This window comes from Equus asinus, chromosome 10 (genome assembly GCF_041296235.1).
Source record: "Equus asinus isolate D_3611 breed Donkey chromosome 10, EquAss-T2T_v2, whole genome shotgun sequence".
NCBI lineage: Eukaryota > Metazoa > Chordata > Mammalia > Perissodactyla > Equidae > Equus > Equus asinus.
The window spans coordinates 16,802,021-16,862,968 of record NC_091799.1 but is presented as its reverse complement, the minus strand read 5'-3'; the positions used below and the strand labels follow the sequence as shown (position 1 = coordinate 16,862,968).

The following is a 60,948-nucleotide window of genomic DNA, read 5'->3' as shown; positions in this document are numbered from 1 at the left end:
GCCAGAGTGATGGAACTTTCGAGGGCGCACCTGCTCAGGTCTTTCTGTTGCTGCACAGTCTTCAGTGGCTCCCTTTTGCCCTCGCGTAAAATCCAGACCCTTCCCCTTTGCCTACAGGCTCTTCATTCTCTGGCCCTGCCCACCTCTCAGCCCCTTTCCTAGAGCCCAGCCTCACACCAAACCATGGCCACCCTTCCATGTCCCACGAGTCAGCCCAGTTATCTCCATTCAGCTGGGTTTGGGGCCTTTTCTGGGCCTCTATTTCCCATCACTGCACTTTCCTTGCTGCGCTGCCATCGAGTGTGTGTCTGGCTCTCCAACCAGACTGGGAACCCCTTGAGGGCAGAATTGGGACACGGCCACCTTGGTGTCCCTGTGGCCTGCTCAGGCCTTGGCACACGGGGGCTCACGGTGAGTGGACAGAATGCACTGTCCCAGCTTGCTTGGGTTCTGAAGAGAAGCCATCGCCACTTCAAGAACCACCCTCATTTCCTGGGCACTGATGAGAGAAACAAAGAGGAGACACCCCACCTCAGCCCCAAGTTTGCCCGTGGGTTCATCTGCTGAGGTGGAGGTGGCCCCTGAGTCCTGATGGACTGGCCGGGGCTGACAGCTGAGGCTGCCTCCATTTCAGGGTTCAGAGGAGGGCTGCAGGGAGGGAGGGAGGGGACGAAAGGGTCACTTCCTGGATGGGCGCAGGACAATGACTTTGATGGGGATGCGTGGAATGGCCGTGCTCTTGCCCTTTGCTTGGCTGGTGAATCTCTTACACCGTGGTGAGCACTGTCCCCTTTCAGCCCGCCCCCCTGCCAGAGCTCTTGGAAGCATAGGCCTGACCCCAAATGCCCTGTACCCTGCCCCCAAGGCCCTGCGGACAGGCAGCTCCACTAGGCCAAGAGTGCGTCCGCCCACTCGCTGTGGTCTCCGAAGTCCCTAGCACGCGCCTGACGTTTGCAGGTGCTCCATATTTTATTTGGATCATTACAGGAACGTCAGGCCGTGCATTCCCACTTCCGACTTGGAAAGAATGGCCACCGCAATTATCCTCTTGGAGAAACCTTAAATAATAGATATTTGTACACCCATGTTCACAGAAGCATTGTTCACAATACTGGTGCTTCAAAATGTGGAAGCGACCCACGTGTCCACGGATGCATGAATGGATAGCAAAAGGCGGTCCATGCACACAATAGTATCCTGCCCTCCAAAGGAAGGAATTCTGACACGTGCTGCAACACGGACAAACCTCGGGGACATAATGCGAAGTGAAATAAGCCAGTCACAAAAGGACAAACACTGTTCGGTTCCACGTGTGTGAGGTCCTGAGAGGAGTCACACTCTTAGAGGCAGAAAGCAGAATGGTGGTCGCCAGGGGTTAAAGGGGACAGAGCTTCAGTTTTACAAGATGCAAAGGATTCTGGAAATGGATGGTGACGATGATCGTACAACAGCGTGTGTGTGCGTACTGCCACAGAGCTGTACCCTCAGGCATGGCTAAGGTGGTGACTTCGATGTTATGCGTATCTTACCACAACAGAAAAAATTGGGGAAAAATCTCTAAATTATTTATTATTGGAGTTACTTAGCTTTATCTTCTCATGATGGAAATTTTCAGACATTTACAAAAAGAGAGAATAGTCTGTCAGCCCGTGTGCCCCTCACCCCGCTGTCCCGACGCTCGCTCACGCTCAGTCCATTTCACCTCCGTCCCCGCTCCTTCCTCTCCCTGTTTACTTTGAAGCAAATCCCAGACATCATATTGTTTCATCTGGAAATACTTCAGTATGCAGCTCTGAAAAGTGAGGGCCTTGCAAAACTTAATACATAGCTGCAATACCTTTTAAGAAACCCAAATCAATGCCATCGCGTTTCTCATAAGTGTAAATCCGTTCCATACATAATTATACATGTAAAACACCAATTTCCAATGGTCTCAATTTATATTTAATATTTAAACACATCTCTATTTAATATAATATTTAGTGTATTCAAATACTAGATATTTAATCTATAATTCTATTTACGTAGTCAACATATAACTGCATCGCATGTAAAATATATACAACGTGCACTCATGGGTAATTATTTTCATTTGAGCCAGCGGCGTCTACACAGTATTGGAAATCTCCTCTCTAAAGGCCCCCCAGCCTCGTGGTGTCCTCGCGATGTGTTGTCCTGGAGGGTCTCCTTTGGCCTGGCTTTGGCTGACTGCGCCCCCGTGGTGGTTTTGAACCTGTTTCTCTGCTCCGTGTACTTCCTGTAGGTCGGCACCGGGCCTAGAGGCCAGTCCAGATTCTGGTGCGTGGTGTCTGGCAAGACGACTGCACAGATGTGGCGTTTCCGCACCAGGCACGAGGCCCTCTGTTCCTGCTTTTTGGAGGTCAGCAGGTGGGTGCCCGTGACTGCCTGGGCCGTTGATTCAGGGCGGGGGTGCGGCCAAGTGGAGACGCCCGGCGCTATCACTTCATCTGTCAGCTGCACGTCCTTCCTCTGAGCTCGGGCACCGGGGGGGTCCAGCGTCTGCGACAGGCGGGGCGGATGCTCCATCCTTTCCTCTCACTGAACATCTTCCCTTTGTTTTTGCTGAAACGCCAAGGCATCGTGTGACTCACATGCTGGGTCACAAAGCAGAGGATTGAAGGTCCCACTGAGCAGGGGCACATCCTCCCCGTTTCACCCCTGACCACTTCCGCACCCCAAGAGATGGAGGGCGGGCGGCATGTTGGAACTGACCGCATCCTTGACCCTCTTCCCTGAGTCCCACAGCCGCCCTCGCTCCACTCCTGGTCTGCGCGGTGCCTCACCCTCACTGCCTCCATGCGAGGGGCGGACCCACCTCTCTCCTTCCCTACGGCTGCTGTGTTTCCAGGCCGGCAGGCTCTCTCTCAGCCTTTGGTTCTTGAGAAGAACCAGGCCTCCTTTGGCGTCTTCCCCCGGGGCAGCCTCCCCTTTCCAGGGCCAGCCCCTCGTTCGGTCACCGGAGCCTCCTGGTTCTTGCTGAGCACGCTGGGCCCCAGCCCTCTCCTGATGATCTTCAGAATCCAGTCCTGCACCGGGTGCTAACATTGCGTTTATTGTCTGATCATTTTTTCCCTTTTCTTTAAAGTTTCTTTTTAAGAATGCAATGGTTTCATCGACTGCAATGTCTTTGAGGAGTACACTTTAATAATGCACTAGTAATTTACTGAGCACCTGTTCTGTAGCAGGTCCTTGTGACCATCTGTGGGGACAGAGCGGCTTTGGCGTCAGACAGCCTGGGTCAGAATCCCAATTGCAATCACTGTAACCAGCTGTGTAACCTTGGGTCACGTGTGTCCCCACGTGAGGCTGGAGTTCTCATCGCTGAAACCTCTTGGGGCAAGTTAGATATTATTCTCAAGTTCTCGTTCCCTCCTGTAACGGGGTCACACGCCTGTGCTCATTGCCAGGGGACTCTGCAGTGCCATCCCCTGGAGGGTGCAGAGGATTTCCCCAGCCCACTGAAGCAAGGGCTTGGCCATCCACTTGCTTTGGTCAATTTGTTGGTCAATTAGTGGAGGTGACAAAGCACTGGCTTGCAACGTGGTTGTTTTTTGGCCTGGCTGCTTAAGCTTCTGCCATGTGCTGCAAGGCCAGCATGTCCCAGGCAGCTGATGGTGCTAGAAGACAGTCATGGAGCCGAGCTGAATCCACCCTGTGGCCTGGAGCTCGATCAAGCCGACCCACAGAATGAAACAGAATCACCCCGGCTGATCTGCAGACCTATAAGAGAGGAAGAGAAATGTGGCAGGCCGCTGCATCACTGGGGCTGTTTGTTACACAGCAGTATTGCAGCAGAAACCTGACTAATCCACCTATGTTATAAAAGTACCCACTATGCAGGATTGTTGTGTGGATTAAATGAGATATATTTAAAAAAATATATTTAATATGTTAAAATATTTATATTAGAGTCTGGCATGTAGTAATTCTATAAAATATTAGACATTATTAACCAATGCTTTTCTCATGTAAAAATAAATGTATTTCTCAATGTGTAACATGACATGCTGATACATTTATTTAACTTGTTAGAGTTACTTTTTCTTTTCTAAGCCTTGAAACACAGAGTAACTGTGTTACACTGATACGGCTCCTGGCCCGGAATATGGGTTACAGATTTGAAACGTCTCAGCATTGAGACCCTAAAGTCCCTTTAGTTCACTCACACACTCCCGCCCAGTGCAGGAACCTTGCCATCCTGTCCATGTCTGGGGGTTGTTCAGCCTCTGCTTGAATGCTTCTAGTGATGGGGAGCTCCCTGCTTCACATACCAGCCGGTTTAATTTTTCAGTCTTCCTCATAGTGAAGAAAATTCTCTCTCCTTGCCCTGAATCAGGATGACTCTCTTGAGTGGGGCTGGAGATTATTAGTAGATTATTAATAGCAAGCGTACAGGCTCTGGGGTCAGATCTGGGTTGGAATGCTGGGTCCCACACAGTGCTGTGTGACCTTGGGCAAGAGTATTCACCTCTCTGAGCCTCAGTATCCTTCTCTATAAAGTAGGCTAGGAAAGACAGTAAAAACTCCACCTTGCAGGCTGTTGTGAGGGTCAAACGAGAGACACCGGTGGGTTCTCAGCAGAGGAGGCATTCGGAGGCGTGTGTGTGAACTGAGGTTTCCAGGCTGCACTGATTCCCTCTTGCTCTGCAGAGGTTGTTCTCTCGTCTTCCTCTGCCGCTTCATGTTTTCCTTCTCTAATTTTTAACACCACTCACATTTTCCAGGTGGCTCTGGGATGTGGCACAGAGAAGCCGAGGTGCCCCCTGGGGCGGTTGTTTATCGAGCCCTCATGATGTGCCAGGCACTGCCTGGACGCCACAGCAAACTCTCTGCCCTCAAGGGGCCCACATTCCCAGATGAGACAGGAGCCGGGCATTAACCCAACCGAGACGGCATGGAAGGTAAGCATCATGAAGAAAGTCGAGCAGCAGAGAGCACGGGATCGGGGGTCCAGAAGGCCGGGGGATTCATTCTTGGGTTACGCGAGGAGAGATGCCCTCTCTGGAGCCAGGAAGGGGAGAGCCTCTCCCTCTCCCCGCTCCGGCCTGTCTGGCCCATCTGGCGTGTGCTGCTCTGTTCTCAGTTTCTGTTGCCCCTTAGGGATGACGGAAGCAAAGGCTCATAGGTCCAGAGAGGGGAGACCTGGCTGGCGAAGGGACAGGGGACCCTGTCAGCTCGGTCATCCTAAGAACGGCTGCCACTCACTAAGGCGTTTCTGGGCTCCAGGCTCTACACGTGTTTTCTCGTTGATTTGCACCATAAGGTCCATCCTGACACTTTCCCCACTTTACAGAGGAGCTGACAGGGCTCAGCGTGGTGCAGTGACCCACCCATGTCGACACAGGGAGGAGCGGGAGAGGCAAGGTGGGACCCAGGTCTCGGCCTCGGGGGTCGATGCTTGTGGTCTGCTGTAAACGGTGGAACTGGGTGTGGGGCCTGGGCATAGGCGGGGTGCTGGTCGATGTCTCACCCCCAGCTCTCCCAGGAGGAGAAAAGCCCCGCTTTGCAGCCTTTGCTCATTCCCCACGCTGGTCAGCTTCAAGCTATGAATGTTGTGGGGACAAAGTGACGGGACCTGGTGTTGGACTGGACCGAGGGGAGTCTCCAGACCTGCAGCTACAAACATGAGGGTCCCGGGGACGCCGCGGACCCTTGGAATCCTAGCCTGTCATTCCTTTGCAGATGTCCACTGAATTCCTGCAAAGACGTGGCTTGCTCCAGGACGTGGGGGCCTCTGTCCTCACGGTGCCCCCGTCTGGGAGGGCTGGCCTCCAAAGCGGTCACCTGTGATGCCCATAGCAGTGGGCTATCTCCAAGGTCAGGAAAGGGCAGGTGGCGCTGTGGGGGGGGCCGGGCCTCTCAGGGAAGAGCCTGGTGCCAGACATGGGCACACTTGGGTTTGAGTCCCAGCCCCCCACTCACAAGCGCGTGACCTTGGGTGTGACACCCGCCCTCTCTGGGCCTCAGTTTCTCCCTCCGGCAGATGCAGAGGTGTGGCTGACGAGCTCTGAGGTCCTCGAGGCTTGGACCTTCCTCCCTCAAGGCCACCCGCCTGGGAGCCCAACCGGCCTGGCTCCTGGCGGCACGCGCTTCCCTGCCTTCCTCCCGCTGCATTGCTATTTAAAGTGGCGGTGGTTTGGCTCACTCTTTTTTTAAAAACCATTCCCGTACTCGAGCCGAGTTCCACAAGGCCAGCTGTCACCACTAAAAATGTCTGTCGTGTGACAGCCACCAGTGAGGAGGTGGGAGGAGGCAGGAGGCCCCGGAGGGGACCACAGAGTGGCTGGATTTAAAAAAAAACAACAAAAACTGACACTGCAAGGAGGAAACAAAAGATGGGAGGGGGTTGCTTTTTTCTCTTTCTCCACCCCTCCTTGGCCAGCTCCTTGCTGCTCTGTCGGAAGACCGATGGCAGCAGCAGGCGCACGTGGCTGTGGGGACACGGGTGGTGCAGGTCCTGGCAGAGGGGCCAGTCTTCGCTGTTCTCCAGCCCTCAGCCCCTCTCTGTACCGGCCTGGTGAGCACTGTGCCCTCGCAGGGGCCCCTCGCAGCCCCGCATCTTTGCCTCCCCACCATCCTCATCCCACTCCCACGAGGAAACGAGGAAGCGAGCCGGCCGCGGCTGCCATCACACGCGGGCTGACACAGGGCTTCCCCGGGGAGGGAAGGAAGCGTCTGGTGGGCCCCTCCCAGGTCAGATTCTTCTGTAAGTCACTTCTGTGAGTGAGTGAACGTTCGCGATAAACCCCAGTTGCCCCCATTTTACAGATAGGGGAACTGAGGGTCCCGCGGTAGAGCCCCAGCCCAGGGCAGCACGAGTCGAGTCGGGGTGGGAGCACAGACTCCCGGCCTGGAATGGACGCTCTTGCAATGTCATTGTGAGCAAGTGATCTCTGACCTCAATCTCCCCTTCTGTGAAATGGGGCAGTAACCCAGCAGCTTCCCAAAGATCTCGTGAGGATGAAATAAGACCAGGCACAGCAAGTAGTGGGTCAGGTGGGGTATGGAATGTGCTGGAAGGTCGGGGCTGAGTGAGGATCTGGGGCTGTCAGACTCCAGAGGCCAAGTTCTTTCTCCCTCACGTCTGTAGCCTCTCAGGGCTGCTGAGAGCAGGGCCTGGAGGAGCCCAGGGTGGGTGGGGGTGAGAAGAAGAATTTTGTGTTTCCTCCCTCTCTTCTCAGGGCTTTCCTGGCCTCACTTCTTCCTCCTGCTCACAGAAAGAGGCCCAGGCAAGTCATTCACACTCTAGTAATAATTATAGTAGCTACCATGTATTGAATATCTCCTCTGTGCCAGTAGCTATTCCAGGTGTTTTCCTCTTAAAAAGCTTCGCTCGTCCTTCTGGAAGGTCTGTGTCCGTCTGTTAGAAGGTCTTTTAGACATCCACGACTTCATTCATTCCACAAACATTTGTTGAGCACCCGTGGCGTGCTGTCTGCAGTCCTGGTGCGGCGTCAATGAGTGTGGACGGTGCGTGGAGGTGCGCACCACTGGGCGGTGGGAGCAGCTCTGGGACGGGCTTCCGGTGTGCAGCGGGGATCTGTGAAGCCCCTGTGACACAGTGCCGGGACAGGACCTGGCCCTGGGCTCCCAGGGTGACATTCCAATGGGAGGGACACACAATAATCCATCAAATACACACTAAAAATGATGGCAGTTAGTGATAGGAGGATGAATAAAAATAAAGCGGGGAGGGGATGAAGAGCGAGGGAGAGGGGGCGGTTTGAGAACAGCCCGTCAGGGCGGGCCTCTCCAAGAAGGTGAGTATATAGAGCCTTCGCGGGGTTCAAAACCCAGAATTGGTAAAAAGCTATCGAGGGCAGCTCCTCTGCCATCTCTGTCCCTCTTGTGCTTGTCCCCGGGCCCAGTCATCACTGTTTGTGGTTTTGAAAGAATCAGAGCTTCTTTATGCAGATATCAGCAAATACAAATATTCTATTAAACCGAAAAGGGCAGCACGTAATAAGTACCAACATTTGGACTGAGACCTGAAGGAGAAGAGCCCAAACCAGGGAGAGCTCCTGGCAGAGGGAAGGCAAAGAGCCCGGCGCCGGGGGTTGGGCAGGACCGAGGGCACAGACGTGGGCAGGGGTCCAGGCACCCGGGGCAGGGGGCCACGGTGAGGAAGACAGCTGCCGGCCAGGAGGCCACTGCGGGCTGTCAGTCGGGGTGTGGCCCAACGGGACACAGGGTTTCAGGGGATCCCACCGGCTGCTGTGGGGGTGAGGGCAGGCACAGGGAGAGGGCTGGGAGGTCAAGAGTCCTGCACAAGAGCTACAGTCTTTGGGGGGTTTAGAGGGCGCCGGCACACGTGTATTTTCCATTAACAACCTGGGAGGCTGGTGCTATTATTGCCTCCCCTGAGCAGACGAAGGAGCTGTGGCACAGAGAGGTTAATTAGCCTGAGAAAGGTCACACAGGCAGTGAGCAGCAGAGGTGGGACGGAAGCTCAGGTAGTCTGACTGGGGGAGCCTGAGGTTTTTAACACTGCGCTCACTGGCCTCTCCCAGTGGCTGCATGCGGCACCCGCAGAAAGAAAGTCAAAGGCCACCTAGCAGGGAGGGGTTGGGGTGGGACTCACCCTGGAGTCTGGCAGGCTCCAGAGCTGGAGCTCTCCACCAGTACAGGACTGGGCAATGCTGGGCCTGCTGCACTAGGGTCACCTGGCTTGCTGGTCAAATGCAGATTCCTGGGCCTGAGCCCAGACTGGCTGAACCACAGCCTCTGGGATGGGGCCTGGGAACCTGCATTTTTTTGGGAGGAAGATTAGCCCTGAGCTAACATCCCATGCCCATCTTCCTCTACTTTATATGTGGGACACCTACCACAGCATGGCGTGCCAAGTGGTGCCATGTCCGCACCCGGGATCCGAACCGGTGAACACCGGGCCGCCGAAGCAGAATGTGCAAACGTAGCTTCTGCACCACTGGGCCGGCCCCGGAACCTGAATTTTAAACCAGGAGTTACCCCCCTCCCAATCCCCTATTTGCATCCTGAAATCTGAGACACAAGGGGCTTGGGGATGGGGACCCCCCACTCCCCCGACTCAAACCTTCCCCTCTGGGGTCTCGGCACAGCCCAGCGGGCAGAGTTCTGGGACTGACCTTGCCCTCTGTCCGGAAGCTGACCCCTGGTGGTGGGGCCCCCAGCCCTGAGACGCCCGCCCATGTGACTTGGAGCACGGGCCCCCTTGTCCACCGAGAACGACACTTCTTCTGGCCTCAGCTCTCCCACCACGAATCCTCGGGGCAGGGCCCCCCTGCTCAGCTCTGAGACCCCTCAGCACGGGGCCTGGCACATTGTTGGCCCGGGCAGCATCCTCTGCCAAGAACCAAAGGCTCCAGGGCCCCACGGGAGCACATTCTGGCTCTCGGGCGTGTGCGGGAAGCCTGTCACCAGCTGCCCTGATGACGTTAACATCCGTGACACTCCCTCTACCCCCCACCCACATGCTACTTCTCCTTCGCAGGAGAAAACGCAATGGAGAGCACCCAGCACGGGGCACCCAGGTTCTCAAACAATGCGTCACCTCGTCCCAGATTCTAGTGCGCGGCCCTCTGACACCCCCACTCCCCACTGGCACTCTGGGCCTCAGCCTCTCCTACTGTCTCTGGGGCTCGGAACTCACTGGTGTCTCCTGGCTGAGCTTGCCCGACCCTGCTCCCTTCTCCAACCTCTTGTGGATGATGCTCGATCCAGAGCGGGGGACAGTGGACTCACCGTTGGGGCAGGAGCCAGATGGCCCCACGAGGCTGTGGGTCTCCCCGCAGGGCAGGGCTGGCCTGGACCCAGGCTCTCGGACTCGTGTTCCGGTGCTCCTTCCGTTTCCTCCCGAGTTAACGTTTTGGGCATATGTTCTCTCTAAACCGGGACCAGCCACTCTAGCTCTTTGCAGCTCAGTTTTCTCATCTGTGAAATGGGGTCACAATGTGGCGTCAGCTGCAGGTCACAGTGGGTGGAAAACACCCTGGCGTGGGCCGGGCACTGGGCGAGTGTCAACAAATGGCAGGTTCTCCGGGTGTCAGGGCCTCGGTTCCTAGGGCCCCCCCGGGGGAGAAGGTAACCCGGATCCTCCAGAAGCCCCATACCCCAGGCGGGGTGGCTCGATGTGGTCTGGAGGCCCGGAAGTGGTGAAACCAGCACTGAAACCCAGATCTGCTCACTGGGGGCCTGTATTCCTTACTGTGATCCTAGAATCAGACAGGGCCTCCGCATCCGTTCATTCATTCATTCATTCATTCGGGTGTTTATTGAGTGCATGCTCTGTGCCACTGGAGTGGCCTTGTCTCGGTGGGGACAGGTGGTCCTGAGCCAGCCGCACTCTCCCTTCTGCTGAGGCTCCTGTGTCGTCTGTGTCCCAGGGCCGAGGCCAGGCCTTTGGTTCCATGTCTGGGTGGGTGGCCTCCTGGGAGGTGCCAAGAACTGCCCTCTCATCAGGGCCCTGGTGGCTGCCCCTGAGCCCAGACAGGGTGCCGGGGCCTCTGTCTGTCGGGGGCCCGAGTTAATCTGTCGGTTCCTTTGTGTGCTCATCCGTACCCTTGTCACGTCTTCCGTTGTGCATTTATGATCAATATTCTTGCCCCCAAAGTTTCTCAGCACACTGTGCGCGGGGCTGAGAGCGTGTGGGAGCCTGAGCCAGCCCGGGCCCTCTCTGGGGGAAGCAGGGAGGCCTCCAGATGGGGTCTGCACAGGGGACAAGGGCTCTGCGGGGCAGAGAAGGCACCCCAGAGGAGGGGACATCGGGCTCAAGCCTTTTAGGAGGAAGAGGGGACCACACCACTCAGAAGGTGCCCGGGCCTGGGGGCTTTGGGGAGTGGAGGAGGAGGGGGAGGAGGCAGGGCTGGGAGGTGAACAGGGTGCCAGACGAGCCCGGCTCAGGGATTGGCCTAGGAGTCCAGGGGCCCAGAGCTGGTGGCCGTGACAGAGTGGATCAGAGGCCTGCGGGCCCAGAGGAGGCTGCAGGGGCCAGGAGCTGAGGCAGGCCTGGGGCCACCTGGCTCTGAGACGGTCCCTGATGGGGGTCCCTCTGCTGCCTGGGCCTCGGGGCTCACATGCGGTCCAGCCAGGTCCCTCCGCTGGTCCAGGAGCACCAGCTCATTCTCTGCCTAGATTCACACCTTTGGAGCTTGGTGGGGCAGGCCCGGGAGGCGGCTCGACTGGGAGAGAGGGCAGCCGGGAGCTGCTCGAAACAGACTCAACCCCTCGCCTCTGGGTGCTCCCGAAATCTCGAGATAAATTAGGCAGAATCAAAATCAGACTCTCTTCATCAGGAGAAATTACTCATTTCAAATATTTGCAGCCGCGTGAACTGAAATTTAGTGAGATGAGGACTTAGATGAATAATCTGGGGCCTTTTCAAAGACAGTTTTTACTCAGCAGTTTTCTTGATTCCCGAGCCCCCTCCCCATCAGGAGGCCCCTCCTGTCTTCTCCCCCCGGCTCTTTCTTTTCACCCCCAATCCTGGCCTATTTCTCCTCCCTTCGGCTCCCTTCTCCTTGATTTCGTTTGCAGATAAATCTGCAAATATTTGCTGAGTGCCTCCTCTTGCCTGGCCCTGAGCTTGGCCTGGGGACACAGCGGTGACAAGACGGTCCGGCCACGGCCCATGTGGAGCAGCCGGGGTTCCTGGGCTCAGGACCTGCCCTGTCCGCAGGCAGGGTGCTCACCCCGTTATCGGCCCTGCGCGGCCCTTCTTCATATTTGCAAACTTCTTTTCCACACTTTTTAAAAAGAAACCCTATATACCCACCTCTCTGGAGGCCCTTTGGAGGCTGGGAGAAAATCTGGAGAATTCTACCCCCTCCCCGACCCCCTTCTTCCTCCGCATTGGCTGTGGCCTTTGGGATGGGCAGCATTTGATGAAAGCCAGGCCTAAGCTCGACCACCCCGGGCAGCTGGAGCCCCGCAGGATGGACGGGCGCGCTGGGATGCACGCCCTGGAGGGGCGGTGATGGAGAGCAGGAGGGAGACAGAAGGAGGCCCGTCATGCCTTGCTGTTCTTCGAAAGAAGCTTCCGGGCTGGAGGTGGAGGCTCACCGCCTCCTGCCTCCCGGGGTCCTGGGCTGTCGTGTCTGCTCTGCCAGCTGGTGGGGTGGGCAGCGGGGTGCTAGTCCTTTCTTCCTCCTTCAGACCAGGAGGCTGTGTGATATAGGAGGAGGAGGGGAAGGAGGAAGAGGGGGAGAGGGGGAACAAGGGTGAGGATGAGGAGAGAGAAGAGGAAGGATGGAAGGAGAGGGAGCTCGGGCAAGCGAGAGTGAAAAGTGGGGTGCAGGCATGAACCTCACCTGTGAGAAGGCATGGGGCCTGAGTTAGCTGGCACCTGATGGGGAATGGTGGGGTTTAGGGTCTGACTCCCCTGTGGAAACATGGGCATTTGTGCCCCCATGGCTCCGCAGATCTTGCCCTGCAAAGTTTCCCTCACTTCAGGTCCCCTTTTCTTCCCCAGGGCCTTTGCACATGCTGTTTCGTCTCCTAGAATGTGCTTCCTTGACTGGATCAGCTTGGTTGTCCTGGGGGCATCCCAGAGCTTATGTTGCCTGACAGGCAACTGGACAAGCTGGGCTGGGAACAGAAGATGGGAGTGGTCAGTGTGTGGATGGGGCTGCAGCCAGGCACAGAGGGGACCACCAGGAAGGGGTCAGAGGAGTGAGGAGAGCCCCCCCCCGGGCCAGAGCCCCAAGGAGCAGATGGTTTGGGGCCCTTCAGAGGAGGAGCAGGTGGTAAAGAAGCAGCTGGACAGGCAGAAGGCAGAGCTTTCATAGTTCGTGGGATCTCGCTCCCTCTCACACACGGAGAGGTGGGCACAGAGTGTTGCCCCAGCACCCAGAAGCCCCCAGGTGTCCTTACTGTTCACACCCTTATTCTCCCCTAGACGTAACCCCCATCCTGACTTTTGAAGAAGTCACTTCCCCGCCTTTCTTTAGAGTTTGACGTATCTCTAAATACCTGGGGTCAGGTTTGCCCATTCCTGACGAGGCTGGAGGGTGCTGTCTCCTTCCGCGTCTGCGCGGGGTGGGGTGCGGCCCAGCGAGGGCCGCCATCTCTCAAGGGGAAGGAGGAAAAACAAGAAATGCACTCGAGTTTGCATTTCTTCACTATGATTCACTGGTCAAATTCTAGGAACCGATTTTCCAGTGCTAACCGAGGGGGCCCTCGCTGCTTCAGCGCGCCTTCCAGTGGCTGCGTGGTGCCCTCGGGGTGGAGCAGAGAGCCAGCCAGCCGGGCCAGGCGCCCACGCTCCCGGGGCTCCTGGTCCTCCTCCTCCTCCCTCCATCCCACAAATATTTGCTGAGCATCTGCTCTACGTCCGGTGCTGTGCTGGATGCCGGGGGCCAGCAGTGAGGTTGACGGACTGGCCGTCGGCCTCTGCCCCCAGCAATGGGGGAGGCAGACCTTGAACACGTCAGTCCCAAGATAAGTAAATGGAACTGCCATGTGCCCCAGGCGAGGAAGCACAGGGTGCTCAGGCTGCGTGTCACTTGGGGCCCTGGCTTGTCTGGGTGGCAAGGGAAGGTTTACTCGGAGCAAGTCTTAAATGATTAGATGTGCGTGCTAAGCATGTAGCACCCCATGAATGCTAGCTGTTGCTGCCCTGATCCCTTCTTCTGGGGTCTCATTCCTGCAGTGCCCCCAAGGCACCCCAAGCTGGGCTGGTGCTCAGTCTGAAGGCAGAGGGGCCTGCCGCCTTTGTTGCTGGTCCAGGATTCTGGGCAGCGGTGTCTCCTGGGCTCCCTCCCTCTGATCGGAGGGTGAAGCCCGGGCGGCTCTGCCCAGTGATGCTTTTGGAAACTCTCTGAAGTCAATGGTTCAGCTGCAGATTCAACTTGAAATGCCATGTGAATTTTTGGGTCCTTTTGATCTGAAACCAGGGGTTTCCCACTCATGAAGAGGAGGAAGTGGGAGGAGGCAGGGGCTTAAGACAAAGAGAAATGCCTTTTTCAAGGGGAAGCCTGCGATGGGGACGAGGCTTATGGAGGGAACCTAGGGAGCCGGAGTGGGAGGGTCCCCAGCCCCCAGCAGGGGCCTGGCACGGAGCTGGGCTCAGTTACTGTTTGTGAAATGAATGGAGGGAGCGCTCCATTGCCCTTCCCGTCAGGGGGCAACCACAACACAAAAGGACTTTTTCTGACCCTTTTGACTCTTCAATGAAGGCAGGGTGCCAGGATAGGGGAGGACGGCACTGGATTTTCTTTCCACATTGCCTTTAGAAAAAACTCTAGCCCCTGGCGTGATCTTCAGGGCCATTCCTGAGCTGGGCTCCGTTGTCTTCTCTGCTGAGCTGGCACGGAGGCAGGGGCCACACCGCCCAGGTCTCTGCCGCCCAGTGTGCAACAGGCTGGGCTTTGGCCTAAGGCACTGGGGAGCCATAGATGGATCTTAAGGGAGGACATGTCGTAAGGACATAATGGTATCAGGGTTGCCACATAAAATACAGGACACACAGTTACATTTAAATTTTGGATAAATGATGAATCATTTTTTAGCATCAGTATGTCTCAAATATTGCATGGGGCCTAATTGCACTACAAAATTTATTTGTTGTTTATCTGAAATTCAAATGTAACTAGGCGTCCTACATATCTAGTTGCTAAATCTGGCAACCCTAAATGGAACGACCTTTTTCCAAGCCTTCCCTTGACCTTCTGTGGTCCAGGGTGTGGGGTGCAGACAGGGAAGAGGAGGAGACGGGGGGCCGGCCAGGGGTTCCAGAACTTCCCGGGGGTTGCTCACCACCGTCTTTGACGTCAGGACTTTTCCCAGAAACTGAGGGCAGACGAGAAGGGCGGTGGGGGAGTGGGCATCCTGGGGTGAGGGGTTGGGGGCCTGGAGGACAGGGGTGGGACGTGGTTCTCACAGGGGTGCCAGCGCGGCCAGGACTGACGGAGCGTGAACAGGTGTGAGACGCTCGCCGCAGGCGGCCTTGTCACCTGTCCCCGAGCCCCATGGGACAGGTGCGGGGGCAGCCTGCACTTCAACCACGCTGCCGGGACCCCGACTTGCTGGTCATACGGCTCTAAGTGGCTGAGTGGGGACGGGAGCCCACCCAGGCCGGTCTGATTCCAGGGCCGGGGCCTCCTCCAGCCTTGGGGTTGCCGCTCTGAACTCTAACCCTGACCCCTTGCTGGCCTGGTCGCGGGCTCTGCTTTGCCTTCCGCAGCCCGCCTGCCCTGGCCTGGGCCTCGGTCTGCTGGCATCTTGCCCTCTCAGTGGGGTCTCGCTGACGGTTGGTTGTTTCCCAAGTGTGAACGTGCCGCTGCACAGCCCTGAGGCACTGCCGCGCTGGCAAAGGCTGTCTGTCCAGTTCCTCCATCACAGGGGGCCAGAGACGCCCGCTCTCCCCGGAGAATCACGCTCAGAGTGCGTGTTCATCAAGCACTTAACACGAGTCAGGCCTGGACTTCATCGGAACCCCATTTTACAGATGTGGAAACTGAGGCTCGGAGAGGTGGGGTCAGTGTGTCCTTTGGGTCTCAGTTGAAATGTCATCTCCTTGGGGAAGCCCTCTCCTCCCCCGGGCAGGGTCCCCTGCTACGTGGGTTTTGGCATCCTCCCTTTCTTCATTTGTCGCAATCATGGCTAAGGGGTGAGTGCGTCGTACGTGCTGGGTTTGTGTCTGTCTCCCGCCAGCTGTGACCCCTGTGTCTTGTTGCGGCTGTAACAGCGCCAAGCTCAGCGCTGGGCCTGGGCCAGGAGCCCTCCAACGGCTCATTAAGACATAAGGGGAGGCTCCAGAAAGGGGGTCCCCTCACAGGCACCCTAGATGGTGAGAGGTTGAAAATCCCTGTGTTGGAGCCCTAACCCCGGTGATGGTATTTGGAGGAGGGACCCTTGAGAGGTAATTAGGGTTGGATGAGGTCTTGAGGGTGGGGCCCTCGGGAGGGGCTCAGTGGCCATGCAAGAGGAGGAGGAGGGAGAGGTCTCTCTCCATGGGAGCGCCCCCAGGCAGGGCCCGGTGAGCACACTCTGCGAGCCAGGAAGTGGGCCCTCACCAGAACCCAGCCGTGCTGGCGCCCGGATCTCGACATGCCCCCTCCAGAACTGCAGCCCCACCCCCTCTCCAGCTGTGGTGTTTCATCATGGCAGCCCGAGCTGAGCAAGGCGGCAGGGCGTGGTCAGGCCAGCAGGTGGCCCGGTGGACCAAGGGTTGGAAGTGGGTCACAACTCGGTGTGTTTAAGGACCCACAAGTGCCGTGGGGTGATGCAGAGGGTGCGGGAGAGAGAGGCTGGCGGGGGTGGGTCCCTCCCAGGTGACCAGGGACCCCGGGATGCGTGTGGACATGGTGCGATTTAGAAATACGCTTAGTTCTGGTTTTAGATAACGTAATGAAAACATTCTCTGTCTAAATGGGAATTTACTCACAACCTGAGATGGCTTCTAGAGATGAAGTCTGCTCGTTGTTGGGAGCTCCTCGTTTGGTGGGGCCTTGTATCCCTTAACGCCTTCCACTGCAGGTATCAGAAACCCTAACTCCTAGGGCCTAAACCATGAGACCATTTAAAGTTTACCCAAAAAGAAGACCAGGGATGGTGTTTACAGGGCTTATTCAGAGACGAGGGCAGGAGAAGGGCCCTGGGTTGCCTCTCTGTGATTCCCATGGCCCATCCTTCATGGTGACAAGATGGCTGCTCAGCTCCAGACATCATCCTCATGGTGACAAGATGGCTGCCACATCTCCAGGCTCCATGTCTTCACTGAACCACATCCCCAAGCGGGAAAGAAGAGGGTGTGTGTGTGACGAGAGGCACAGTGAGGTGGGGAGAGTGTTCTCCTGGGCCTCTCCCCTTTCATCAGGGAGGAAAAGATCTTTTCCCGAAGCCCCCCCGCAGAGTTTGCCTTATATACCTTGGCCAGAACATGGTCCCAAGGCCTCTCCTGGCTGCACAGGAGGCTGGGAAAGTGAGCACATGGGTTTTTTAGCCTCTGCTGGGAGGCAGGCAGGGTGAACTGGCTTGGGAATGACTCGGGAGAGCTGACCTTCAACAGTGGTCAGCGTCCCTTTCTCCAGGATGTGACCCCACTCACCCTTTCAGGCCAATCCCAAATATCGCCTCCTCTGTGAAGCCCACTTCCCCTGGCACTTGGTCATCCCTCCCTCTGTCTCACACCCTGGAGCCCCCGGGCGGAGGGTGGGGACCATCCTGCCATAGGAGTCCCTTCCTTTCGACATATATATCCCTGAAGAAGAGCTGGGAGGTGACTGTGTGAGTGTCTTACGGACGTGAGTGTTATAACAGGGCCTCTATCCCCCCAAGTGGGAAAACAGAATCCATGGTCTTTTCAGGCATGATCGTCAGATGCCAAGCCCAGGATTCTGTGTTTGTCAGTTCTCTTCACTTTGGCGCACGTCCTGGGGAGGGTGCGATCGGTGGCTCCGGGCGGGCTCACGAGGCTGCCCTTAGTCACCTTACACCAACCAAACCCGCCCGTCCTCCCATTCTGCTCCTGGTTCTGTCCTTGTGTTTTTCAACCCATGTTGATAAAATAAGAGAAAATGGAGCAAAACATTTCGGTAGTTCCCACGGACAGCCATCGCAGTCAGAGAGTGACAAGAGCCACAAACATGGGGATGCCTGAGTGTGGGCTGGGAGCCATGGGAAGCACTTTGCTGGTGCCACACGCCCGTCCACATTTACAGGTGAAGAGATTGAGGCCCAGTGGTCGCGTCGCTTGCCCGAGGCCGCCAGCCCCGGGACTGAGAATTTGCCCTGCTGCTGTGACAGTCCCTTCCGTGCTCTCGCATCTCCCAGTCCCTCGGTGTCTCTGGCCAGTGGGCTGAGAGATGACGTGATGTGTGTCCCCTCTGGGCTGAAGCACGGAAGGACCAGTGCTGACTTCTCTGTTGTCTCTTCTGTTTTTGGTGACGAGAAGGCCACAGTTCCAGGTGGGGAGCTATAAGATGGGGTGCCCTCCTGCCTGGGTCCCTGAGAGACCGCTTGGAGCAGAGCAGCTGCCGTGAGAAGAACTTTCCCGGGGTGGAGCCGCCGAGGTTTGGGATGTTTGTTCCTGCAGCAGAGTCGAGCCTGGCCTGGCTCATGCAACAGTGTCCCACCTCCGAGGGACCCATCGCCCATGTGCAGGGGGCGGGCGAATACGGCTCCACGTCCCCGTGTCTAGGAGCCCCTGGGAGGTGCCCGGTCACCGCTTCCTGGACCCGTCCAAGCAGGGCTGAGCCGCACAGCTGCACAGGATATTCTGGCCCTCACAGATGTGGCCTCCTGTCCACGCCAGGACGTTGGCGGGGCCTGTAGTTGGGGGCTGCCAGAGGCGGCCCCCCTTCTCTGTTGGGCCTTTCTGAACCTGGCAGAGCCACACCGAACCTGGGCACAGCTGGGGTCCCTCCTGTATGCACCCCTCTGGAGCCAGGCACTTCCACAAAAGCCCAGCTGCTGCTGGCAGGGTGGAGGGACGTCTGTGCCCCATTAGCCCAGGTGCTTCTGCCAGCGCCGGGAGCCAGGCATCACCCCTGGCCAGGGAAGGTCTGCCTGGCAGGGACTCGGTCTGCAGGGAGCTGGCGGCTCTGGGCCTCCCCAGCCTCAGATCTGCCCCTCCCCCTCCCCCTTCTCCCCACCTGAGGCCTGTTCTCTCTGGGGACATTTCCTGCCTCCCCTCCCCCCGCCCCCACCCCCAACACCCCGTGCCTCGAAGGGCAGAGGGTCTGGCCTCCTTCCTTCTTCCATTGCACCCACTCACTTCTGCTGCTCTGCCTTGACCCCTGCTGTGCTTGGGTTGCACCCCCGGCCCCCCCCCCCCCCCCCGTTGACTTGTCCATCTGCCGCAGGAGACCGTGGCCCTCAGGGCTGGGACGGTGCCATTCCTAGGGCTGAGCCCTGGCTCTCTACCAGGCACGGAGTGAGTGAGTGGACGCCCCCCCTGCCCGGGAGCTGCACCTGTTTGTTGAGCACCCGCTGCCCACCTGACTGGTCACATACCCGCCACGCTGGGGATCCACCTGTGCCGCCGTTGGCTCCCGCGGTCATCACATGTGCTTGTAAGGCTGCTGTTACTTGTTGGCCCTGTCTTAGCCTGGGTTGCAGAGCTCGGTGAGGACCCAGGTGCAGAGTATCTGTTGGAAGGGTTCCAGGGGGCTGTGTGAGGGGGCGGGAGGGCGAGACAGAGAAGGAGGAAGAGACCATGCAAGGGGCGTCACCACCGCGGGCAGCTGGGCCCTCTGAGGGGCACACGGAAAGCCACCCAGCACCGTCCACTTGAACACCCCGACCCCCACTGGTGGAGGGTCGCCCTGGGGGGGCGTGATGTTCCCTGCACCTCCCGCTGTGCCCGCCTCCCCGGGGGCTCCCACCGACATCCTGGTGCTGCCGTGTTGGGGATGGATTCAGAAAGTGAGCTGAAGGATGCACGGGGGGCGCAGGGTTGCGGTGCTGTCTAAGCACGACCGCGTCTGTCCTGGAGCCGCCCTGGGCCAAGAGGCCGGAGGGATGTGAAGTGGGCCCGGGAGGCATTTGATTCAGGCCCCATCCTACAGACAAGCAAACTGAGGCCCAGAGAGGTACCGTCACTTGCCTAGTTCCTACCGTCCCTTGATGGATGTGCAAGTGCTTTGAAGACTGTGGAATTCATTCTTTCGTCCTTCTGAACGGCGTCCCCAGTGCACTCACTCCAGGCCCTTTGCCGCCTGTGGGAAATAAATGTGATGACTGAACGATCTCGGGCTGGAGAGGGGTGGGCTCTGAGGTGGGGTGGGGCGGGGGAGGAGGGGGATTGATGGGGGTGGGGAAGCAGGCTGAGGAGAAGGCATGCCCTAAGACAGAGACTTTTCACACCTGCTCTCATTTCATCCTCCGGTCGCCCTATGAAGCATGCACATTATTACCCCCATTTAAGGGGTGAAAAGTGTAAGGCTCAGAAGGATCAGCCACTTGCCCAAGGTCACACAGCTGGCCATGGCTGAGCGGCGTCAGAGCCAGCTCTGTTTGCCCTTGACCATCACAGGGCAGCCGGGACCATGATCCCTGAGGCAGAGGCCGCCATGCCCAGCACGGTTCCTGGAACACACTGGAGTGTTAGTGAAATGGTACCTCCTTGGAGTTGGGGTCCCCGTGGCCAGGGGAAGCCAGGGCCCCCCCACCCAAAGCAGCTGCTGGACCCTGGGTCTCTCCAGCAACTTTTGTGCCACTTACGTGGTTCCCCCCAACTCCTTTCCCTGATCGTCCTCCAAGGAACGAGCAAAGAGGCTGATCTGAGCTCTGTACCTGCAGACAGTGTTAGACCAGGACCCAGTTTTGGGGTCCTCCCAATTCTCCCCATCAGAAATTGGGGTGTCTCTTCCGAATGCCAGCAGGGGCTTGACCACGGGGCCCCGTTTCCAGCCCATCTCCCTGCGTCTCTGGTCCTTTCCCTGCCCAGCTAGTGAAATTTTAAACAGGTGCATTCCCGCTGCCCAATTTTCATTAATTGGATCTAAAAGGGCTTCTATTCCTCCCCGAACGCTGATTGATCCCACCGAGGTAAACAGCACCGCCAAAAAGGTTGGGGGGGCTTCCGAGGGAGATGGGGTAACTAATGTCACTTGACATTTACTCAGAGAGAGGGAGGGAGAGATGAGTCACACGCCCGAGTCTCAGCCCACAGATTCTGTAGAAACGAGCAGCCGCGAGGCAGGCAGAGCGGGAGGGCTCCGAGAAGCTTCACTTCCCCCAATTTCATAGGCTTCGGGGACCCCTGGGGGTTCTCCGCTTCCAGGAGGAGAGGGTCTCTGAGTCCTGAAGTGGCTCAGCTCTGGAGGTGGGACCCCTGAGGGCACCAGCAAGGCTGAGCTCCCGGCTTCCCTGTTTGTGGCAGGGGGAGCCCCGTACAGACGCATCTCTCTCTGCGGAAGCCCTTTGCGGGCTGGGGGGCCGGAGGGTGTCCAGGGGGTCTGGCAGGAGGGGCTGGGTCCTTGATTTCTCTTAAGAAAAAAGAAAGCTCTGCCAAGCAATCTTTGTTTTTGACTGCCTCAGTTTCCCATCTTGGTACTGCAACATCATCTGGAGTCGGCAGGATACAGAATTAGGGTCTGGGAACCACAGCCGAAGGGGAAGATGCGGGTGAGCAGACCTGACTCTCTGCGCCAGGATGGACAAGGGGAACCAGCCAGAGCACTGGCCTCACCGTGGCCACCAACCGCGGTCACCGATTCTGCACAGTACCGGAACTTGATTGGTCCAGCAAGTATCGGCCGTGCACCTGTTGGGCGCCAAGCTGGTCGCCAGGGCCCCGGGAGGGAACAGCCTGCCTGAGCAGCCTCCCTGCCTGGCCTTGCTCTCTCCCATGGCCTCCCATCACCCTGGCTGCCTTCTGGAGCTGTAGAAGCTGTGTCCTGCAGGCCTGTCATCTTCTGGATCTTCTCCTTCCTGCCACCTGCCCTTCAGAGCTGACCCTATTTCCTCCGCTTCTGGGAATCCTTCTGTCTCCTTCTGCTCAGGAGAGTCTCCTTCCTCTGGGTACCAATAGGCTTGTGTTTCTGGACTACCACATCCAAAACTAAGCTCTCCCCCCCCCCAAAACCTGCTCCTCCTCTTGGGTCTCGTCTCAGTGGGGCCCCTCCAGCCAAGCAGCCCCTTGAGCCAGACCTGGCCTCCTCCCTTGCCTCCTCTCTCAGCTCATCCCCCATCAACAGTCCATCCATCACCAAGTCCTGCCGGTTCTGCCTCCTCAGCATCTCTCAGACCTGTCCACTCCCCTCCGTCCCCACTGCCGCCGAGCTGGTCCAGGCCACCCTCATCTCAGCTCCTGGCTGGTCTCTCAGCCCCTGACCTGCCCTCTATTCTCCCCTTGGCAGCGGGGCGTCCTTCCACTGTGCACTCGCTCCAGGTGGCAGAAGTCGCCATGGCTCCCGGCTACCTCGGGTGCAGGGGAAGTCAGCTGTCAGTCTAACCGGGGTTCCCCTGAAAGTGAATCTGGGATATTCTCCCTCCTTTGGTTTCTGCAGATGGATTGAGGCATGGATTCTTTTTATTTATTTTTCTGGGGACGCTGGGTATCCTGAATCTATGATTTGGTATCTTTTATCAGTTCTGGAAAATTATCAGCCACCATCTCTTAAACATGGTGTCTACCTGTTTTTCTCTCTTCTAGGGCTCCAGTTAAACTTGCTCTTTTCTACCCTCTCCTTTTCCCCATCTTTGTGTCTCTCTGCAATGCATTCTGGATATTTTCTTTTGACTTATTTTCTTTTGACCTAATTCTTTCTTTGGCTGTATTTACTCCATTCTTAGACTCATCCATCGAGTGTTTTTAACGCTTTATTATTTTGGAATGTAACACACATGCATGAAATGCATAAATTGTAAATATACAGCTTTGCAGAAGAGTGAAAAACAAATGTACAGTTTAATAAATGATTAGAAACCAAACATGTATGGGACTATTACTGACAGGTCAAGAAATAAAGTCTCTGAGTTTTTTTTTTTTAAAGATTGACACCTGAGCTAACATCTGTCACCAATCTTCTTCTTCTTTTTTTAAATTTCTTCTCCCCAAAGCCCCCCAGTACATAGTTGTATATTCTGGTTGTAGGTCCTTCTAGTCATGGCATGTGGGGTGCCACCTCAGCATGGCCTGATGAGCAGTGCCATGTCCGCACCCAGAATCCGAACCTGTGAAACCCTGGGCCGCCGACACGGAGCGCACGGACTAAACCACTCAGCCACGGGGCCGGCCCCTCTCTGAGTTTTAAATTTCAGTTATCGTAACGTTCATTTCTAGAGCTTTGATTTGGGTCTCTGTCAATTTGCTATGTTGCTTTCTACAGTTTTATATTCTCTGGTGATGTTTCATGCTTGTCTTTTTATTTTAAAATGTCATACGCATAGCTGTTTTATGCTTATTCCAATATCTGAAACCTTGGTGGGTCGGTTTCTAGTGCTTTTGTTTGCTTTTTCTCATGGTGGCTTCTTTCCTTGTGTGCCGAGCTTTCTTTGTGCATTGGTCGTAGTATTTGAAACATTCAGCACAGGGGTAATTTAGGCATGGGATGATGTTCTCTTCCCCCGGAGAGCAATCTTGTTGTGTCCACACACGCTTGGACGCACCACGTCTGAACTCACCTTCACCCGAGCGTGAGGTCCCTGAAGACCGGAGTCGTTCACACCCAGCTGTGTGTCCTCAGAAGGGCTGGTCCCTGAGGATGCAGCTGTTGGGGTCCCGGCTAATTGTGGGGAGGGTCTCCCATTACTATGGGCCCTGGGCTTTTTTTCTGTCCCCGTTTTCCTTCCCAGCTGGCAAAGGGGAGGCTCCTCCAGTCTTGGACAAGCTCTCTCTGCAAAGAGGTCTCCACGCACACTCCTTTCTCCGAGTTCCTATTTTCTCTTCCAGTTTGCTCAGTCAATATCTTGAATGAATGAATGAATGGATGGATGGATGAACGAATGGATGGACAGATGATGAGGGATGAATACCTGGCTTCTCACTCCTGCCCTGACATTGTCAACTGTTCTGGTTCTTTGGGGACCCATCTCCTGCCCCCCAACTGAACTGGTAGTGCCTGGACAGAGGGGCTGTCCTTTCCTTGCCCCCTCCACCTCACCTGCCCAGTCCTCTGCACAGAGTGGCTCCAGGCTCCTTGCAGGACACACCCCCTTGGAGGCTCAAGCCTGCTCCCTGGCCCCTAAATCAAGAACTGGCCTGTAGGTCCCAGGAATAGGAGAACCTACCAGAGGGGCAGTTTTAATTCAACCTACGGGAACCCTATTTCATGTGAAGTTCACTCCTGTGCATGCAAATTGCAAAACCTGCTGCTAAGACAAAGCGGGGCCGGGGCCGACCAGTCCAGCGACGGTGTCCGAGGGCTCTGGGGCTCTGACTCGGATTAGAATCCCTGATTGTGGGGCCTGAGGAAACAATGTAACCATTTACTGCCTCAGTCTACACAGCTGTAAGATGGTGAAACCGCATTATTTATCTCAGAGCCGTAATGGGGGCCGGCGGACGGAACTCTTGCTAGATCCTATTGACTGTCTTTCTGTACGGCCGGTCCCCCTCTGTGTCCCTTCCTGCCCCGCTGCCTTTGCCGACACTGTGCCCCTTTCGGGAACGCCCTCTCCCTTCCCTTCCCGAGACACATCGCCTCGTCCTTCAGGGCGAGGCTCCACCTCCACAGGAGACCTCATGCTGACCGCCTGGTCCCTGCAGGCCTTTGCTGGCATCATCCTCCAGATGCGAGGAGCAGCTGGGTGGGGTGGAGCATCGCCGTCCACTTAGGGCATCGATTGAGCACCTGCTGTGTGCAGGGCCCTGTGCTGGGGACACAGCAATGAGTGAGAACCGCAAGGCCCTGTTACCTTGTTCCTGGGGTTTGTCCCAGACCCAGCGGCAGGACAAGAGCTCCGATAAAAGCCCTTTGCTTGTCTGGCCTCTTGGTGGATCCCATCTCACCTGGCTGTCACTAGGAGGAGGGTGGTGACACCGGGGGCGGCATGGCAAAGAAGCACATTTTCCTCCTGGGATTGGCAGGAGTGACGGCGAGGTTCCCATATATTGTAAGTGCTTTAAAATATTTAAAGTGCTTTCCCTACATTCTCATACTTGGTCTCAGTTACGGAGGGCAGGGTGGGCTGATCATTTTAGAGATGAAAGAGACCCAAGATCAGAAAGGGACAGCGACTGCCCAAGGTCACACAGCCAGCTGGCTTCACCTGACTCGGCGTCACAGCCTGAGAGCCCTCCTCCACAGAGCCCTGGATGGACTATCTTTTCCCTCCCGGGAATCGCATCTGCTGAGGCTGCAGAGCGGACACGGCCCCCTGAGGGCCGGAGATGTGGTCTGCACAGCGAGTGAGGAGGCTCAAGGAGGCTGAGATGGAGCAGGAGGCTGCAAAAATGGAGACAAGGCGAGACTTTTGAGAGGCGTCTAGAAGTCGGGTGGACCTGGCAACAGGCTGGACACGGGGGCTGTGGGGCAGGGGTGACAGCTGGGAGGCTGACGGGGTCATTTGCAGAGCGAGGAGCCCAGGAGGACGACTGGGTCTGATGGGGGCGCAGGAGGGCGGGGCAGAGAGGAATCGGGTTTTGACCAAGGTACATCTGGGGCACCCACACGGGCCTGGGATTTAGGGGCGAGCAATGGCCGTTGAACCCCCTCCCCACCTCCAGCCTCCAGCAACCTCGGGCCTTGGGGCCCGTTCCTCGGGGTCTCAGGGACGCGCAGACCTCGTTTCCCTCCCAGCAGCTTCCCTGAAGGAAAACACGCGGGGACTCGGTTGAACCTTGGAATGAATTTCCTTCGAAGCGGAGCCCGCGTGTCTGATGAGGTGGGACTTTCGTAAGAAGATGACTTAATCACACTCTGACTCCGGGAGCCGGCGGTGCAGCCCGGCTCGTGGGGGCGCTCCGAGGGCCACCCTCGGTCCCTGGCCGGCCCTGCTGGGCAGCGCGTTTGGATGGCCGGCGCTCTTCCATCCATCTTGGAGTTCCAGACAATCGCGGCCAGAGGGGAGACGACGCAGGGATGCAGACGGCCCTCGCCTGCCAGCAGCAGCAGCCCCGGATGTCAATTGCTCCCTGGAGGAGGAGGCCTCTGCAGCTCGCCCGACCGGCACCTGAATCCGTCCGGCAGGTTTTCCTCCCCCCACGCGGCCAGAGCTTGAGTCTTTGGGTCCTCGGGGCCTAGAACACAGCTGGCCCACGCCCAGCCTCTGCGGGGGTGGAACGAATGAATGATTTCCCGTTTGTCTCAAAGCCAGGCTGGGACCCTGCTTCTTTGTGTCCAACTGGAGGGGTGGACAGCTGCTGACCATCCACCCTCCCACCATCACAAAGCCTTCCAGGCAGGACTGTGGTGGGAATGAAATGCGACAATCTGTGCTGCACCTTTGGCCCAGATCTGGACACGCCAAGTGCTCACCCGTGTCTGCTGGTGGTATTGTTTGGGGGTTTACTCCCCTACCTTGATTTCAGTGAAACTTCCCACGGACTGTGTTGCAACTGTGCCTCAGTTCCCCCTCAGCAAGAGAAGAACATGGGGTACCCCCCAACTAGGCATGGGAGGACTCCCATGGCCCACAGAAGCGGGTTAGTGAATGCGTGGGTGTGACAGAGAAGCGGGTTTTCCTGCTGGGATGTGCAGGATGGTGATAACATTTGTGCACGTTGTAAAGTGCTTTAAAATAGATTAAGGGGCCGCCCCGTGGCCTAGTGGTTAAGTTTGGTGAGCTCCACTTCGGCAGCCTGTGTTCGGTTCCTGGGCTCAGACCTACACCACTCGTCAGCCATGCTGTGGTGGTGTCCCACATACAAAATAGAGGAAGACTGGCACAGATGTTAGCTCAGGGCCAATCTTCCTCAGCAAAAAAAAAGGCTAAATGCTTCCTCTACATTCTCATACCTGGTCTCAGTTATGGAGGACAGGGTGGGATGGATCATTTTACCAACCCAAGTCCAGAGAGGGACTGTGACTGCCCAAGGTCACACAGCTAGTTGGTGGACTAGAAGCCATGAATCCTCCCCACCTCCCCCACTGATGGGGCAGCAAGTAAGAGAGGACAAGGAGAGGGTTCGCCTGCCTTTCCAGGTGCCCTGCCATCCTTGTTAGGGGTCGACATGGACCGAAGCTCTGGATGTGTCTCGGGCCCGGAATGGAGTCAAGAACTCTGCTCTAGGATTCAACCATCACTCTGGACAGAGACCTGGGGCCATCGCTGCTCCTCTCTCTTCCTCCGCCTACATCTAGACCACAGGCCAGTGGCTCTATCCTCATCAGTCCACATCTCTCTGCACGTCTTGGTGGCCCCCATCCAGGTGGTCATCACCACACCCCTCGGGAAGGCTCCATAGAGTGGTGCAAGGAATTGTCTTAAGCGGACAATGGAGCGTGTCTTGTCCCTGCTGAAACCTCCCACAGCCTCTGTCCCCCTCCTACTTTCGGCCTGGGCTCCCCGGCCTGCACGGTCTGGCCTGACCCTCCTGGCCTCATCCCCCTGACCCGGACCCCTGGTCACTGCCCTGCAGCCATACCAGCCTTTTGTCCGGCCTCCACTTCAGGGCTACGTGCTGATCCCACCTGAAATGCTTTTCCATGCACTCCACATGGCGGGCTCCTTCTCAACCTTGAGATCTCCGTTTGAATGTCGGCTCCTCAGAGGGTCCCTCCCTGATCAGTGTACTTAGGGTAGGGCCTTCCTGTTACTTTCCTCTCTGTCTTGTCGCCCCCAGTGTCTACTGCCTTCTGTGACCCTCCTTTATTCTCTTCCTTCTTCCTTCTCTTGTTCAGGGCCTGCCTCTCCTGCTGGGGAGCATCCTCCAGGGAGGCAGGGACCGGGGGAATCTGTCATCATTGTGCATCTGCCCCCTTGCACAGGCCAGGCACTTAGCAGCTGCTCGATGCATATCTTTTAGATAAAGAAACACATTTGTCCATGAAGTAGTGATAACACGTACTCATGGGGTTGTTCTGAGCTTTCGGGGGACCGTGCCCCAAAACACTAGGTCTTCAGCTCGCAGCACAGAGTAGGGGCTTAAAGACGGTGGCTCGTGTCACCCGCCCTGGGCTGGGAGCTCCTGGATGCGGGGACCTGAGTCCCAAGTCCCCAGCGCCCTGGCACGGCTCGGCAGGAGGTCAGCTAAATGCCTGGAGGAGAGATGTGCAGGACAGAGGAATCGTTCGGAGTCATTGTGCCCGGATTGTTTTTGTTCCTTAGGAACTCCCACCCTCCCCGCTGAGAGGGGAGTGACTTTGAGGGTGAGGAACAAGGAGAGAATGATCCAGAAAGAAGGGGCTCCACCACAAGCAGATGGGGCGAGGGCTTCGGAGGGTTTCCAGCTCTGTAGGGCCCAGAGCTGTGGGAGGTTCTGGTTCCTGTCTGGGCAGCAGATTCACAAAGATTTCCCCGGTGTCCACAACTTACAAAGGGAGTTTAACAGAAGGAAATGTTAACTTCTGCATTTTGGCTCCAAGAGTCAGTTGCAGGATGGGGGACAGGGAACCTTAAGGCACTTTTCTGGAAGCTCTGGGGTCTTGGGTTGGCTACCGAGCAGTATGGGCCCCCAGAGGTAGCATATGGCCCCTCAGCTCCTGAGAGCCACCCAGGGTGGGGTCTCTGTGGGTGCTTGGGATCAGAACTGTAGATCCTTAGGGCCCCATGCAGCGCTCCCGCCACTAATGTGCGTTCTGCTTTGCCATCCTGTCCTGGACTCTTCTGGGGGCACTTTGGGACATTTGCCTGGGCCTCCTCCTCCTTGTCAAGGTGACTTCTTGAGCTTTCTGACTTGGCTGGTGCCTGGGGAGAGGGATGTGGCCCAGTAGCTGAGAGCAATGAGCCAAGTCAGAGTCCTGTCTCCACCTTTTATGAGCTACAGGACCTTAGACAATTGCTCCACGTCTCTGGCTCTCTATTTTCTCTTCTGTAAAGTGGGGATGGTAATGATGGGTTTCTTCCCAATGTGGTGAGCATTCCATGAGGCACCATCTCTGGAGCACCTGGCATGGAGCTGCACTGGGGCCACTGGCTGCCTTCTGAGCTGATGCGACTCCTCTTCTGGTACAGGAAGCAGTGGGGGGCTTTCTCTCCGAAGCTGGGCCCCACGTGGTGAGGAGTGCAGCGTGCACAGGAACTCAGGAGTCCTGTGGGACTGGGAATCACCATCAACAGCTAGACATTCAGAAAGGCAATTTCTCCTCTGGGGATGCTGGAACAACTGCCATCGGTATAAATGGCAGTAAGAGTAACAATGACAATCATAAAGGCAATAATAACCAGAATGTATGGAGCACCAAGAATGTGCTTTATGCTGTGCTGAGCACCTTACAAGAATGATCCCATGTCATCCTTACCATGGCCCTGGGAGGTGGATTTTGTCACTATCCCTATTTTACAAACAGGGAAATTCATGCTCAGGGAGCTCACATGACTTGCCCAAGGTCACCCTGTTGGCACACAGGGTTGGGGAGGGGCAGGCTTGAACCTGGAAGTCCAGTTCCCAAGTCCATGCCCTTGACCTCTCCGCCTGGCTGCCTCCTTTGTGTCCATCTTCTCCTTCCCACATGAGCTGTGTCAACTGTTCCCATTTCCTTCTCCCGTGGGTATTCTGCCCCACTGCAGGATGGGAGGCAAAGGGGTGTGTGGTAAGATTGCAGGGAACCGAGCATTGGTGGTGTCCTCCGAGGCTGTGACACTGAGTTTGCCACATTTGTTCTGCCTGGTAAAGGGTTCTCTGAGGCTGTGGGGGTGACGGGGACAGGGCCTGCCGGAAGTGGGGCTTGGGGTTCCCTGCGGGAATTGACTCATCCCAGATCACCCAGACCCTGGAAGCCCATGTGGAGTTTTGACAGCTCTTTGAACGTCCTCCCCACAGGCCCCCCTGACCAGGCCACATTTCTGTCCTAGAGCTAGAAAGACAGTCACGGCTTTGGAGTCCCTCACATCTGGATTAAAATTCTGCCTGTGCGCATCTATGAAAAACCCAAAGCTAACATTATAATTAATGGTAAAAAACTGAAAGCTTTTGCCCATAAGACCAAGTACAAGACAAGGATGCCCACTCTCGCCACTCTTACTCAACATTGTACTGGAGGTTCTAGCTAAGGCAATTAGATAAGAAAAAGAAAGAAAAGTCATCAATATTAGGAAGAAAAAAGTAAAACTATCTCCATTTGCAGATGACATGATGTTGTGTATAGAAACTCATAAGGATTTTACTAAAGAAACCATGTTGGAACAAATAAATGAGTTAAGCAAGGTTGCAGGCTACAAGATCAACATACAAAAATCAATTGTATTTCCAAATTCCAGTTGGCTTTTTTTGCAGAAATTAACAAGCTGATCCTAAAATTTATACAGAAATGTGAGAGACCCAGAATGGCCAGACGATCTTGAAAAAGAAGAACAAAATCACACCTTCCGATTTCAAACCTTACCACACAGATTCAGGGATCAAGACTGTGCGGCACTGGCATAAGGGCAGCCCATAGATCAATGGAGCGGAATTAGGAGTCCAGAAATAAATCCACACCTTTGTGTTCAAATGATTTTTGACAAGGGTGCCAAGATCGTTTAATGGAGAAAGAATAGTCTTTTCAACAAGTGGTGTGGACGACTGGGTACCCACATCGAAAGAAAGAAGTTGATCCCTACCTCACACCACATACAAAAGCTGGCTCAAAATAGATCACAACTCAGAATGGACCATAAATGCAGGAGCAAAAACTATAAATCTCTTAGCATAAAACATAGAAGTAGATCTTTGTGACCTTGGATAGGCATATGACACCAAAAACAAAGGGACAAAAGTATAAATAGATAAATAGGACTTCACCAAAGTTTAAAACTTCATGCTTCAAAGGAGACCAGGAAAGTGAAAAGACAGCCCACAGAATGGGAGGAAAGTTTTGTGAATCATGTATCTGATAAGGGGCTTGTGTCCAGAATATATATAGAACTCTTATGATTCAATTATTATTTATAATAATAAAGGACAAATAAACCAATTAAAAATGGGCAAAGAGTCTCAATAGATATTCTTCCAAAGAAGACGTACAAATTGCAATAAGCACCTGAAAAGATCTCGACGCCATCAGTCATTAGGAAAGCGCAAATCAAAACCACAAGGAGATCCCAACTCACCCCCATCAGGACAGCTGAAATAAAAAAGATGGACAACAACCAGTGTTGGTGAGGAAGTGGGGAAACCGGAACCCTCATACACTGCTGGTAGGATTATAAAATGGTGGAGTTACTTTGGAAAACAGTTTGGTGTTTCCTCAAAATGGTCAACATAGAGTTACATGTGACCCAGTAATTCCACTCCTATGTATGTACACCCAAGAGAATTGAAAATTTATATTCCCACAAACACTTGTACACAGATGTTCATAGCAGCATTAGTCATAAAGCCAAAAAGTGGAACCAATCCCAACGTCCATCAACTGATGGATGGATAAACAAAATATGGTGTATTCATACAATGAATACGACTTGGCAATAAAAGGAAGTACTGGTCTATGCCATGACATGGATGAACCTTGGAAATATTACCCTAAGTGAAAGAAGGCAGTCACAAAAGGCCACATATTTTATGATTCCATTTATATGAAATGTCCGGAACAGGCAAATCCACAGGGACAGAAAGCAGATTAGTGGTTGCCAAGGACTGACCCCTAACGGATAGAGGGTTTCTTTTTGGGGTGACGGGAATGTTCTGAAGTTGGAGAGCAGTGATGGTTGCACAACTCTGTGAAGATACCAAAAAACACCGAATTGCACACTTGGAGGGTGAATTTTATGGCATGTGAATTATACCTCAGTAAACCAGTTATTTAAAAAGGGAGGAAGCTGAATTTCTAGTTCAGAGGAAATACAGGGATAGAGAAACAAGTTCAACGACACCAGGAGGAAACAGACAAATCCAGGATGTGGACATTGGCCAGGACAAGCGACTCAGTCTTTTCAAGAAATCAACGGCATGAAAATAAAATTTTAAGAAAGTAATAGACCCTAACAACCGAATGCCATGTGTAGACCTTACAGGGATCCTAACAGAAACAAATCGCCTAGAGGAGGCACTGATGAGTCGGGAAAATTAGAGGATGCCCTGGGAATTAGATGGCGCCACGGAGTTGCCGTTCATTTTGCCGGGTGATAATGGGGTTACGGTTATACGAGAACACGTCCGTCTATTCAGAGGAACACTGAAATGTGCTGGGAGATGAAATGACATGTCCAAGATTAGCTGTAAATTTGCTTCAATGGCAACGACAACAAAATAATTGAGGAGGATCAATAAAACAGGTAAAAAATGGCGTAATCTCAAAAACTATTGATTTGAAGGATGAGGATTTATTAGACTCTCCTCTTTACTTTTGTATCCATTTGGAAATGTTTCTAATCGAAACGCTTTTAATGTTTAAAAAAAAATCCTGCCTGTGCAGCCTCAGGTTAGCCACTTGTCTGAAGCTGGGTTGGCACATCTGTGAAACGGGGGTGGTACCCGTCCCATTTCGCAGAGGAGGAGACTGAGGCTCAGAGAGGTGGCCCGACCTGTCCAGGCCTTCCGGAGGCACAGGAGGAGCCAGTCACAGAATCCCAACCTAGCCGTCTCTAAACCCCGGCTCTCAGCTCCTTGCTTCCCTGTAGACGTGGGGGCTGCCCTCAGCGGTTGTCGCCTCTGGGGTGTGCGTGTGTGTGTGCTGGTGTCACCTCAGGGCCGTCCTGTGGTGGAGTCTGTTTTCTTTCTTGAGTGGGCACAGTGGACACTGGGACGTCCTTCAGGTCAGCCGCAGCTCTTACACAGGCCCCTCAGTCCACCCTGCCCTCGGTCACCCTCTGCCCCCAACGCCGGATGTCCAGGAGCCAGGTTCAGCGGCTCAGGCAGCAGACAATGGGCCCTTTGGAGGCCGGGCCAGGGCCTGGGCCTTGGCGGTGGGCTGTGCCTGAGGCCACCACAGAAGGCCGCTTGTGGCCAGCCACGGCTGCAGCCAGAAATAGGTCCTGCCAGGTGCGAGCTCCTGAGGGCCGTGCTCTGGGCTCTGCCTGGGCACGGGGTATTTGTGGAGCTGAGGGGAGGGGCCCTTCGTCTGGAAAGTAGGTCTATTTTGGGTCCTTTGGGAAGCGAGGAAGAAAATGGAGGGGCCAGCCAGGTGGCGCAGCAGTTAAGTGCGCACGTTCAGCTTCGCTGGCCCAGGGTTCACCGGTTCGGATCCTGAGTGCGGACATAGCACTGCTTTGCACGCCATGCTGTGGCAGGCATCCCACATATGAAGCAGAGGAAGATGGGCATGGATGTTAGCTCAGGGCCAGGCTTCCTCAGCAAAAAGGGGAGGATTGGCAGCAGATGTTAGCTCAGGGCTAATCTTCCTCAAAATAAATAAATAAATAAAAGGACCCCGGCCCTCAGCCCACCCCTTTAGTGCAGAGGAGGGGGCTCTGGGTTGTGGGTCCCCCTGGGTTTAAATCCTGGCTCTGTCCCTCACAGCCATGGGGCCTGCATGCCATGTGGCCAGTCATTGCCCTCTCTGAGCCTCACCTTGCTCCTCTGTATGATGGGGACAAGTCACGAAAGTCCTTCATGGGGTTGTATGGATTCTTGGTGATGTGTGCACAGCACCTGAGACAGTCTGTGCTCATAATGGGCCTGTTATTAAACAGCTTCCACTCCCTTCCCTGGGGGGCTGTTCCTGAGGCTGGGGTCTTGCCTGGCCCCAGGGTGGGCACTGTGGGCCCTGTGGGCCCTGGAAGGTGGCTTGGGGCACACATTTGCATCACCGCTGTTGGAGGGGATCAAAGCCCTGGAGGCCTGGCTGAGGCGTGCAAGCCCCCTGCGGCTGGGCAGCCTCCACCCTCCTCCCCACCCAGCCCGGCTCCCTGGGCATCCTGCAGCCTCCCCAGGCTTGCTCTGGATCGCAGCCTCCGCTGTCCTCCCGTCATGCCCCAGGGCCCTGCAGGAGTCGTGCTCAGAGCTGGCAGTGGGAGGGCTTTCAGACGCTTTTCTTGCACGACTTCCACATCTGCCTCTCTTTGCCCAGAGCAGGATGTTGGGGGCCGCTGACTAGGAGTCTGCAAGTGTAGGCCTGTGCTTCCCAGACAGATGCAGACCCAGGTTCAAATCCGTCACCGGGCAGCGGGGGTCCCTTGGAGAGGGAGAGATGGGAGTCGTGCGTATCTATTTCTTCTGGAAGCCGGGGACCAGGTCTCCCCCCTCCCGCCCCCTGTATGTCCTTGAAGCTATTTTTATGTGTTGCTGGAGACCAGAACTGCAGCCAGAGCCAAAAGCACTGGGAGGTTTCCCGTGCGCCTTGGGGCTTGCCCAGGGGAGCATGGGCCATTCCCAGCAGACTGGTGGAGCCAGTCCAGATGCTCCACTGGGTGGGCAAGGGAGCCTGGTCCCCCTGTGCCCTGTGAGCATGGAGGTCATTATTGGCAGAGCCCTGGCTGGCTGGCTCCAAAGTGAGGAACAAGGACTTAGAGAGACTGTGGTGAGGATGCAATTGTCCTGGAGGCCTTGAGGCCTGCGTGAAAATCCACAATGTTCATGAGGTTCAATAATCCATTCATTCATTCATTCATTCATTCATTACTGACCTCTTCACTCAGCATGTTTTCAGCCAGGATCTTCTAGGTGCTGGTGGGGGGTCACCCACAAAACACACACAGCCCCGCTGCCACGGAGCTCCCAAATCAGACTGCTTCACTCCCACGATCAAAACCCTCCCCCGGCTCCCGGTGCCCACTGGAGATGGCGCAATCTGCATACTGTGACAGGTCACAGGCACGTTCCCCACTCAGCCAGGCCTCGTCATGGAGGATCTGGACCATGCCTGCTCCGCTCTTCCTTCTGCCCTCTGCAGAGAGCTCTCTTTCCCTGTCTGGTTCCAGGGAGAGGCAGGAATGCAGAGCAGGGGGAAGGGGCAGAGGTGTGCACTTGCTGGGTCCGTTCTGGGCTGTTCTTACTGGGGGCTCTGCGAAGTGGGGAGAACAAAGGGAACAAAGAACTGGAGTCCCTGAGGCTGAGCGAGCTGTGTGAGGAAGGTCTCAATGAGCAGAGGGAAAACAGGAAAGTCATGCTGGGAGTGAGGGGGTGGGGTGGGGGCCGTAAGTCAGGGCTTCTGGAGCAGAACAGGAGACAAGAGCCGCGCAGGGTGAGGTGAGGGGCTGAGAAGTGATGCTGAGGAGTAGAAACTGGACCCACCTTGATATTCTTCGCAAGACAAAAAATATTGGAAATCCCCATAAATAACATGTGGTTGCTGTCCTAAGCTGCTCTTAATGAGACCCTGCAGGGGCTGGGCGACGTGGGCCCCTGGCGTGACTTGGGTTACATTTATGTGGCTTGCAAGGCTTTCTGTGGTCTGTGGGCCACCCAACTTTTTACCTTTATCACTCATGTTTTCACTTTTTCCTTCCCCCAACTCCTTACCCGAACCCCACCTTCCAGCCCGGTCTGTCTCCTTTGACCTCACCCCAGCCTTGCTGTGACTCCTGCCAGAACCCTCTCCACCCCTACACCTCAGCTGTTTCAGAGTATTTGGTCTCCTGGGCTCTCTGTTCCCCTCCCTTGGCCACCGGCTTGACATGCACAGACTATTTCCCTCTTGTTTCCTATACTGGAACGATTTTTAGTGCAGTCTTAGAGAGAAGAACATAAAATTAGTGCACAGGTGAGTTTTACCAGTCTGTTCACACCTAGCACAACACACAGACAAATAACGATAATATCCAGGGAAGTGATGTGGCCTGGACACTCTGATTTTCTGGTTCATAATAAACCACAGTAATTAATTCATTAAAAATATCCACTGGGCACCTACTATGTCCCAGATGTTCTGTTGGATGCTAGTGATGTAAGTATACTTAATGGAGCTCCAGTCCACAGTCCAAACACTAACACAACGCCAACCCTAACCCTAATGCCAACCCTACTCCTGAACCCAACCCCAACCCTATCCTGGCCCACACCCAATACCAACTCTACTCCTAACCAAAACCCAACCCTAACCAAACTCAACATCCAACCCCAAACCCAACCACAGCCCCAAACCCAACCTTAACCAAACTCAACATCTAACCCCAAACCCAACCATAACTCCAAACTCAACCCTAACCAAACTCAACATCTAACCCCAAACCCAACCATAACTCCAAACTCAACCCTAACCAAACTCAACATCTAACCCCAAACCCAACCACAGCCCCAAACCCAACCCTAACCAAACTCAACATCTAACCCCAAACCCAACCATAGCCCCAAACCCAACCCCAACCAAACTCAACATCTAACCCCAAACCCAACCACAGCCCCAAACCCAGCCCCAACCAAACTCAACATCTAACCCCAAACCCAACCACAGCCCCAAACCCAACCCCAACCAAGCTCAACATTTAACCCCAAACCCAACGCCAACCAAACTCAACATCTAACCCCAAACCCAACCCCAACCCTAATTCTAACCTTTGTGTCAAAAATCTTTCAGTAAGCGTGTGTCTCCTTTTCTGTCGCAGTCAGTGGAGCGAGCTGAGTAATAACGAAGCTCGTCTGATTGTGGATCACGCAGTGCCTTCAGACTGGAGGGTAGGAGGCAAGTGAGAGCAGGTAAATACTGGCTGAATTCAGGGGATAACTCTGAAAAACGGGCATATATTTTAATGTAAATCCCATGAGCCTATGTTGTGGCCATTTACTAAAATCAAGACCTTAGTTTGAGCCTGTCTGACTAGTCAGTGCCCACCGACTCCTCCTTCGCTGGCCTCTGGGCCACACAGACCCTCTCCTTCTGTGGATGCCCCGAGCCTCAAGGCGCCCACATGCTGTTCCCTCTGCCTGCAATACTTTTCCTCCCCTGCTCACCAGGCTGACTCCTGCTCAGTCCTGAGGCTCCTCTGAAACATCACTTCCTCAGGGAGGCCCACCCTGCCTGCCCTCTCCTCCAGACTCATTTCTATTTCCTCCATGCTTCTGGCTCCTGTACTGTCCTTGCAGGGCATTTATGGATATTTGTGGCCACGTGTCTGTTTGCGTGTTTACTTCTTTAATGTCTGTCTCTCCAGCCAGACAGTGACCTCTTTCAGGGCAGGGACTGTGTTTTGTTCCCTGCCGTAGCCCCAGGACTCAGCACGGCGCCTGGCACACAGCAGACCCACAAAACACTTTGTGGAATGAACGAATGAACGAATGAATGAATAAATGCATTTTTCATTTTTTATAAAAGTGAAAGAAAGATTCCAGCTCATTGCAGCTCCTGGCTGGGGGATGTGTGTCCCTGGTCCTGCGCCGAGCCCTGGGGAAGCCAGCAGAGAGGGCCACGTCTCTCCCAGTGCGGTCTGCCGTCATTTCTGCTTCCACCAAACTCTTCCGGGCTTACATGGAAACAGACAGAGGTGTTTGAGAATCCACTTCCTCATTTCAGATTCTCCGCCACACTGAGAGGGAGGTGGGCAGGCTTCCCCCTCACTGTCTTACAAGATGCTTTTGCCCAGAGAGGTAAAAACGTGTGTACGGGTCACCTGCCTGGTCAGCAACAGCGCTGACCCCGTTTCTTGGTCCCCGGCCATTGGCATGGAACTTTCCTTTCCTTCTGGCCCTGCCCCCAGAGGTGCTCAGCTCTGTGTCCGCCTCCAGGAACTAGCTGCCTGGCTGCTGCCATGGGGACCCAGATAGACACCAGGCCCATCTTCCCATTTTGTTGACAGGCACGTTGAGGCCTCGCTGAAACTAGCCTTGGGCAAGTGAGTCAGAAGTCAGCACCCTGGGAGCCCCCAGCTAGAGAGTGGATTCTGCACGCCCAAATGGGGTCCTCCTTTCTAGAGGGTCAGGAAAAGGACCTTAGTCATAAGGTTCACTGCTCTTGACTGAGCACCAACTGGGGCCAGGCCTGGGCGAATTGCTTTACAATTACTGAATTACTGCTGGAGCTTTACAGTTACTGAATTTACCAGATGAGGAAACTGAGGCACAGAAAGGTTCAGTCACTCGCGCAAGGCACACAGCTAGTAAGTGGTGCGGGTCGGATCTGAACCCAGATCTGCTGGAGTCTAGCTCTTAATCTTATACTTAAGGGCAAAAAGAACCTTACGAGTGCCAAGGACACGCTGTCAAGCTGGTACCTAACCTCCGCGGTACAGACAACGGCAGATTAAGCGGGGGCGCATCCTCCGCACTGCGGACCGCCCAGGGTCGGGCGCTGATGCCTTGGCCCCGCCCCTCGCCCCGCCCCTCGCCCCGCCCCCCTGCTCCGGCCGCGCTCGGCTCCGCCCCCGCGGGCAGCGCGGGCCTCCCATTGGCCGCCGTTTCCATGGATACGCGGGGCCCGGCGGGGCCGCCGGCTTCCCGACACGTGTCCCTCGGAGCTGCCAGGAATTTGACAGGCGGCCACGTGCGCGGCAGCGCGGGAGCCAGACAAAGGCCGGGGGAGGCGGGGAGCGAAGCCGGCGGAGGGTGGCGCGGCCCGGCGGGGAGAGCCCCGCGCTCCTCCCGCGAGGAGCCGCCACCCCCGCCTCTTGTGTTTTGAAGGAAAGGAAAAACAGAAAGAATCGCGGCGGAAAGCGAGGTGGAGAGGATTCCAGCCAGTCCCAGCCGCTCTCCCTCTTCCGGGAAAAGCCGGGTACGCGGGCATCTTTTACACCCTGAGAGCCCGAAGTGTCCTTCCTTACGCCCTGGGCTGCTAACCCCGCCTTGACCTCAGTCCTTGAGGTTTAAATTCTTTCTCTGCTCAGGAAGCGAAAGCTTAACAAGGGTGGTTGTTTCGATGCTTGAAAATGAGCCCCGAGGAACTGTGGGGGATCTCGCCCTCCATCCACCTACAACAGCTACTGCACTCCCAATCGTGATGACGTAAGGGCCCCCCTTCTTCACTGGGGTCCCTGGGCTCTGTGCCCAGCAAGGGCCGAGGCTGGGCTGCTCAGGTCAGTGCAGTCGCACGTGTTGGTCCTCTTCTGGCCTCTTGTGGTTGGTGGCATTGCCATCCTTGCAGTCCCCACGCCAGATGCCCTTAACGCCCACTTCCCTCAGCCCCTGTTCCATCACCAAGTTCCTATGGCAGCTGTAACAACCTGATGCAAATTTAGTGGCTTAAAACAACACAGATTTGCTCTCTTACAGTTCTGTGGGTCAGAAGTCTGGCACAGGTCTCAACAGGCTGAATTCAAGGCATCTGCAGCCCTGCATTCGTTCCCTCTGGAGCCCTAGAGGGACACCCATTTCCTTGCTTCTTCCAAGTGGGGAGGCTGTCCACATTGCTAGGCTGGTGACTCACTTTAATCTTCAAAGCAGGGAGTGGCCGGTCAAGTTTCCCTTCTCTGTGACACTGACTCCCTCCCTCCTCCACGGTTAAGAGAACTCCCGCCCAGATAATTCAGACAGTCTTGCCATCTCAAAGTCAACTGATCGGCAACCTTAATTCCATTTGCGACCTTAATCTTCCGCTGCTATGTAACATAAAATATTCCCATGTTTAGGGATTAAGACATGGACATCTTTGGGGCGTTATTCTGTTGACCACACCAGTCCTGACAGTTTTACCTCCAAAATTTCTCTGCAGCCCACCTCCTCTCTCTTCCCTTTCTGGCTGCCCACATCTTTCCCAAGATGCCCACAGTGGCCACCTGTCCGTTGTCATCTCTGTCACTCTCCTCTGCCCACAGCCCCCGGGGTGACTGCTTCAACACACAGATGCTGCCACTTCCCTGGCCCCGGTCGCCTTCAGGGGAGAGTCCAAACTCTGTACTTGGGGACACAGACCTGGCTCTGCCCACCTACCCGTCCCACCCCGCCGGCTCCTCCAGCTCCATCCCCTCCCTGTCTCCACCTCGCACCCTGTGCTCCTGTAAAACTAAATCGCTTCTAGTTCCCTTTATGCCCCAGGGCATTTGACACCTCCCGGCCTTTGCCTGTGTGGCTCCAGCTCTTGGACTGTCTGCCCGCCTTCATTCTTCTTCCCCAGGAAGCCTTCCCTGCCCCCTCGGTTGAGTTAAGGGCCCCTTCATTGTCCTTCCCCAGAATCTAAATGTGCTCATCACTGACCATGGTCACTCAAGGAGATCCAGAGCCCTGTCTGTCTCCTCGTGTCCCTGAGAGCTCCCAGGGTGGGCACTGCATCTCGCTTGCCTCTTTGGTCAAAATGCCTGGTATGGCATCACTGAGTGACATGGTGGAGAGTGGGAGGAGACCAGCTGGGTACTCTGGGAAGCAAAGGACAAAGTGGGATGGAAAAACCCTTTCCCTCACGGTGAGGGGGACCTTGGCTCCGCCCTGGCTGCTGTGGCCGAGTCATGACAACAGCACAATGATGGCACCAACACTGAAGGCTGCTCCACGCTGGGCGTCTGCTAAGTGCTTTACACGCATACGGACAACAGCCTTAGGAGATTCCAACTGTTATCTGCACCCCCAGTTGATGGATGAGGACCCTGAGGCGTGCCTGGTTAACCACAGGAGGGCTTCGGAAGAGACCCCGGGCCAGGAAGGTGTCTGGCCCCTTTTGGAGGGGTGGTGGGAGCTGGTGGAAGGCTGGCGGTCAACAGAGAGGCGGCCCCTCCTGGGCAGGGGGGCTGCAGCTGGCCCGGCCTTGGGGGGCGGTTGCCCTGTCCCCACAGAAGCAGCTTCCTGGATGCACTTCCTTGTGGCCTCTTCTTCCCTCTCACTTCCTGTTTCCTTTTCCTCATTGTTCTGCCAGCCTATTGTCATCTCCCCCTCCCCCGCCCAACCCCGGGCCTGTCCAACCAGGATATGGAGGCAAGAGGTTCAAAGTAGAGGAAGGGGCCTGGGGCGCAAGTGTTTCACGGGGATAGACTTTCAGTTTGGGAAGATGACAAAGTTCTGGAGATGGATGGCGGTGATGGTTGCACAACAAGGTGAATGTACTTAGTGACATTGAACTGTGCGCTTTAAAATGGCTCAAATGGTAACTTCTACGTCATGTGTAGTTTACCACAATAACGAAATGTGAAAAAAAAAAAAAAAGTAAAAGAAAAGTGCTCATGTTTGCTGAATTTTTGAAGATCAGCCACCCACTGCGAATCTGTCATTTCCCAAGCACCAACCAGGGCCTGGCCACGTGCGTCCTCATTTCTTTCTGGAGGCAACCTCCAGGAGTGAGGCGCTTCCTCCTTTGCAGACGAGGAACCCGCGGCTCGGATCCGGGAGCGGCGAGGCTGGGTTTAGAAACCCAGTGAGCCTCCCGTTCCAAGGGGCAGTGTAGGGAGGGGTGAGGAGTTTGGGCTTAAAATGTGTGACCTTGGTAAATGCTACACATCGCTGAACTTCTTCGACAACTGGGGACAATGATAGCATCCTCCCCAGTGCGGTGGGAGGATTCGGTGAGACGCTGTTGGAAAGTCTTAGCACGGTGCCTTGGCAAAAATGAAGCTCCCTGCAGACCCATGCTGGTGCTCCCTCTCGGCGCTACAGTGAGTGGCCAGAGGGCTCGGTGTGAGGCCAGGAGACCCGGGCCAGCCTCTGTCTCTGTGACCTTCCCTGGACCTCAGATTTCCTTCCACGAAGTCAGGAGGGGGTGAGGTCTGCAGGACTCTTCCCACTTACGGTTTTCTGGGGTTTCACCCGTGGCCTAAACGCCTTCAGAATCGGCGCCCTCTGTCTGGCCCACCCTCCGGCAGAAGGGCAGGGCCAGGTCTCCAGCCCCGCCTTCGCCCTCCCATCTTCTCAGGAGCACTGAATGCCCGAGCAAGCAGAAGAGGAAGAGCCAGGCGTCGGAGTTCTGGGATCCCAGGACATGAATCTTTTCCTGCCCCTCGGACAGAGGCTGGGCACAGAGACAGAACCGCCGGCAGGAGCTCTCACCACCTCCAGTGTGCATTCTGTCCGCTTCCTGCCGTTGGCCTGAGTTGTGGCCTGTAGTTCTGGATGCAAATACCCCCACCCCAGCTGCATGTGAGTTTCAGGGTCTCGCGAACAGGTTTCATTTCTCCTGTATCTTCCGCCATCTCCACACGGCTGGGCCCAAAGGAGGCTCCTCAGAAACCCCACAGTCCTAGGCGGTGGTTTAGTTGGCATCCTGGATGTTGAGGGCAATAAAAAAAAAGGATGAGGATTCCAAGCTACAGGCTTCTAGGGGAAGAGCATGCACAGGGCAGGGCAGGCAGGTCGGAGCATCCCGGGGGCTCTGGGAGATGCTGGGCGGTGCAAGCAGGGCGCTTGGCACATGGTGCTCAGCAAACCGGAACTGGGCCATGTGGTCACCGTTATAACGAATAAATCATATATTATAAAACCTTAGTGGGACATCCATAGTTGATGGATGTGGAAGGGGAAAGCTTTGGAAAGACGTGTTCGTGATAATAACTTAAAAAAACAGGTGACGCATGCTGAGCCGTCACTGAGCTGGAGGCGCTGTGCTGCGCGTGGCCGTCAAGTCTCACTTTCGTCTCAGAATCTGGTGGAGACCGTCGGTTTCTCCATTTTACTGAACTTGAGAAAGCTGTGCCCAATGTCACATGGTTGGTAAGTGGGGGGGTCCCAGGCCGAGATTGAGAAAGGGCCAGAATTAGGCCAGGGAGTAATCCTGGGGGGTTGGGGAGGGTGGCCGACTGCCCAGACTGAGGCTAAGCACGGGAGGGGGCTCCCCGGCGGGACCAAGGATGGAGAAGAGTCATAAATTGCATGCAGGAGAAACAGCACTGATCAGACTCCCCTCCAGCCCTGGTTGGAAGTCAGTTCAGTGGGCTCTGAAATGACCCTAAATCCTATGAGGAAGAATCTAAGTTCAGCTTTTAAGCAAGAAAAGGAGCCCCCTGCTGCTCTGTCTCATTCTACCCTGTTCTAGTGCTGAAATTGACGATGAAAAAACATGGGCATTATTCAGAAAATCCACTCATTCATTGATCATTCATTCATTCATTCATTTTCTACCAAGCAGCACTCTGTGCCTGGCACTGGTCTAAGGGCTGGGCTCCAGCAGGGAAAAGAAGAGACAAAAGGTCCTGAGGGCAGCAGACATGTGACATGAAATAAGGAGGCCCTGGAGAAAAGGTGACATCTCAGCAAAGACTTGAGTGGGGCGACCTGAAGGGCAGATCATCTGGCTCTCTGGGGGGAGAGTGCCCAGCGGAGGGAACAGCAGGTGCAAAGGCTCGGAGGTGACACTTGAGGGACAGGAAGGCGGCGGTGCGGCCAGAGCAGGTAGGGGAAGAGAGGTGGGTGCTGACTTCAGGAGGTTAGGGAGGAGGGGCCTGCGTGGGGCCTTATCAGCCGCTTGGGGACTTCAGCTTTTACCTGGGGAGTGGTGGGAAGCCACGGGAGGATTTTGAGCAGAACAGGATCTGATTTACCTTTTGAAAGGATCGCCATGCTGCTGTGCTGGGGATGCCTCAGCCTCCAGGGGGAGGTGGCCGCAGCGAGATTGCTGGTGCACAAACCGGGCCAGGGGAAGCGGCGGACGAGAGGAAATGGGTTTGGGATCTGTTTGGAAGGTGGCGCTGCCAGGATCGGCTGACGTTCTGGATGGGGCTTTTTGAGAAAAGGCAGAGTCAAGGATGACTGCAGAGTTTTTGGCCCAGGCCACTTGCTGGCTTCACATCCATTAACTGAGATGAGAAAGCTGGTTTTGGGGGGAAGAACAGAAGCTCTGGTTTTGGCACGTTGCATTTGAGATGCTGCTAGATAACCAGGTAGCCATTGGCAGCATGAATCTAGGTCTAGTGGGGAGGGCTGGGTGCAGATGGGAATGTGGGACCCCTGATTATGGAGGGGTAAAGGCGGCAGCCTGGATGAGACCACCTAGGAAGTGAGAGGGAAGAGAGGGGCCTGGACTCGTTTCCTGGGGCTGCCGTAACAAAGAACCACAAAGCTGGTGGCGTAAAACTATAGAAATTTATTCTCTTAGAGTTCAGAAGACGACAAGGCTGAAGTCAAGGCATCAGCAGGGCCACACTTCCTCTGAGACACGGGTAGAACCCTTCCTTGCCTCTTCCTAGCTCCTGGTGGTGGCCAGCAATCCTTGGCTTGCAGCAGCATCACTCTGATCTCTGCCTCGGTCGTCACGTGGAGTTCTCCCCATGTGTCTCTGTCCTCTTCTTATAAGGACACCAGTCATATGGGACAAAGGCTTCCCTCCTTGTAACTAATTACAACTGCAATGACCCTATTTTCAAATAGGGTTGAAAATAAGGTCACATTCTGAGGTACCTGGGGAGGGGGTGGGATGTCAGCATATCTTTTTTTTTTTTTGCTGAGGAAGATTAGCCCTCAGCTAACATCTGTGCTAATCTTCCTCCACTTTGTATGTGGTATGCTGCCACAGCATGGCTGATGAGTGGTGTAGGTTGGGGCCCGGGATCTGAACCTGCAAACCCAGGCCGCCAAAGCGGAGTGCGCCAAACTTAACCACTGCACCACAGGGCCAGCCCCTCAGCATATCTTTTTAAAAAAACATTTTATTAAAAAAATATTTTTAGATTATCTTTTTAAGAAATATTGTGGAAAAATACGCAAGACATAAAATTCACCATTCTGACGTTTTTAAGTGCACAGTTCTGTGGCATCAAGTGGTCATGTTTTTATGCAGCCATTACCACCATGCATCCACAGAACTCTTCATTTTGCAAAACTGAGACTCTGTACCCGTTAAACACTGACTCTCCATTCTGCCTCCCTGCCAGCTCCCCAACACCATCACGCTGTCTGTCTTTGACTGTGGATTTGACTATTCCAGCTTCCTCAAATAAGCAGAATCATACAGCATTCATCCTTTCGTGACTGGCTTATTTCACTTAGCATAATGTCCTCAAGGTTCATCCATGTTATACCATGTGTCAGAATTTCCTTCCTATTGTTTTTGCTGAGGAAGATTTGCCCTGAGCTAACATCTGTTGCCAATCTTCCTCTTCTTGTATGTGAGCTGCTGAAACAGCATGGTCACTGACAGATGAGTGGTGTAGGTCTGCACTCGGGAACTGAACTCTGGCCACTGAAGCAGAGTGTGCTGAACTTAACCACTAGGGCACTGGGGCAGGTGCAGAATTTCCTTCCTTTTTTAAGGCTGAATAATATTCCTCGACATATCTTTTTGGAGGACACAATTCAATCCATTATTGGGCCCAGAGGACTGAGTCTTGGTCATTCCAAGGTTAAGAGGGCATAGACAGGGCCGGCCCCATGGCCGAGTGGTTGAATTCGCACGCTCTGCTTCAGTGGCCCAGGGTTTCACAGGCTTGGATTCTGGGTGCGGACCTGGCACTGCCCATCAAGCCACACTGAGGCAGCATCCCACAGAGCACAGCTAGAAGGACCTACAACTAGAATATACAACCATGTACTGGGGGGCTTTGGGGAGAAGAAGAAGGGAAACAAAAAAGATTGGCAACAGATGTTAGCTCAGGTGCCAATCTTAAAAAAAAAAAGGCACAGACATGAGGAGGAACCAGCAAAGAAGGTTGAGGAAGAGTATCAGGGAGGTGGGATGGAAATCAGGAGAATGTTCCATCGATGTCAAGGAGGGAGTGACTGCCAGCGCCAGGGCTGCTTCCGGTCGGATGAGAGGATGGAGACCAGCTGTCAGGTTAGTGGTGGGCAGTCATTGGAGGGAGCAGTGTTGGTGGAGCAGAAGGGTTGAAGCCCGTTTGGAGCAGGTTCTGAGAGCCTGGGAGGAGAAGAAGCGGACACAGCAGGCGGATAACTCTTTTGATGCATTTTGTAATGAAGGAGAGCAGAGAAATGGCGTGATGGCCGGGGAGAGATGTGCCGTCAGAGGTTTTGTAGATGAGAGTTGTTATGGCACGTTTGTCTGTGGGCGAGAATTATCCATGGGGGCAGAGATCTGATGATGCAGGACAGAGAGGGGCGGCTGGGGCACGTCCTTGAGGGCAGGACATGGGATCTGGTGCCCAAGACAGAGGGGGCATCTCTAGATGCAGGAGGGTCGGAGGGACTGGGCCAGGTGCCGGAGGGGAGGGTGGAGGTGGCAGTCCCTGGTTATTGTCCTTATTGTTTCTGTCTCTCGGAAATAGAAAGCGGGGTCATGGGGTGAGAGAGTGAGAGTCAGGGGAGACGGTCACGATGTCTGGGGGCGAGGCAAAGGCACAGAATGGGAACCTAGGAGAGGGCAAGGAGCAGGCCGGGGAAAGGAGGTGTGAGAGCCAGAAAGAGCGACAGCTTCCGTGTGCTGTGGACTCACTCCATGCCAGGCACCACGTGAACGTGTTTCTCACATCCTCGTTTAATTCTCCCAACAGCTCCGTGTGACATGTATTTGTGTTCTCCATTTGACAGACATGGAGGCTTTAAGGCTTAAGAAGGTGATGTAACTTTCCTTAGATCATGTAACCTGTAGGTCTGACCTTAACGCCCGACTACCACACAAGCCTGTCCAAATCCCAAAGGCAGCCTGGAGACAATTTTGCCAATTATTAAATTACTTTTTTTCCCTCTCTGCAAAAGTATTAAATGTTCGTTTCAGAAAATTTGGAAAATTGAAAGCCGCATAAACATGAAAATATTTTAAATATGTATAATTTCACCACCCAGAGATACTTACGATTAAAATGTGATGATTTCTTTGCAGTATTTTCTTCTATGCATATTAAACGTAGCAGATATAATGTGTTCAGCCAATCCTGGCACGAATCTGGACTACATTTCCCAGTCTCCCCTGCAGGTAGGGTGGCATGTGATTGAGTTCTGACCAATAGAATGTGGGAGGAAGTGATGTCACCCACTTCTGAGCCTGGCCCATAAAATCTACTGATCCTTCGTGCTCTCTCTCTTCTCTTGCTGCTCATGGGATGGGAAGGAGGCAGCGAAGGACTCCACAACCCTAGGAGACCACCACACTTCTAGTCTGAAGGTGCCTGGATTCCTGAATGATCCAGTGGAGTTGAGACCCCCCACTCCCCCTAATGTTGCCTGAGGGTGAAATAAACCTTTGTGGGTTAAGTCAGTGGACTCTGGGATTTGTTTGTTAAAGCAGTTAGCCTGATACGGTAACATCACCTAGGTACTGGAATCATAATGTAGATGCAGTTTTTAGGTTACTTTATTATGATTATTATTACTTAGTCTTTATCTCAACCTTCTCCCCATATCATTAAACAATCTTAGGCGGCATGATTTCAATGGTAGTCCATTATAATCATTTATTTACGCAGTCCCATATGGTTGGATATTTAGGTTGCTTCCAGTATTTTGCGGTTATAAGCCATGCTCCAGTGAACATCCTCATGATTAAATCAGGTCACCCCATCTGGAGACGCACCAATTCAGCCCACCTCGGTGTCCCTCCTCTGAGCCCCTCCTCTATCCGTGCTTAAAGAGGTGGCCCAACTCCACAGAGACTATTTGTGAAAACGAGTGTAGTGGGATGAAATGTACACTCTTGGACCAAGGCGTGTGAAAAAACTTGATTTTCTAGAATGGATCTCATTTTGACCTTGCGCGCCCTTTCCTGCTGCTGTCTTGGCAGTGGAGGAGGTGGAGGTGACAAAACTGAAAGTCAGTCTCTTCCTTTGTGAAGACAGTCTCTTCCAGGCAAATATCTGGTCAACTCAAGGCCCTAACTCCTTGTCAGGGTGGTTCCTCTGCGCTCAGCGTGTCTCCCTTCTGTTTCCTTTTGCGGTTGGGGTCTGGATGTGTGGAGGAGTTTATGCCGCCTCAAGAGGTCGAGGAAGGAGTGTCTTGTCCTACCTGCTGTCACTGACCTGCTCTGGGGTGGCTGGTTTGGTCTGCCCTGGTCTCTGGGCATCGTGTGGGCATTCGATGATGTTCACGGTGGACCTTGCATTGCCTAACGTCTCATCTCGGAGTCAAGCATCTCCCCATCTGTCCTGGTTTACTAGAGCTGTGTAACAAAGTGCCCCAAACTGGCTGGCTTAAGACAACAGAAATGTATTACAGTCTGGAGTCTAGAAGTCTGAGATCAAGGTATCGCAGGTGCCACGCTTCCTCCGAAGCCTGTGGAGAAGGATCCCTCCTTGCCTCTTCCAGCTTCCGGGAGCCCCAGGCTTGTGGATGCATCACTGTGATCTCTGCTGCGTCTCCTCCTCTTTTTATAAGGACTCCAGTCACATTGGACTAGGGCCACCCTAATGCCCTCCCCTTCGCTTGATTGGGGGAAGACAGTTGGATCCATAAGGCCACCCCTGGATCCTCTGCTCCTGGCCTTCCTCCGCTCAGCTGCAGCGAGGGGCTCTGTAAGACTGTCCTCAGTCCCACCTGCCTGGGGACCCTCCGCCATTTCCACTCTGCTGCAGCCTCGCCGTGTGGGGTGCAGCGTCAGGCCCAACGTGGACACATCCTGGGGGCACAGGCACCACCTGGGATGCCCTCGCATCCCCCAAACCTGGCCGAATCATTCTTGCCCTGACAGACTGCTGCTCCCTGCACCGTCTGCAGAAGCTCTCCTTATGCCGGGGCATCCTTCTTCCCTGCTCCGCGCTGCAGATGTTACCCACCGTCCTTCAGGGGCAGAAGCCTCATGGTTTATGTTTCACGGTGGTGGCGAAGCTTGAGAGAGAAAACACTGAATTAGCAAAAGGGAAAACACAGCAGGAAATGTTTCAAAGACTCTACGCCTGTTAAAGTGTTTCTGATTTTAAGCCCTATTTGCCTCGACCTTTGAAAGTCTGAATGATGAGAACGTTGGTCTCCCTCGGTCCGCCAGCCTGTCTACTCGCTCCGCAAACCCTGGCAGTGCTTCCCATGGGCTCCCCCACTGTCGCCTGGCCCTTGTTTCTTCTTCCGGGACACTTTCCTCCTACCGCCTTGCAGGGCAATCTTACTCATGCTTTGGGTAGGCATGACTGCCCTTTACTTTACTCATTACCTTACTGCCCTTTGCTCATGACTGCCCTTCACGGGGGAAGCTGTCCCCAGTGCCCCAGACACGTAACCCCCCACTCGGGGCTGCCATTGCCCATCACCCCTTGCACATGTGACTGTGTGTTCTGCGTCTCGGAAGGCCACAGCTCCATGAGGACAGGAGCCACACGTGCTTTGTTCTTCTCCGTGTCCCCACTGCTGGCATTTGGTAGGAACTCACCAAATGTTGGGTGAAGAATGAGGGCCAGTGAAAGTGACTTGACACCGTTGTGTGTTAGGTTGAAGCACATGAACTTGCCAACAAAATTCGGCTGTTTTTGACCTCTGAAAACTGCAATTGCGTGTGGTGGAAGCCTTCCCAAGCTCTCCCTTTTTGTAGACCCATCACTGGGTCACGCTCAGCTTGTCTGCTGGGGAGGGGAGGCTGCAGACGGTCTGTAATTTCCTGGGACTCCCCCTCTGCCCTCTCGCGTTGGCCATGAGCCCTCCCAGACCCGGCAGATTCTGCGTTGGGTGAGTCCGCGTGTGCGCCCTAAAATAGCCCATGTGGCTTAGCCAATTCCTCCCATTTCCAATTGCTTTCCAATTTCTCCACACCCTTGTGAGTTATTACCTTCATGTGTCGTGTCTTTGAGCAGCTTGAAGGCTGACCACGATTTGAGCCGGTATGGAGTAGCCATTAAGAACAATGGATTTGGCGTCAAACAGCCCCCAGCATGGGGCCTGGTACACAGTAGGTGCTCAATAAATGCTTGTGGAATTATGGAAAACAGATTGGAGTTTGAGTCACAGCTCTGCTACTTGTTGAATTTGAGACCTTGGGCAAGTTACTTATGCTCTCTGGGCCTCAGTCTCCTCACCTATAAACTGGGGGACCAGGTACCCGCCTGACCAGGTACATGGAGACGATGGGAGTGAAGGGCTTGCCTGGGCTGAGGCGGGACCCGCATGAGGCTTCACGGCGCTCAGAGCTGATGATGGAGGGCGCTTCCCAGCAGTGTTCTCGTCTCTTCCCGGCTGGTCTAAGCATCTCTTATTCGGCTCCCGAACCTCCTATCTCTCCCCTTCCAGCCGCCCTGTTCCCCTCACCCGAGGATTAATCGGTGTCTCGTCTGTGGTCCTATCACTTTCTGCTCAGAGCCTGCAGGAGCTCTTCCTCACCTCTCGAGTGACATCCAGGCTCCTCCTGTAGCATCTGAGGCTCTCTGAGGTCGGCCTCACCCAGCCACGTCTCTGATGACACTCTTGTGCTTCAGCCAAATGTGTCACTTGCTGTTTCTGCCCCCAACCCCGCCCAGCTTCCAGGCCCCATTGCCCCTCTCAAGCTGTCCCTTCCTCCTGGGACGCCCTCCTCAGCAAACAACACGATGTTTGTCAGTGAACTTTGAGGTCGATGGCTGTTATCAACAAACAGAAAATAGCAAGCGTTGGCAAGGATGCGGAGAAACTGGCACTCCTGTGCACTGCTGGTAGGAATGTAAAATGGCGCAGCTGCTGGGGAAAACAATATGGCGGTTCTTCAGAAAGCTAGACACAGAATTACCACGTGATCCAGCAGTCCTACTTCTGGGTATACACCCAAAAGAATGGAAAGTAGGGTCTTGAGGAGATATTTGTATACCCATAGACCATACCATACCATACCATAGACATGGTAGCATAATTCACAGCAGCCAAAAGGTGGAAGCAACCCAAGTGTCCATCGATAGATGAATGGATAGACAAGATGTGGTGTGTAGGACAAACAATGGAATAGCATTCAGCCTTAAAAAGGAATGAGATCCTGACACCTGCTTCCACACAGATGAACCTTGAGGACATAACACTAAGTGAAATTAGCCAATCCCAAAGACGGATACTGTGTGATTCCACTTATATGAGGCACCTAGAGCAGTCAAGTTCATAGAGACAGAAGGGAGAATGACGGTTTCCAGGGGTTGGGGGCAGGGGGAATGGGGACAGAGAGTCAGATGGGGACAGACAGTCAGATGGGGACAGACAGTCAGATGGGAAAGATGGAAAGAGTCCGGGAGACGGTTGCACAACCACGTGGATGAACTTGACACTAGTGACCCGTACGCTTAAAAATGGTTACGGTGGTAAATTTCCTGTGATGTGTATTTTACAATTAAAAAGAAAAAAAGGACTTTGAAGATGGTCTTTACCAAAGCCACCATCAAGGGATGTCCTTGCTCAGTGGGACAAAGGAGGGTCTGCATGGAGGCCTCAGGCAGCCCCCCCACCCCTCTGACGAGCAGGGCTGTGCCGGGGCTCGCTCTGGCCTCGTCCTCCCTTCACCTGGCCTTGCCTCTGAGTTCTCTAAAGTCCTCTCCTGCAAAGACCTCTCAGCCCCTGCCCCACCGCCACTCCCAGGGCCACATCCTGGATCTTGGCTTTGCCCATAATGCCCTCTCGCATCTGTAACCTGCGTTTCTAGCCTCCTATTCTAGGACTCCTGTATTTCTTGCCTCCTGTCTTTCCACACACTCTCTCTGCGACCTTGACTCCGACGTTTCTTTGCCCTCTGCAATCTTTGACCCCCTTTCCTCGTCCTTCCCCTCCCTTGCCTCCTTCTCTCCTCATTCCGGTGACAATCTCCTTTCTCTGTTGCAGACACCTCAGCCCCCTGCCCTCACCCTCCCCCTACTCACCAGCAAAGCCCCCGTCCTGGCCAGCCCCCGTGCGGCCCCTTGAGCTCTGGCACCCAAGCCGTGGAATTGCCCGGGGGCCCTTGTGTCATTTCTCATCCCCTTTCACCATCTCAAGGCTTCTCTGCAGCTTTGCTCATCTCTCCTGCATCATCAGCTGTCCTCCTCTCCTGGATTGTCCCCATCAGCATGCAAGAAACACACAGGAATGTCTCCCATATTTTAAAGAGCCACCCCTTGACCCCACAATCCCTTCCAGCTGAGTCCCATTTATCCGACCCGCTTCCAGCACACTTCCTTGCAAGGGCTGTGTAACAGCTCTCTCTCCACGCCCCTCCCATGGCCTCCTGAGCCCACTGCAGTCAGGCCCTCGCCCCGGCCACTCCAAACAGCCTTGCCAACGTCAGTGCTGACCGCTACATTGCTAACCCCAAAGACTACCTTTGGTCCCCACATTTCTCCACCTGCCAGCAGCTGAAGACACAGAGGGCACTCCCTCCATCTCAGCACACGCTCTTCCCTTGGCCTCCCTGCTTTCCAGCCGCCCCTTCCCAGAGCCATTTGCCACCTGCTTCTCCTCTCCCTGTTAACCTGGACCTGCCTCAGGGATCAGTCCTGACCCCGCTTCTCCTGTCTGTCTGTCCTCCCCCTGGGTGGTCTCTTCCTTTCATGGGGCTGGGAACCAGCTTTACAGGGACACCCGCCAGACTCCTGTCTCCAGCACGGCCCCACCCCTGAACCCCAGGCCTGCACATCCCATGGCCTCCCAACACCTCCACGGGGATGAGGGGAGGCCAGTGGTGCCTCACCCTTAACCCATCCCAAACCGTGTGCCCCAACCTGCTAACCCCACACCTGCTCTTCCCACAGGAAGTAGAAACTCCAGGCTTCATTGTCTCCGGTTGAAATTCTTGGAGCTGTCCCTGACTCCTGTCTCTCACATCCACATCAGACCAGCAAATCTTGTCAGCTCTAACACACCCCGAACCTGGGCCCTTCCCCAGGTCTCCCCGAACCCCGGGCCAGCCGCCATCCCCGCTCCTCTGCATTAACTGACTGTCTCTCAGTCCATTCTCCACGTTGACACCCAAACCATTGTTTTACAACGCGAGTCAAATTGTGCCTCTTGCTGGCTCCGAATCCTCCCATCGCAGGGAGAGGAAGCTCCAGGTCCTCACTGTGGCCCCCCAGGCGCGACCCCATCCCGCCTCTCCCTTACCTTGTGACCCCTTCTAAGCCCCCTGAGGGCAGGGCTGTGTGTTCACTCCTGGCCATCTCCCCTCCTCCCGCCTTGCACCCAGGCCAGGAATCAGTACAAATTTGATGAATGAGGAAGTGACGGACAGGTGACCTTTCCTGGGAGGCTCCGCCCAGCACTGGAGCCCGCCCCAGCCTCCTCCGGTCCCTGCCTGCCCTGGCCTCCACCGGGCCCCCTGCCCTCCTCCTGGCCAAGTGTGCAGCCTCAGAGCTTCTCCTTCTGGCCGCCAACTCGGCTCAGCAAAAGGGGTGCTCCGGGGACCAAGGGTTTGTGGTGCCCGCAGATCCGTGGGAATCTGCTCCTGCGGTCCCGGTCACCCTCCTGGGTCCCTCCCTGCTCCTCTCCCACCAGGTGGGCGTGGCCGAGGAGCAGAGGCCACGCCCCATTGTGGCCACGCCCCCTCTTCTAGCCAATCAGTCGCCAGAAAGCCAAGATTCGCGGGAAGAGCGGGCCCGGAGTGGGTCCCTCATCTCCGCTCTGAGGAAGGGGAGGCCACCTGTCCCAGTCTGGGGGCGAGGTGCCGGGTTTCAAGCTCCCAGCCCGTGCAGGCCTCAAGGGCCGGTTCAGCACGCGCTTCCCCTCAGGTGGCCTCCAGTCGGGCTTCTCTCTGCAGATGTGACACTGCGTGAGGAGCTGGACAGAAAGATTGCTGCAGGGACCCTTCCCATTGCAGACTAAATCGAATTAATGCACGGAAACCCTGCATTAAGTTTCTTCACTTAAAATTTTCTTATACATTGAACACGCCAGTGTTGGTCTCTACATCACATTCAATAATGATAATTGCTGTCACCTATACGAATTTGACCTACACGTGCCAGGCGTCATGCATTGTCTATACAAACGTGTGGAAAGTCACAGAAAACTTGAGTTTGTTTGGTGCTATTGTTTTGCAGGGGAGAAAACTGAGGCTCAGAGAGGGGAAGTCACAGGCCCGACGTCACACAGCTGGCGGGGGGTGGAGCTGAGGTTTGACCCCAGGCCCATAGCACTAAAGCCTGGCTTTCCCCACCTGTCTCATCTCCTCCTGGCTGGTACCAGAGTCTCGGAGGTTCTGGAAGAACGCTTTCAACTGCCACTTGTACTTCTGCCGGTCCCCCAGCCCTTCAGGCGTTCTGCCCTGGCGGCCATTTTGAGGGGGGCGGTTCCTGTTTCATTTGCCTGGATGTGACCTTGGGGCTGAGATCTAGAGGAGTCAAGGTGGCAGTTCCTCAGGGTGACCTGCAGAGTGGGGTGGGATGCCTCGGGCCCGCCCCTGCCAACCACGGGCCCCCTGCTTTTCCTGTTCCCTGACCAGAGCAGACCGGCTCTCAGGAGCTGGGGTGAGATTCTGGGGCCGAGTGTTTCTCGGGAATACGTGTGTGGCAAGGGGTCTGCCCGCACACACAGGTCTGCCCACAGCTCATGGCCAGGCCCTCGCTTCCAGTGTCACTGTTCCAGGCTGCCAAGGGCGGGGCTTCCCTCCGAATTCATCCTGCGAGTTGGATCTGAGGTCAGACCCTCCCCAGACTGAGATTGAGAGCCCCCAGCCCGGCGGGCCTTGATGACTGTTTGTGAGCCCCCTTGCATCACTGTCTCCCCACCCGGGCCTCATCGCATCTTATGGAGGGCTGGGGTCTGGCGCTCGGGTCTCAGAGCCTCCGAGGACTGGGGAGAGTGTCCAGGCTGCCCCCCTGACTGGAGGGGACCCGGGAACCTGTGGGGTCCGAGTAAGAGATGTTATGGGCTTCAGAAGCGGGTCATGGTTGAGTGGGGCCAGTGTGACCATTGGGGCCAAGTGACAGATTTGCTGCCTGTGACATATGCCCTCGGCTTGGCCTGCTATGGCAGAGCATCGCCTGCCTCTGCTGCTGTTTTGTGGGGATGCGACAAACAGCCGCCAGTCCTTGTGCGAGTGAAATGTCACCTCCATCCTTGCTGGCCTCCCGCCCGGAGGACTGTTTGGGGACGGTCCTGACACCCTCCTTCACCACTGCCGGTTTAATTCACGCGCTCCTTTCTGAGACTTATAACGGATTTCTCATCAAGGAAATGGTTAGCATATGGGTTGATTATGATCCGACTTGCCTGCTTCACTTAGAAGCCGAGGGGGTGGCTTGTGAGGATTTGGGGTGTCGGCTCCTCCCCCTTCACCTCTGGCCAGGGCTCTGGGCTGCAGTTGGGGATGACGCTCAGAGGGGTCCTGTTTGCAGAGTCCTGGAGCCCGAATGGCAGAACAGTACTGCAGACACCATGAGTCTCAGTGGGCTGGTGCCCCGCTCATGCTGCCACTGCGGTCGGAGGAAGGGGCCCCTAGGTGCGTGGGGTTGAACAAATGGGGCCGGGTAGGGAGGGCATCCCAGTGGAGGGGAGCCTCAGAAACACTGTGGAGCATTCGTAGAGAACAGACTGACCACACGGGGAGCAGGGGGCTGAGGGCTGTGGTCTGCTCGCTCCAACAGGAAGCCGTGGGCCAGGCCTGCCCTGGGGGCTTCCGTGTCCCCATCTGTAAGGGGACCAGAGTGGTATCTGCCTCTTAACAGGAGGTTAGAATAGTACCTGTCAGCATTAAATGAGCTCAGGCCCCTACTTTGAGGGAGCCCCATGCCCTGGGTCAGTGGCCTGGGGGTGTCCCCTGCTGGTGGGGGTTTCCCAACGGTGGGTGGGCAGCCCTGGTGACATAGGATAGGGGCGATTTCAGGGCCACACAGACTCACCCCGCACGAAGGTGACTCCCTTCTCCCTCCCCTGTCAGCCCCTCTGGCTTCCCAGAGGAGCAGCTCACACGCCCCAACTTTCACAACCACGAGCCGTTGGCAGGCAACGATGGCCGGATAGAATTTAATAACATTGTCTTATTTTAATTGTCATTTATTTTTACTTTTATCTCTATTTACTGCACAGGATCTTAGTTTTCCACTTCCGGTCATCATATAAAGTTCTCGGATAGATATATTTATGGAAGTAAAAATAGTGAATTCATTTAAAGGAAAATATTAAACAAATAACAGAATGGGGAGGACACAGAGCAAACCGTGGAGAAGGTGGGACCTGGCGGCTGGGCCGGGAGCGGGAGCCGGGCGGCCCCCGGGGGAGCTTCGCTGCTGGGTAATTGGCTCATAGGAGACACGGTTGATATTCATTTTGTTGAGTTTGCTGCAGTGAAAGAGGACAGCATAGGTGGTGACAGCTTTGGCAACAGGGGTCTGGGCCCTGGGAGCTCTTCCTTAAGCTCCCTCCTGACCCTCAGACCCGTCTCTGGCTTGCTGCCCTGGGGGACCCCCTCCCGTTTACGATGGGTCCCGGGATGGAGGCGGAAGGACATGCTGGCTTTGGAGGCAGGTGTCCCCCCAGAGTCCCAATCCTTTCAGGGAGGCTGCCCGCAGGGCCACATTATTCTAGGCCTTTATCTCTGCAGGTTTCCTTGTCCTGAGCCGTGTGGGGGCCTTTGGCCTCCCCTGCGGCACCCCCCACCCCTCCCGCCAGCCCCTGAGCTCCCCAGTCCACGAGGCTCTTGCTGCACCTTGGGCAGCCTCCGCCGCAGGGCCTGGGATGGGGCTGGGGTTCTCCTGGGGCCTCTCCCCCACCCCTGTCCCGACGGGGGCAGGGGGGCCTAGGTGCAGGGGGTGGGAATTGCTGATGGGCAGTGGGGGGGAAAGGCCGAGCTTCCTCCCTCTCGCCACAGGCCCTGGGCTGTCGCCTATCACCTCTCTGCCTGGACCCACCCCACCATCCACCCAAAGGGGCCAAGGGAGCTGCCGCCCACCTGCCCCCAGGGCACCGGGACTCTGAAGCCCGCTAACTTGCCACAGACAGGAGGAAAGGTGTTTGGAATTACATGATGGCTGGAGGGAGGGGCGGGCTGGACTTGGGGTCACGTGGCTCAGGGTCCTTGGTTGCAGCTGCAATTGGCTCCAGTCTCTTTTCTAGGGTTCCACCTCCAGCCAGAGCAGGGAATATTATTATTATCTTGTCACAAAATTTCATCCCTGCCAAATATTTGGCCCCTCAAAGTGTCCACCCACAGTGAACCACCACGGTGGGGTTCCCGGACCCCTCTGTCCAGGAGTCCCTGTTTACAGTGAGTCTGGGGGGCATCCGGGACCCTGGCTCATGCCGGCAAGCCTGGTGTCCCCTCTCCCCTCTGCCTCACCCCTCGCTCGCTTTCTCTGCACCCATCACCTTTCTACAGTCTGCTCTGGGACTGCTGGCTGCCTTAGCATCAGGGAGGGAGGGTGTCAGATGCAAATTCCTGGGCCCCCGTTAGGGAGTCCCACTTGATAGGTCTGGGGGGGACCCGGGGACTTGCATTTTGTCAAGCTCCCTGTGGTTCTGGTGCGCGTGCTCCAGGCCATCCTGGAACCTGGGCCCCAGACTGTGGGCCAGCGGACAAGAGGGCTACTGTCAAGGGTTTAGCACAGAGCTGGTGAGCCTTCCGGCGCGGGGTCGCCAGACATGGTGCAGGAGTCGGGGTGGGGGTCGGGGGTGGGAGGGGCCACTCGCCCTCCAGGGTCTCATGGTCTACACCAATGCTCCTCAAACCTGAGTGAGTGAAAACAGAGTCACCTGGGGGCCTTGTTCAAATACGGACCATGGGCCGTAGCCCAGAGTTTCCGGTTCACAGGTCTAGGTGGGATCCTGGGCAACGCTGATGCCGCTGGCCCCGGACCACACTTTGCAAACCACTGGTGTCCACGGATGGCTGCCGTGGTCCTGGCTTGGACGAGGGGCAGAGACCACGCTCTCTTCAAACTCGGGAGCTGCCTCAGTCCTTGGAGGAAGGAGGCAGGACACAAACAATTGACACAACATGAAAACACACATCTGCCCCCTGCAGTGCCCAGAGGGTGCTCAAGCTGAATGCGTGCTCATGGTGCTGGGTCTGTGCTCACGCATCTTCCAGGTCCCCCATGCCCAAGTCCTGCAAGGTGGGGGCTAATGCGACCCCCGTTTTACAGGTGAGGAAGCTGAGGCTCAGAGAGGGCAAGTGACCCACCCAAAGTCGCACAGCCAGCAAGTTGGAGGCCTGACTTCACGCAGTGGGGGGACTAGCGGTTGTGGTGTCACTTCTGGTTACCTAGTCTTAGTCATTTGGAAGAGGAAGGATGTGGAGAAATGGAAGTGTGTTGTGCCGGGGAGGGACTGGGGACAGAGAGGGGCCCAGGAGTCTGGGCGGTGGGTGTGGGCGTTGGAAGGAGCAGCCGCTCAAGGTCGCTGGGTGAGCCTGGAACCCAGGGATCCTGCCTTCACTGGATCTGACGTCCACCCCGCCATTCTGCAGGGGTCTCCTTGCACCAGGTGGTCCCCTCCGTCACCACCCCTTGTGCACACAATGACAGGAACGGGACCCTTTGGGGTCCGGTGGGGGCGCCTGGAGAGAGAGTCTGCTGTGCTCAGCATCAGCACCTACTGGTCGGGCACACCCGGATGGGCCTTGAGGGGCGCTGGGCACCCAGGTCCCGAGTTCTGGCCTCAGAGCAGAGCTCTAGGCCCCTGCCCCCAACACCCACCCACATGCCCTGCACGCCGTCCTGGGTCTGGCTGTGAGGGTTTTGCTGGGCAGGGGGCAGCCCGGTGGTGTGGGAAGAGCACTGGAGTAGGAGTGGGGACACCTGCGTCCCCTCAGGGCCTCAGCTTCCCCTTCTGTGGAGGGAAGGGGCAGGGCCAGGGCTCCAGACGGGCTTCGGAGGCTTGACGGGTGGGGGTGCCTGTCCTGGTCCCAGCCTGTGCCCCCACCCCCACCTCCCCTCAGGAGAGGTCCCAGGAGACCCCCAAGGCCCAGGGGCCAGGCTGGGCTGACCACAGTGGGGATGCTGGCTGCGTGCTGGGCGTCGCCCAGGCGGGGCATCCACACTGTCCAGCTGTGTGGTCTGCAGGGCACTGACACATGTCAGCACTCAGGAAGCGTTACCTGTGTGTCGGCGTTAATAACGAAGCGCTTGAAGAGCTGGATGGAACCGCTTCTCCCCGGACCTTTGTGAATAACAAGGGCAGCATCTCTACAGTCCCTCCCTGCTTTGCAGAGAGGCTCCGAGAGGTGAAGCCACTTGCCCAAGGACACACAGGACAGTGGTGAGTGAGACCTCCAGTCTGTGCGGGATGGCCTCTCCCCAGAGCCCCCTGCCTCAGCGCCCCTTTGGCAAGCCAGGGTTTTCTACCCTCTGCGGGCCCAGTGGGCTGAGAACACGGGAGCTGCGGGATCAGAAAGAAGCCGAGCTGATCTCTCCTGGAAGCTTCGCAAACCCAGTGGGCTGAGGAGGGAGCAGGAACTCACACACACGCTACTTGTCGTGGGTTCAAGAGTGATGGCTCCCATCAGAGACCAGAGGCTGGTTCTGTCTTTCCTTATGGTTTTGTGACCTTCGAAGTCTGCGACCAACGGCTTCTGGGTGGAGTCCTGTCAACCTCGCATCTGTTCCATTCGCTCGTTCATTTAGTCAAATACTCTCAAAAGGAAAAGAAAAACACCTTTTGGATGCCTCTACTTCCCCTGAATTTGCCTGCAAATAGGAAAACTGTGATTCAATTGAGCCCACATCTATTGAGCACCTACTGTATACAAGGTCAGATGGTCTAGTTCAACCCGGCAGCCCCACAGTCGTGGTCGGTCTTGGAGCTTGCCCTCTCACTCAATGTTCTATCGCATGTGTTTCCCTGGGTGCCAAAGGCCTGGGAGGGTGCCTGGGGTGGGTTGTGATACTGTGGGGCCTCCTGCCTGGATCCCCAGGGAGGGAAGCCTATCCCCATCCCAAATTGGGGTCCCTCAGACCCCTCCTCTCTGTCTGGCCACCTTGGCTTGTGCTTCGAGGCCTGGCTCAATGCTCCCTCCTCCAGGAAGCCCACCATTCCCTCCCCTCCAGGCCACGCTCTCTCCTCTGAAGCCAGTGGCTCTCCTCCTCTTCGGAGAATGTCACATCCTTTCTCTTCCTTTCCACGCTGCAGGTCTGAGCTCAGGTGACAAGGTCACCTTGTCAAGGGGCCTCCTGGACCACCCAATGTGCTTATCTGGTGGGCTCATCCCTCTCTTTATCTCTGAGCCCCCAGGTCTGGTCATTCAGGAGAGGGACTTCTGGGCTGGGTAACTGCTAAACGCTGGGACATCTGCTTTGTAGGCCTGCAACATTTAGCAATAAAAATAAAATAAAAATACAGCACACTTAGTTAAACGTGAATTTCAGATAAGCAAAAAAATAACTTGTGATTATAAGTATATCTCAAATATTGAATGGGATAGACTTATACTAAAAAATTTGTTATTTCTCTCAAATTCAAATCTAACTTGGCATCTTGTATTTAATCCGGCGGTCCCACACCCTCGGACCCCTGCCCCCATGGCAGGCATACTCCATAGCTAAGGAGCCTGTCCATCCAGGCCGAGCTGTACGCCCAGCTCTCAGCAGGGAACTCAAGCAGAAGCAGCTGCTGGATAAATAAATGCCCACTGACAGGACGAGCGTGGGGAACCCACACCGAGCCAGGTGGAAGAACGGTGCGTGGGGCTCTCGTCAATTTCTGCAAAGACCAGTGTGAATTAGTGAGCGGAGTGAGAAGCGGGCTATTTGATTCAAGAAGTACTTTTTCATTATTGTAAAATGCAGTGAGCGCTGAGCACCCACCGTGCACCAAGCCTTGCACTGTTTTTACACACATCACCTCTCACAACAGCTCTGTGGGGAAGCCATTCTTAGTGACTTTCCATGGGGAACAGCTTCAGAGAGGGGGTGTGCCTGGCCCCAGGTCACACAGCCAGGAGCCGAGGCAGGTCTTTCTCCAGCCTGGCCCCGGCGGGGTGCCAGCCCAGTGCCTCCCTCGTGGGGTGAACTGGGCTGCCGGGCACGGGTTCTTTAACGGAGAGGGTTCTTTAACAGAGAGCCTGCGGGAGTGGTGCACCTGCTGTGCCAACCCTTCCGTGTGCTCCTGAAGTTTTGGAGCAGTCTCTTCTCCCGGGGTAACTGGCTCCCCATCAATCTTGCTTACGCAGCTCATTTTTTTTTTTTCCCAGTAAATCCTGCTTGCCTCCACATCTGGCGCAAAGGAGAATCTCCCCCATCTCAGGAATTCTGAATTAAGGAGGCTTTGAATGAATGACACTCTGCTGAACTTAAACTCCCGCTGGGGCAGAGAGATGGCAGGACAATTGGGGAAGGGGCACCGGCTGGGCGGTCAGAAGGGACAGGGGTCCAAATCCAGCCCCCACCATTTATTGGCTCTGTGACTTCGAGCAAGTCGCTTCCTCTGTTTTGCTGTCTCTAAAGAGGGAGTTAAATGAACTCGGACACCCCAAGGCCCCCAGAAGTCCCAGCGGCCCATGGGGAAGGCGACTAGGAGCAGGGCGTGGCCTGTGTGTATGTGTGTGTGTGTGCGCATGCGTGTGCGTGTGTGAGACAAGGCTGCAGTCTGGGGGCTCTCCCCTGTTTTCAGTTCATCACCTGGCTGGGGAAGAGGGACTGTCTTTGCTCCAGAAAGGCGGCTCTGTTTTCCCAAACTGTCACCACTGTCTCTCACATGTGGCTGGAATAAACTGCAAACTCCCCCGAGGGCTGCCCCCTCCGGACCCCCTCCTGACCCCCTCCCTCCTTGACCCCAGCCCCATGGCGACCCTCAGTCACCCCAAGTTCTTTCCTGCCTCACAGGCCTTTGCCAGAGCTGTGCCCCCTAATGAACCCCCTCTCCCTTCGCTGCCTCTTCTCCCATCCCAGTCGCCTCAGAGAGGTTCCTGACCATCCATGGACCCGGGGCGTCCTCGTGGCCCCTGCAGGCTCCTCTGAACCCCTGGTTTGTTTCCCCCCAACGGGAACAGAACCTCCTCCATGCCGGCGCTTCATCCCTCATCCTCCCCTCAGGATCTGTCGAAA

The 60,948-nt window shown here is 55.5% G+C and overlaps 1 long non-coding RNA gene across 2 annotated transcripts; it reads right to left on the bottom strand.

Moving 5' to 3' along the window:
- Positions 1-1,349: 1,349 nt before the first annotated feature.
- LOC139046456 (uncharacterized) lies at positions 1,350-13,115 on the bottom strand. 2 transcript variants are annotated; one of them, XR_011506555.1, is made up of 3 exons: positions 12,967-13,115; positions 9,742-9,930; positions 1,350-3,741 (listed from the first exon to the last, which is right to left on the bottom strand). It is a non-coding gene; the product is annotated as an uncharacterized lncRNA (long non-coding RNA). The 2 variants fall into 2 exon arrangements; XR_011506556.1 differs by lacking the exon at positions 1,350-3,741 and adding an exon at positions 8,835-8,965.
- Positions 13,116-60,948: the final 47,833 nt, after the last annotated feature.